The sequence below is a fragment of the Eublepharis macularius genome, chromosome 1 (assembly GCF_028583425.1).
Source record: "Eublepharis macularius isolate TG4126 chromosome 1, MPM_Emac_v1.0, whole genome shotgun sequence".
Lineage (NCBI taxonomy): Eukaryota > Metazoa > Chordata > Lepidosauria > Squamata > Eublepharidae > Eublepharis > Eublepharis macularius.
The window spans coordinates 59,050,419-59,122,507 of NC_072790.1; positions in this window are offsets into that span (position 1 = coordinate 59,050,419).

The window sequence follows — 72,089 nt, forward strand, 5'->3', positions numbered from 1 at the left end:
TGACTGTTAAGTAAAGATTCCTGTCATAGCACTGGATGTCTTGAGGGAGTTCATCAAAATGATTTCTTTAGATTGGAATGTGAAGATGCAGTTGCATGACTACTGACTGTTATGATAAGTCGCAGCTTTGATTTCCCAAAAGCAAAAAACTCCCCAAACTTGAATGTCAAATATTACATCCAGGGCTTTTTTTCTGGGAAAAGAGGTGGTGGAACTCAGAGCCAAGCTACAAGTGACGCCTGACACAGGTTGGACACTTGTCAGCTTCCCTCAAGTTTTGATTGGAAATGTAGGCATCCTGGTCTTGCAGCTGTAATGGAGAGCCAAGCTGTAAAACCAGGATGCCTACATTTCCCATCAAAACTTGAGGGAAGCTGACAAGTGTCCAACCTGTGTAAGGCGTCACTTGTAGCTTGGATCTCAGTGGGTTGCCCTTAGAGAAAATGGTCACATGGCTGGTGGCCCCATCCCCTGATCTCCAGACAGAGGGGAGTTTGGATTGCCCTCTGCGCTGCTGACGGCGCGGAGGGCAAGCTAAACTCCCCTCTGTCTGGAGATCAGGAGGCAGGACCACCAGCCATGTGACTATTTTCAAGAGGTTCCGGAACTCTGTTCCACCACATTCCTGCTGAAAAAAAAGCTCTGATTACATCTATATCTGTATCTTTTTATTTAACTCCCCTTCCTCCCCATTAGCTCTTACTTCACTGTTCCTCTTCTGTTCATAATTGCTATTATGATGAACAATCATCACATATTGCAGTGTGGGTCTTTGTGGCCCCCAATGTTAGTTTGTCTCCATTTTGAAAACAGACCACTTACTCCTGCCTTTCATTCCGTATTGTTGAGTGGATTGCTTATTACTTTCATGACATAACTATTCCACTTTTTGACACCTTTGCAATTGGCCTAAAAGCTTTAAAAGACATTCAAGCATTTGGTGCGAATATGGTTCTTACTTCTATAGTATTCGACACTTTCAGGAACATAAAATATGTTTGCTTTTTTTTTTTCCTGTTTACAAAAATCGTGTTGACTGCTTGTTAACATCATTCTGTATCTGAATGTCCATGGATCCAGACTAAATTATTCATTAGCAGAAAACGTTTTGAAAAGCAGGATGGAAATTTTCTCCCTCTCACTGAGCTTCCTGAAATGGTTCTTATTCCCCCAAGGAGCAGATCAGTGGGAGGCAGAAAATTTCCGTTCTGTTGTTGAAAGCGGCAGAGGCACATGAGAGTGAATATGGGGTTGGAGCCAAAGACCAATTTCTATTTACTGAAAGTACTTCTTCCAGCTGCAGCTAACAGATCTAATCCTGGGGAGAACAGGAACCATTTCAGGGAGCTCATTGGGCTGCAGCTGGAAGGAGGAGGCAGAAAAATTTCATTACCATTGGCAGAAGTGCCTTCTGTTGATAGAAACTGGTCGGTGGCACCAACTCCATATTCACGCACCCGTGCAACTCTCTGGAGACCTTTTTGAAAGTTTACCTAGAGGTACTCTTTGTGTATCAGTTTGGACTACTACATTCCCTTTATATGCTATGCAACTTGATTAGGTAATCTGAGGAGCCCAAGAGTACTGGTGAGGAGTAGAGTCTGCAGCCATTTGTGGAGGAATGACATGGAGAAAAGCCAAAGTGAGACCTTCTCCCATGTGGAACTATCCAGTTGTTCAAGGAAAAAAAACTGTTTACAGTTTATTTTATATGAGGGAAGAACAAGTCGTTGGTTTGGTTGAAATGAAAAATCTCATATAGGCTGGCTGGTGAATGGGAAAAGATTTTGGAACACATAGAAGACGTTAAGGGTCTATGAAGAGAAAATTAAGGGTAAGTCAACCTGAAGGAAGAGTGCATAAAGAATCAGCATTTCATAGAAAGGTGGTAGATACAGAAGAATAAGAAGAGCTAATTAAATAGAGAAATTCACAGTATAGTATAGGAACAATTGAATGCTGTTGATAGAGAGAAAATGTTAGTAGGTCAGTGCGATCAGGACAAAGTTAGAATTTCACATATTGAAGGGGGTTTTGACTCTCTAAAGTTTACACCTTGAAAATCTTTTTGGTCTGTAAGGTGCCACAGGACTCAAATCCTGCGATTTCAGACTTGATAACCAGTCTGATCAATCTACTTATCTTCAAGGAACATTTTGACTGCTCAGAAAATAAAACTTGCAACAGTAGCTTATGGTGCAATAATGGAAGTTTCATTTTTGTTACAGAATACTGTCAAACAAATCTTAGGGCAGCTGGACGTGAAGAAGTTAGGCAGGTAAGGCATAGTGGATATAGAAAAGGGGAAGACCAGTCAGTGTCTAGGTAAACAGGGATCTTAGGTAAACAGGGATCTTAGGATCCTGAGAGGCTCTAGGAAAGATGTAAATTGGGCAAATTGAGTCTTGATGCAAGCATCACAAGATGCTGACAGGTAAAGTTGCATATAGCGACAGGAAAAGTGGGTGGGGAGAGAAGAATGTAGGGCACGTGGATGACCTTACTAAATGTAAATCTTTATTAAAGTGTTCTCTATCTCATTCAGATGCAGGGACTGAGCCATATGATTCACTCATTTAATTTTTGTTTGCGTCTTTTAAAAACCTCTGCTAGAATGCAGCACAGCAACAGAAGAATTTCTTCTTCATTTTCCAAAAGCTATGGAAAACAAAGTGTTTACATTAATTCAGTTAATGCTGCAGCATTTTCCTTCATACTTGAGAACACAATTAATTGACTCATATATTGTGAGGAAATGTTGGTTACTCAATATCACTTGAATTGAAAAGGGACATTTTATGTTGACTAGATTACTGTGTTGGCTATTTCCCCCAAGATTAAGATATTATTCTGTACTAAGATGACCCACTTTTTGCTTCATGGGGTTTGTGTGACACCCCGTCTAACAGGATGGAAAGCGAAAATTTCTCCCATTATTATAAGGGCAGGTTTTGTGATAAGGTTGTGTTTAAGCACTATGAGCTATAGGCCTTCAATACTCACTTTCTTTGCTGTTTATATACTCACTTTCTTTGCTGTTTTTATATGAAATTGGTTTATACTGGGTTAGACCACTGGTCCATGTAGATCTGCACTGTCTACTTTGATAGAAATCAATAGGCCTTCAATACTCACTTTCTTTGCTGTTTATATGCCCCCGGCCCCGCTCTTACCGGGGCCCGGCGTTTGCGGGGCTTGCAGGCAGGGGAAGACGTGCAGGAGCAGCTTCTTCCAGCCCCGGCTCAGCGACATGCGGCTCCAATCGGAGCCGCACGGAGGCAATTCCCAGCCCAGCCAATCAGTGGCTGGTGGGGGAATTCAAGTAGTGGGCCGTTGCTGGACCTGAGGGAAGAGGTTTTCCCTCAGGTCCTCCCCCAACTTACTTAGCTGGGGCCAGAGCGCGTCCCTTTTCAGTCGGCTCCGGAACTGCGAACCCCTCCCACCCTCCGCTAATTTACATCTGTGTTTGGTGTCTCAAGTTCCATTGCAGTCAGGTATGGCTCTGTATTAGCATATGGTTAGCGTTCCCTGTTAATGTCTGACATACTGTTTTAACCAGCTGTTAAATAAAGGGACTCTTTGGAACAGTCTCTCTGTTGAATTAGTCACAACTTGGGGTTGGGCGGTTGGGCGTTGGGCACCGATCCCTTCAGGGGAAATCAGGGCCTGCTGGCACTGTTTCCCATAGATGGGAATCCCCATAAGGGATCTTGGACCAGGCATGGTAGCGGCAGGCCCAGCTCCGGGGGCTGCCGGGACATGCCTGCTTCAGGTGATGAGGGAACCACACAGAGGCTTCCGCCCAGTGTGGAACCCACGAGCGTCATCCAGGGGTGTCCCCCTTCAGCAGGCGTGCTGAGGGGGTGAGATGGTCATCGGCTGGCAGGCGGGTCACCCGATGCTGGGATCCGTGCCCTACGCCACCAACGCTCCTTTTCCTTTTCTGTAATCAATAAAGTTGTGGCCTGTTTTCATCCAACAAAGCTGTTGTGTAATTCTTTTCTGCGCTGGGACCCTGCCTTTGAGCTTGCCCCGCAAACTCACTTTCTTTGCTGTTTTTATATGAAATTGGTTTATACTGGGTTAGACCACTGGTCCATGTAGATCTGCACTGTCTACTTTGATAGAAATCATCTCTCCAAGGTCTTTCCAGCACCTTCTCCATGAGATCACTTTTAATTGAAGATACCAAAAATTGAATCTGGGACATTTTGCATACAAAGCACATGCATTACCATCGATCTAAGTGTCCATTTCCAAGCTACACTCAGATGATTGCTCCATCTAGCTTGGTGTTATCTACTCCATGGGCAGTGCTTCTCCAGATGTCAGACACAGGGCAACATCACTGCCAGAAATAATGTTAACTGAAGAAACTGGGAATAATCTCAGGATTATAATCTCGGGATTTAATCTCTGTATACAAAAGATGTGCACCATGGCTGTACTATGGCATAGTCTGTCTCTTTCTGACTTTCTATTGTGTCACAAACCTAAACAGTTTTTCATCATGTTTCAGAATCAAAGGGATGAAGAAGAAAAGGGGTTACTAGGAAAAATACAAGGAGAATTAAATGTCTTAGAAAAAAAATCATTGCATTGTATCAAAAACAAATCTTTTTAAACTTCAGAAAAACCTGCAGGATTTTGACAGTGAAGCATGTTTTTCCATAGAAAATGCTTTAAATAACTGAATACCACAGAACATTACTTTAAAGAAACCTCAGGAGGACAAAACAGACCAAACAGTTGCTGCCTCTGAACACAGCATGCATCTTCCAATAAATTCAGAAACAGTTACAGCACTGTGGCTCAGAAAATAACTGAGGACTTCACCAAAAAAAAAAAATCCAATTGCTGTTTCAGACCCAAATGGGAAAGCTGAACCTGGGTGTGAAGTAGTGAGAACTAAAAACAGAAGAGCAAATGCAGAAGGGGGGAATCAATTGACAGAACTGAAGCAAAAGATCTCTGATGGTGCTAACCACCAGGGACAGTGTGAGAGGCTCTCTGCTTTCCATAGAAGTCAACCCTTGCTTCCTCCTTCCTCCAGTATTTTAACGCTATACGGCTCCTAAGCTTCAAGGACGGGTTGGAGATTCATCTGAAGCGTCCCACAGGATTGTTGTAGTCATTGTACAAAGCCCAAATTCTTGTATTTTTATTCTCTCCTAATTCATTGGACTAGTAAGGCTACCACAGACACACAGGCTATCGAGTCTCGGCTACACAGCTATGATTTGACACAGGTAGCCCTGTGAGAATTTCTTTCTGGATGTTTCAAGCAATGTAATACTTAGGGAATGGTAGAAGTCAATAGAACAGTTTCTCTATACATTGCGATGCTCAAGCGCAGGATTTTATGTATGGTCCTCAACAGAGATGGGCACGAACAGCAATAAGAACAAAAAAAAGCCCCGAACAGCCCAATCTGCCTTTCACGGACAAGCTGTTCATGAGGCCCCGTTCTAAACAAACAGGTGGTTGTTGCAAGCCTTGTTTGTTGCTGTTTGTTGCTGTTTGTCAAGCCAGATAGTCTGGCACCTGCAATCAATTCCCTTGGTAACTTAGGCAGGGATTGTCTGAACTCTGTCTGAGCTCCTGCTGTTGCCCTGGAAACCCCAATTTAAGCCCAATTTAGCTTGATATGCAGGTCTCCCTTTCAAGTGTGGTGCTCCAAATTTGTTACAGCAAGGGAGCAAAGACCGGGGGGAGGGGGGGCTCCCAGCTCTGACTTTGCAGACAGTGGAGAGACAGTTGCTGTTGGCATTTTGATAGAGAGAGTGCATTGGAGCTTGAATTTTCTTTGTGTGTGGTGGGATAGGGATCTATCCCTTCAAGTTCCAGGGCTGCTGCCAGGCTCTGGGCCAAGCTATTATTTATTATTGGTACCTTTCCTGCGGCCCGCTCAGGTAAGGTTTCTGGGAGTGGTACATTAGGGATCTTGACTTGGATGATGGCTGGAGGAGACCCTGCTGGCCCCCCCGAACATCCAACCACGAACACGTTTGTGGTTGTTCGTGAGTCCCTGTTTGTGGATAGCAACAAACAATGAACATCATGTTCGGTTTGTTTCCCCCCCCCCTGTTTGTGCCCATCTCTGGTCCTCAATTCATGTGCAGGCTGTTCTTGCTTGGTGCATGTGCATGTCACTTTCATGGGAGCTCCCTTTGTGTGATTGTATCTTCAAGTGCGTCCAGCTCTGTTTTTGCTGGAAGGCTCCTTTGACTTGCCAATTTACATTTCTTTAAAGTGTGAGAAAGTGTCAAGATCTGCATTTCAATGAATGGATGTGGGAAACTAGGGTACTTTTAACAGTTGAGGAGGATCTGTTATCAAATGTGTGAATGTAGTCATTGGCAGCAAATTGAAATGTGATTGTGTGAGTGAGTGCATGGAAAGTTGGAGGGGGACCCACAGGAAATGAGGTTCCCTTGAACGTCCCTAATGTATAGGGAGACTGGAAGTCTTATCTTTATATGGCTTCTCTCACTCCCACAATCTGACCTGGCTTAACTCAACGCAAGACCATTAACAAGAAATGGCAAATGGTTGCCAACCTCCAGGTGAGGCCCAGAGAACTCTTGAAATTAGACCTGATCTCCAGACTACAGAGGTCCATTTCACTGGAGAAATCCCACCCTCATGAGTCTCCACTTCCATTTCTTGAGGAATTTCCCAACACAGAGTTGGCAACCCTACAAAAAACCTCAAGAAATATCAAATAGTTGTGTAGCTTTTATATGTCACTATCTTATTGAAATATGTCAAAGTATTATTATATATTTGTTTTTTCTTGGAAAAAAATTAAGCCATAGCTCAGTATTCTGTGGTTCAGATATATTTTATTTCATTGATCTAGACTATCCTCCTGTTAACCCACCTTCTTTTACTACCATCCCTTTTTGTTGGGGCACTTCATAAGCAGCCACACGTAGAGAGGGCAAGGATCTTTGGGGCTGGTTGCAGCCAGGTATTTTTGCTGCTTTTATGATAACCTGTTTTAGTGCTTGCATTGCATTTAAAATGGCCTATTTCACCCCTCTGTGGACAATAAAAATTAGGTTTGGAATTTAGAACTGGTTCATCTTCCCTTCTAAAATATTATTGCTTTGAAGCATGCTCGTGGACTCAAAAGATCCCAAATACGAGTCAGCAAATGCACGTGTGAGTGCCACATGCATGTGTCTCTTATTCTATGGTAACATTGAGCATTCATTGAAGTAGCTTTACATGTTTCCCGAACATCATGGTTAAGTATCCCACATGAAACAGTTGTATATGGATATCTGTGATGTGCTTGTTTATACAGATTTTTTCTTTTCTGTTTTGCTTTTCTCTGTTCTGTTGCCTCTTCTCCTATTGATTATGATTTATTCATACTTCTTGTTAAAGTGCTAACCCTTTCTGCAATTTACAAATGCTCCTTTCTCTCACACGCAAACACCAACACACAGACACACAGAGACACACAAGCAGTAATGAAAGTACCTAGGTCTGTAGACTGGGCCAAACATGTAACATGGCTTATAGATAGTATTTAAGTGTGGCTATTCATATATATATTCTGAAATTTCACTCTGTGTGGGATTTGGTGACAACCCTACTTTCCCACAGAAGCCCTACTTTTCATCATGTTCATTAGCAACAATAGAGCAGGATCATTTCTTCTTTGTTGGATCCAAATTTCAGAAGATGGAAGGTATGCTGACAACTTTCTTGCATGGCTGGGGAAAATTATATCCTCATTATAGAAACTGAATTTGCGGTTGGAAATTATTTATTCTCAGATTTGTTCCCCCATAAAAGTGATTTCCATGTTAAACCACCTTTTTGTATGTGTACTTCTTTTGAAGCTCAGGACAATTCCCATTTCTCTTGTAAAACAATATCCTCTTAATTGCCTCAGAGATCAAATTTGGATTGTAATGTGTCAGCTACCTGTCATTGGAATGCCATGGACTGAAATCAAAATCAAATTATACCTTTGCTGGTATGAGGATACCTTTGATTAAAGACTTGCTGGTGAATCACTTTTATCCTTCAAAATTTATATCTACGAGACATATAAAGTCTTTTTTTCTTTTGTATTCTGTTGCTTTCACTGAATCTGAGCTTTTGATTTATTAGATATTTATTAAAATAAGCAGTTTGTGCGGTGGGCTTCCCAGAGAGTATAAAAGGTGACAATATAATTCAAGTGAAGGATACTGATTTGTAGTACTGCATATACTAGTTGTTATGATCAAGTCTATGTCAACAGCCAGCACTACATACATTTTCCCCATTACTGTGCCAGACATCCTTAAGTCAAAGGATAAACAAGTTTTACTTTCTTGAACTTCTATGGAAGAAATCCTGATTTATGTATGCCCATGTCATTTCTTACCACTTTGTCAATTAAGCCTCCTCCAGAAATATATCTAGCTCCGATCTAGCTATACTCATCAGCGGCTGATCTCTTTCTCCATGACTCCTGATGGGCGAAGAGCATGGAGGTAAGCCAAGAATCTTAATTCAAAGGAGGGGCTGCGGCTTAGTGGCAGAGCATCTATTTTGTACGCAGAACATCTCTCTTCCAATCTCTGCCTCCCATTACAGGATCTCTGATAGAATTGTTGGGAAAGATACTAGAGAGTCTCTGCTGGCCAGAGTACTGAAGGTAGATGGATCAGTGGTTTGACTAAGGCGGTTTCAGATGTTCAGAGCTGCAGAAGACACTGCTTCTTTTCATATAGCTTAATGATTCTGCAAAATGGTAGTTTCAGGCCAAACTTTTGGGGAAGTGGGGCTGACTTCATTGAGGCGGCTTCAGGTGTCACCACTCCCTTGAGTTTTCTCACCATCTGTGCAACCTTTTTTCTCCTTAGTGTTCTATTTATATACAAAATCAAAAAGAGTCCAGTAGCACCTTTAAGACTAACCAACTTTATTGTAGCATAAGCTTTCGAGAATCACAGTTCTCTTCATCAGATGCATGGAGGGCAAGAAGAAACTGGTCAGATATATAGGTGGAGAGGGGAGGGAGGAGTAGATGCAAACAGTAGCTTCTGATATGGAGATCAGTTTGCTTCTGTTAAGTAAGTCAGTTACTTCGGATAATGAGATAACCATTCATAGTCTCTTAAAAATGGCAATATCCAGAAACCAGTGGGAGAACACATCAATATACCAGGACATTCCATCAAGGACTTAAAAGTCACTATAGTTCAACAGAAACCTTTCAAAAACAAAATCCAATGCGAAGCTGCTGAATTGGAATTCATATGTAAATTTGACTCAGTCAGGCTGGGATTGAATAGAGACTATGAATGACTTCCTTAACAGAAGTCCTTAACTGACTTCCTTAACAGAAGCAAACTGATCTCCATATCAGAAGCTACTGTTTGTATCTACTCCTCCATCCCCTCTCCACTATATATCTGACCAGTTTCTTCTTGCCCTCCATGCATCTGACGAAGAGAACTGTGATTCTTGAAAGCTCACGCTACAATAAAGTTGGTTAGTCTTAAAAGTGCTACTGGACTCTTTTTGATTTTGCTACTACAGACTAACACTGCTAACTCCTCTGCATCTATTTATATACAGTGGCGGCCGATGCAGGGATTATTAAACTTGTTCTTCCATTACTTTATCTCACCATTGCCTCTTTTCTGATGTTACTTTCCCTCAAAGTGGACTTCAATACATGATGAGTGCCAAACTGGAAGAAAAACACTTGGAGAGGAGGAGGAAGAAGCTATGGAGGTCAGAATGGACACAGGGAAGGTACATCTCCCTTCACTGATGTGACTATTGCACTTTCAGCTCCCCCCCTCCTCTATCTGTGACTAGGCAGATCTAGATTTCGACAAGCACTCTCGAGTGTAGTTTGAAACTTTGTAATTGACTCAGAAGACACAAGCAGGTTTTACGAGTTGGAATTCCCTTTACAAATCTCTTCTAAAGCCTGTTTATTAAATTTAGATAGAAAACATGTGTTTCAAATTGATTCGACCCTCACTAATATCTCAGCTTTTCCCAGTGCTGCACTAAAGATTTCCTGCATGTGGATTCTATTTACTTTAAAAAAAATGAGGCATGAATAGCTGTAGCAAAGTTGCTGTAACCAAAGTCACTTTTGCTATCCCCAGTTTCTTTGTAGTTGCTGTTGCAGGTGGTAAATTGGCTGTTTGTGTTCATAAGTAGCTCTTCTTTAATGGTTCTAATTTGTCTGTCCTTTTATGTGCTTGATCCTGTTTGATTTTATTGAGTCTAGTGCTGTGTTGCTATTTTAATATTTATTTTGCTTTCTTCACAAACTGAAATTCAAAAGCAATTCTTCAGCTGAAGCGCCATCAGGAAACACCTGGTCTTCATTTTTTAAAATGATGCTTGTGTTTGTTTATATGCAAAACATTGACTTGATTGGCAGTAACAGATACAGCTCTTGATCCGGAGATTGCTTACAGGTGCATACACAGGATTTTCCCCACCAATATGTGTTCTCTATTCATTTCAAGGCAGGCATCTGGAATGTGCAAACCAAGGGATTCCTGTATGTATTTGATTCTCTCCAGTGAAGTGAATTAGGTCTACTATGTGCAGGGGATCTGAGAATGTATCTGAGGCAAGGATGGACCAACTCAATAGGCTGCACAGGTGGCGCCATCTTGGGTTCCAGAATTCTGGGGTCTCAAACTTCCCACAAAATCCCAACTCTTGAGACAAAAGGAGGTACAATAAAAAAATGTGTCAGTCTAGTACCCAGTTTTCTTAACTGCATCATGTTCCCTTGATTCTATACAAGTGTAGTAAAAAATCCATTCACTTGTATGGGGTAGGAGGAAAGGGACATAATTGGTCAAACTTTAGAAACCATAGCAGAATTATTCCTCATAGCAAGCCCTGTTGTCTCACTTGGGTATGGGGGGGAGGGGAGGTTTGTTCACCATTTCATGTTTTGATAGGGCTGCCATTTTCCTGCTGGGGCTGTGGAATCCCTGATGCCTGGCTTCTGTTTCCCATCACTGCACCTCCAGCCAGTGGAAGAAAAATAATGCAAAAGAAACTCCAGTGTGTTACCCAAATTGCTATAGACATGGAGGCCCTGCAACAAGAAAAGGCGTCCCCTTGCTGGCCCAGTACAAACACGTGCATTGCAGTGTTTTTGGGAACCTTAACATTTTTGGGATCTTTAACCTGTGTATACCAAGGTCCAGAACCAGCCTAGGATTCAGAATACCAACGGGGAATGAGCACTCTTAAGATGAAAAGGGTTTCTATTGAGATAACATAGGCCAATTTTTTTAAAAGTCAGTAACGACTTGGTGCTTGCACAGGGGACTACTTTCACCTTACCTACTTGGGTAAGTGTAGGATGAAGGAAGATGTGAAGTCTAGTACTGAAAAGGTCAGAAGAAGATTTAAATTGCTCCCCATGTTGCCTCCGCATCGCAAACTGGACTGGAATATTATTCTTTAAGACAACTGCAGAATAGTTGGGTTGTATTATAAAAATCCATACGATTATTAACATAGGTCACTGGCATGACGACTGGTTGAATGGGTTATCCCTTTTCTTACCTTGTACAAACTAGTCTTTAACTTCTATGGAGCAGCGAACGATCATTGGCAAGAGAATTGAAGATCCTGCTCCTCCTTTCAGAAAGGTGCTGTACCATTCCTCAGTTTCAAGAGAATACTGTGAGTAATCGGCAAGCTAAGCAACACTCAGTTCTTTCTTCAAGTGACTTAATTTCCTGGGGATCATTAGACTGCTGCCTCTTCTAAAACAATTTATCTCTCTTGATATTAATATATTTTTATTGTTATCTCCCAGGAAATTTCCAGTTAGGTTCGTAATATTGCACGTTTATCTATATGCATATGGTCTGACTTCTCATTTCTTTGCTAAGGATCTTGCTGTTGGATGTAGGCACTTTAATAACCCAGTATTAATGTGCTTACTTCCTCCTTTATTAGCCTTCATAAATCCAGATTTAATCTGTTATTAAGCTCATTTCCACCGTGAGTGCACACTTCAGTTTTATATTTTTATCACCCTCGCTTTCTCTGCTTATTACCCTCTTTAGATTTATTATTTTTCACCTCCTTCTACTCAGAGCCCCTTTTCAGGAACCTACTTCTTATTTCTGATTAGGGAACACAGCGAAGATCCACACCATCGCTGACCCATGTTTCATTCAATGCCAAGATAGAATGGCCTTGATCCATTCATAGCAATGGACTACTATGATATATATGCACAGATCATTCAAATTATTGCCAATAACCCCACCTTGGTTTTAGGGGAGATTCAATGGTGTCTATGTTTGTGCACCCTTTCCTGGGCCACAGACAAGTAATTAGTGTTGACTGGGACTATATGCATGACGTTTCTTGCTGTTGGATGGGCAGCAGGAACATTTTTCATTATAAACATGAAGAAGAAAGGGAAAGTGGTCCCAGGTTATGATCTGGAGGCACCTTGCGAATCAAAGTGTGGTCACTAATGCCTGGAGGGGAGAGAACCCTATGCATGTCATGTTGACCTCTACAGGTTCTCTAAAGATGAATTGTTAATATAATAAATAAAATTCTCAAAAGTATTTTGGGACATGCCCCATCCAACGAGAGCTCTTATTGCCTTTGCAGTTTGCCTGTTGAGAAAATGTCCTATCCATCATCCCACAGAAGTACTACCTTGCAGGTAGCCTGGGTATCATGTAACAGTAGAGAAAGAATTGATTAACATTGGCATCCTAAAGAATTTCATGTTCCTTATGAGTCTGAAAACGTCTACTAAGGTCAGTGAACAATGATGACAGAGCTACTGAAAAACATGAGAATTTGGTTAGACTAGAGACCAGTGAAACCATTATAACTGATAAACTACTTTAATGGGCCTTGCACATCCAGTGAAAAGCTCCTATTTTCTTTTTTCCGTTTGGATTAGTCCACTAATTCACTTGCCAACACGCTGCTAATTTCAACTTAATCAGAAGCCTTTGCAACCTTTGCTAAATTGACCCATCATCAACATATAGAAGGCTGCCATTAATCTATGATTTGGGTGAGATTTTAGCAAGAGAGAAGGTAAAGAACTTGGGATCATATAGGAATTACAGCTGTACTGTGCTTTAGTGGTATTAGATGAGAAATCAATACAAATTTCACTTGTTTACAGTTTTATTGGCTGTTTACTGATAGATTTCTGTGTTAACTAAGCTCACATGAGTGATAATGTTCTTTCAAAACCCTCCCAGATTTTATGAGACAATCTGAACTGGGTTATGAACACAACATGTGGTCAGGTATCTGAATTCCCACTTGCATACTCCTAAAGCTGTAAGGCTCCCACCAAGCTGAAATGATGCAAAACCCCTTGATGTTTGCACTGAAAATGATCATAAAGCAGACATTTCTTTAATCATCGTATCTGCTTGTTGCTTGTATAAGGCAATGGGACAGATCTCTCAATGTCCCCGTGCAGGGTCGGGGGGATGCAGGTATAATTTCTCCTGCCCATATTCTTCCTTCTCATGTGGTCTCTAGTAAGAAGGATCCTAGGAGTGCTACACAGTATGTATCCATAGTTTCAAGTGGGTAGCCATGTTGTTTTGCAGTAGAACAGCAAGATTCAAGTCCAGTGACACCTTGAAGACCAACAAGATTTTCAGGGTATAAACTTTTGGGAGTCAGAGCTCCCTTTGCCAGGTACAGTATGTGTCAAGTAGCTGTTGTAAGGTGGTGGTCCTGAATGTCAGATCTGAATAGCATGAAATTTGGAAGAGCTAAAACATTTTGACCATTGCTGGGGCTGAACGAAGTCTGCATATCTCACTTCCATGCACCTTGGTGCAATTTATCGGACAATTTGGAAGCAACACATCAAGGTACTACAGAGGATGAGAGGTCTTTGTTTATATTTCAGATGACATACCAATCTAGCCCTCTCTCCCTGTATACTACATGTTACTCAATTGGACCCTCTATGCAAATATTACACTTTTGTATGAGGAAGGACCATTAACAGATATTAATCAACGATATCATACTATAACACGATGCTGGTAGTTTTGGTTTATAAACTAGCTCTGCAACATTTTTATACCTTCCTGCATTATTAACTGATTCTTCATGGTAATGATGAGCTAAAATATAGCACATATTCCCTTATATTAGACTTTTTCTTCCACTGCCTCTGTTTTGGGGGCAGTAACTGTAGTGGTATCAAAGCCACTTCCTTGTGATTTTTTCCAGGTACTTTGGTGATGTTTAGAAAGGACCGTCCCTGTCTACATAACCCCTGTATCCAGATTTTATTAGAATATTATGAGACTAAGTCATGGAGAAATGGGTAGGAATGTATGCCAACGCCTTATATTATCTAGTTATACCATATAGTCTATGTTGTATTCAGCCAGCGTTGCTATCACATGGAGATGTTTCTGCTCCTGGTACTTGAGATTCTTTTAGATAGAGCTGCCAAGAATTGAACCTGTGCATTTCTGTATGAAACAACATGCCCTATACTGATGAGCTTGTTCCTTATGTTCGCTGCAGCTCCTCAGTAGTGTAAATTGACTTCGCCTCTCTTTAAAGCCCATAATACCCTTTGGCTGCCTACTTTTGGAGTCAAGGTACTTGGTCAAAGAGATGCACTGGACTTATTGAGCAACATAACTGCTGTATACCTTATATCTCTAAATCAAATTTTTATTTTTGTGATTGTCCGTCTTTCTCTTTGAGACTCACGTCAATACAATCAACAGCTTGGACTGTCAATAAACAATACGATAAGGTATTGATTGCAGAAATCTGAACCAATGTTGAGACAAAACAATTTGACATGACCTAATAAATGACAGTGACGACTTTGAACCATTTCCTTACAGTAGAGCTCTATTACCTGAGTATGAAAGCCTTTCTGAATAATTTGGTTCTGCACAGACTGTGGAAAGCCAGAAGAGTGGGAGCTTTCTTGACCTCTTTAGGCAGGCTGTTCCATAAGGTGGGGCCACTATTGAGAATGCAGGTTTATGGGCAGTTGTTTATTTTGCACATTTTCAGAGTTGTACCTGCAGAATGCCTTGTTCAGATGAGCAAAACTGCCATAGTGTAGCATAAGGAAAGAGGAGCTCCCATAGAGATGAGAGTTGAAGGCCATGAAGGGCTTTGTATGTGATAGCCAAAACCTTGAATTGAGCCTGGTAACTGATGGGAAGCCAATGGAACGACTGCAAAATGGAAGTAATATACATGTTCTGCCTAGTTCCTGATAATAATCAAGCTGCGGCCTAGATTCTTAACTGAATCTGTAAGGACCCGCTGAACCCCATCAAAAGTGGGGAGTACAATGTCCTTTAATATCTCTGCCTTCCCAACTAGCATCATTTCCATCTTGTCTGGGTTTGGTTTCAGTTTGTTCACTTTCAGCCAACTGACCACAGCTGTTGGGAGTGATTTAAAATCTCTGTTGCATCACCACAGAGCTGGGTGTCACTCTAACAACAACAACAACAACAACAACAACAACAACAACAACAACAACAAAACAATGTTTAATCCAGTATACTGTTTTTGAGTGGATGTGTAATATTTGTGGGAAATTACAGATACAGGAGTATAGACATTTTCTTTCTTTAAAGCAACATTAGCTTTGTCTTTATAGATTTCTGTTTTTTGTACTATATATAAAAAATCTGATAAGTTGCGAAGAATGCTGTTTGAGAGGTTGCCAAAACGTATTGAACACCAGGACAATTTATCCTTTTGTTGTTTTCTGTTAAAGGATAATGATACAGCGATTTCTAAAGTGGTTGCAGAGTTTTTAGTGGGTGTGCTTAAGATTCATACAAGTTTTGTATAAATATATTGACTTCTGATATTTTATGTAATTTTAGAGTGACCTGTTTGCTGTCTTAGATCTTTGTATGCCATTAAAGGTATTTGAATTGAATTGAATATATAAAATCTCTTGGATGAAATCATGTGACTGTCATGGCAAGCCTTGTCCAGCTAGATACTGCATGATAGTTCACCAGGCTGGTATGCTGCTGGTATATGTTGCTTAATCCTCAGCAGTGGGTAATGAGAGCCATGTTGTGTTTTAAATGGAGATTGTGCATCTTGCTATCTTATTTAGAATTTGTGTTAACAGCAACATCAATGGGCATTAAAATCTTTCCTGGCTTCTAAGACTCTCCTGTTGATTTCAATAGAAGACATAAATTCATAGTTGTAAAGGAATAGGCATGTGAATTGTCCCTTATTGAAATAAATCAGGACAGAACTCTATATTGGGATGCCTTCCTTTTATTTATCCATTTTAGAAAGATTTGTACAAATGACAGTCATATGGCAGTGACCTACATAGATTAATTTTATGCTAAGGAGGAAGTAATATCTTTGGTTCATCATAAAGCTGCTATATCTTCAGCAAGAGATCTTTAGTTTTTCTTTATTGTCTGGAGTACAATAGTGGCCATCTCATCTGCATGACGTCCAATGGGCATTTAAAATACTACCCAGCTAGCTACATTGCTACAAGGCTATAGCCACATAATATATTGTAGCAGGCTTTTAAGCAGTGAGGTCTATGCAGACTTAACCCAGTTGTACTATTCTAGTACGTGCTGCCATGTACCCTGTGGTAGGTATTCTCAACTATTGGATCGGAGAACCCTGGTCATATTTTTCAGGAAATGTCTAGCAGACTCAAAACCAGAGCTTAACTCTGGAGGAAATTTGAAGTGACATGTTTTACCAAAGTAATCCTGTAAAATCTGCAGATTGTGTGGTGTTATGAAGTCTGCTAAAATGTAAGGACTCTGAGAGGAGGAGGCAGACATTTGGGGTTCAAAAGACTTGTTGCATTACTCAGAGTCATGGAAGCAATACTATGTTGATCTGTGTGAAGACATGATCTACTGCTATATATGACTGTATTCATTTAGAACTTTCAAAACATCTCTAATTCCACTGAAAAGAAATTCTAAGGAAGTCTTTTTCACAATCCAGGTAAAGTTAAAGAAACCATACCCACACCATTTTGTTTCTAAAGAATGCCGCTGCGGTGTCTGTTTGAAAAAAAAAATCATAGGCTGGTTTGGAGTGGTTTGCTTCTGATTTTTCTCTTGTCTGCAATTTTCATTCCGCTGCACTGAACAGCATTTTGATTTAAGTCTGCTACCAAGAAAAGCTTCTTACATAGGCATCCACTTCAAAAGTAATTTGACTTGAGAAATAAATGATCTCAACCCACTCAGTAGCCTAATAGAGGAAGAAAAAGAAAAGATTATGTAAATATGTGTGACTTGCAGATAGATGTTCAGTGAGGCTTGTTTACCACCCACTATCCTAATTCCCTTTCCCCTCTATATTCACATTGAGTTGAGGTTTTGAGAAAGGCTTGATAGAACTGTACTTTCTCAAATGCATTCTGAGGCCATTTGGTCATATACCAACTTGAGCTTTTTGTACCTTGCATAATGCGCTGTATTCCCTTTACCGAATATTCTTCTATTTCTATTCAGTCTTCAGGCTGGAGTGAGCCTTCCTCTACCATCTCTCCTTGGCTGTTTCAAATTTGTAGTGTGTTCTGTTTACTTCTGATATTTTCAAGGTAAGTCCCCCCAGGGCTTTTATGTGGTGGTATTCACCATTATTGAGTACTAGCACCTTTTTTCAGAACTCTCCCAAATCTAGGGGTGGGATTAGTGAAAATCAGCGCAACCTTATATATGGGTACTAGAACCCTTCCTCCTCCTCAAAAGCACTGCCCCCAACTATTGGCTTCTTGTAAGGATTATAGTAACTCGTGTGGTGTTACTTACACAAAAACTCCAATCACCACCCCCGACAGAAAAGAGGCATAATGAAAACATTAGTGGATCGTGCAAGACGGATATGTGAGCCGCACTTTCTCAATGAGGAAATTAATCAATTAATTGCACTTCAGGCAAATGGCTACTCCAGAAATGAAATCCGAAAAGCAATCAAACCCAGGATGAATCAAACAACCAAGGAAAAACAGTCTCCTACAGGAAAAATGTTTTTGCCATATATCAAAGGAATTACTGATCAGATGGGAAAGCTCATGAAAAAGCATAATCTTCAAGCAGTATTCAGACCCACCCGAAAAATACAACAGATGCTACGATCAGCAAAAGACAGTAGAGACCCCCTCACCTCTGCAGGAGTATACCATATACCCTGCAGCTGTGGACAAGTTTACATCGGGACCACAAAGCGTAGCATCCAGACAAGAATAAAAGAACATGAAAGACACTGCAGACTTGGACAACCGGAAAAATCAGCAGTGGCTGAACATAGCCTAACTCAAACAGGGCACAGTATCTTATTCCAGGACACCAAAATACTGGACAACACTTCCAACTACTTTGTCAGACTGCACAGGGAAGCCATTGAAATTCACAAGCATAAGCAAAACTTCAACAGGAAAGAAGAAACCTTAAGAATGAACAGAGCATGGTTGCCAGTTCTGAAAAACACCAGGCTAACAAAACACTCTATACTCGACAATAGCCCTGCAGAGAAGATTAGCACATCAAGCACCAATCCATATGCAAAAGAACCTCCTCAGGATACAGTGAAGCCTCCCGCCATTAGCATTCCACACCCTGGGAAACTCTTACAGGATGACTCAGCTCAACCCCACCCTTCCTGAGTAGATATAAATGACCTGCCAACATCTTTTCCACACTGTGACACTGAGAGATCTCTGTCTTTTGGTGCTACAACTCTGAAGATGCCAGCCACAGCTGCTGGCGAAACGTCAGGAACTACAATGCCAAGACCACAGCAATACAGCCCGGAAAACCCACAACAACCATCGTTCTCTGGCCGTGAAAGCCTTCGACAATACAACTCGTGTGGTAGTTGTAAAATCTGATGAAAAGAGGTTTGCATGCTACAAAACACTATATAAATGTTGCTGTTGTTATTAATAAGAAAATAAATGTTGCAGGCCAGCGCTGAGAGTGGGAGGAGAGCTAGGAGGCAAGGTGGCAAAATACACCAGACAACTATAATGGAGTTAAAATAGGCCACAACTTTATTGATTACAGCTCACAGAACATTTGCGCTGCATAGGGCACTGATCCGAACATCAGCCAACCCGCCTGCCAGCTGATGACTGCCATGCCCCCTCAGACCCCTGCTGAGGGGGGGAACCATGGGATGACAATTAGGGGGATACCACATGGGTGTGCACCCCTGTGTGGATCCCCTGCCACCTGGGAGTGAGGCACACCTGACAGTCCCCGAGCTGGGCATGCACCTGCCATGCTGCACTCCCCAGACCCCTTAAGGGGATCCCCAATGAGGAAACAGCTCATGGGCCCTATTTTCCCCCAAACGGATTGGTTTCCAATGCCCACGCTGCCCACACTGTCTCCGAAGTTGTGACGAAAGGGAGGGCTGGATGGGATGCCAGCATGAGCCAACTGTCGAGGGGCAGGGGTTGCCTCTTTAAGAAGCGGCAGTGGACCTGTGCAAAAAGCGTGCCTCCCAGGTCCGTAGCCTTCTTCCCCACCCCTCGTCACCTGGGCCAGCCTGATCTAATTGGCTGGCCCAGGCGTTTGAATCTGGGCTGCACGGTCTCCACCCTCATTAAGGTTGCTGAAAGCCTGCACCACCCCTAATGTACTGGCCACCCACATTCTGCCCTCCTCCCACATGGCCTGCAACTGATCCCCCCAGTTAAGTCTGGGAGTCTGCATTTACAGGAGCCTATGCATGACTAAATTTGTCATTTTTTAAAACAAAATTCTAAACTGGAACACAGAGATAACAATATTCATTCCGTGTTAACAGTCTCTGTAACCTTTCATCTGGGGAATGCTCCTCCCCCACAATCAAGGGTAAGAGAACCTCTATCAGTCCTGCTAGAGGTCATTGTGGACCTGCACATCTGCTGTTTTGGATTTGCATTTTGACAGTTCTGAGCTTTCCGTGGCAAGTTGGCCCATACTGCAGGCAGGATTAATACACAAGCTAAGTAAACTACAGCTCAGGACTTCAGAGTCTCTCTGTATGAGACATTTTACACGAGAACACTCAAGTACAGGGAGACGCAAAGGCTCTGTCAATTTCATCTCACTATACAGAGCAGGCAGACATCGCTCCTCAGGGGGTTTGTTAATTTTATCTTTGCCTCCCCAAAGGGGAGGTGAAATTGACAGAACCTTCAGGGAGGTGAAGATTAAATTAAGGAGCAATCTCTGCCGGTTCTGTGTAGAAAGGTGAAATTTAAACTATACTTCCCAGCTATCCTTGCTCCTCCCTCCACTTGAGCATTCTCATGTGTAAGATGTCTTGTGTAGAGATCCAGAGGTGTTAGCCATGTTAGTCTGTAGTAGCAAAATAGAAAAGAGTCTAGTAGAACCTTTAAGACAAACCAACTTTACTATAGCATAAGCTTTCGAGAACCACAGTTCTCTTCGTCAGATGCTCCATTCATCTGATGAAGAGAACTGTGGTTCTTGAAAGCTTTTGTAGAGATGCTCTCAGATTGGAGTGGGACGGGCTTTAAGAAAATGATTTAACAGTGCAATCCTAAGAAGAGTTACTCCAGTCTAAGCCCATTGAAATCAATGGACCTAAACTGGAGTGACTTTTCTTAGGCTTACATTGTAAATTTCATTCTTGGAATAATACAAATTTTAACTATGCTATAGAGCCTGTTAAACCTCACCTAGTTTAGGCCTGGCATGTCCTAATCCTGCCTTAACTGCAGATTTCAAACATTCCCACCATTCAAGAATTTTCTTCTTGTTTGATGATGATGATGATGATGATGATGATGATGATGATGATATCCTGGAAGAAGAAAGTAAACAGCAAAACTGTTTCTGCAGGAGTGGTTGATATTTGTCTCTGGCAATTCTTTTTCAAAAAGCTTGTAGTTCAGATTAATTTGTTAAACTACAACAGTTTATTTCCTGTGCATTAGTTCATTTGAAAATGCTAAATCTGGCACCATCAGCATGCTGGTTATTGTTGAGCTTTCGGAGAGAATCTTTATTAATATGTTGCGACTAATTTTATATTTTAATTAGCAATCCCATTGTCACTGATTAAATTAATATATTAATCAGCAGGTACAAATGTCTAAGTCATTAAGAACTTGTTATTTAAATTACATAGAGTAAATTACAGTCTTCCATCATTACTTTCAAATGACACCCCCTGCTCAATTACATGTAACCAAGGACCTGAACTAGCCAAAACCCATTGATTCTAGAGGAAGTGCTAAGCAATGCAACCCTGAGCAGGTCTACTCAGAATCCTACTGAAGTTTACTCAGTGGGGCTTACTCAGGAAAATGCTCAGAGGATTGCACTGTACCGCTGGACTTGATGGGGCTTAGTGTGCTCATTGTTATTTGTTATGGGAGGGAATGGATTTCTTTAAATTAACACTAGATTTCCATTAGTTCCCCTTGTCTTCCATAGATGGGAGAGAGTGCTCTTGCATGCACTCATGGTTCGTGAGACAAGGACTGTGGGCTGACTGCACTTGCCTTATGTAAGCCAGGCAACAAGAGGAGGATTCATTGGCAGAACAAAAACACCTCTCTTGCTTGCCTCCCTGATGTAACTGTTAGCCATCTTGGCACCTTCCCTCCCTCCCATCTATGACAGTGTGTTTAGCCAAGCAGACCCCTCCCTTCTAAAAACTGGTGTATTTGACACTGCAAGTTTAAGAGGATGGCACGGCTTTAAAAATGAGAAATCGGCTAATCCGAGGACAAAACTACACAGTGGTGTTCTCAGCAGCTACACAGCAGCTGTGGGAAATGACTATTAAAAGGAGAGCCCAAATAGGTTTGGAATGCCAACACAGGGGAGGAAATGCTTTTGCCTTTCCCCACAAGCCATTTTCCCTTATGGAAACAGTGCTGAGGGGCGCTTTCCCCCTGTTTTTGCTGCTCCACATGAAGTATTCTGTGCATATGGAGCAGCAAAAATGGAGAAATAACTCCTCCGACCCAGTATTGTTTACAGATGGGCATGAATCGAATTACAACCCCCAAAAATGCACGAAGCAGGCTGGTTCGTGGTTCGCGAACCAGTGGTTCATGGAAGCTTGTTTCCACGAACTTCCATGAACTAGTCTACTGGTTCGTTTGGGTCATTATATGGCAGGGGGGATCCCCTCTCGCCACCTGCCAGCTGATAGTTTAAAGGAATCTGCCACTTGCAAGCAGCAGGGACCTTTAAACTGCTCAAACCCCAGCTTGCAAGTGGCAGATCCCTTTAAACTATCAGCTGGCAGGCAATGAGGGGGAGATCCCCCTTGCCACCTGCCAGCTGATAGTTTAAAGGGACCTGCCACTTGCAAGGCAGGAAAGGCCCCTTTAAACTGTCGTAAACTTGCCCCAGTTTGTGCCAGTTCGTGGTTCCTGGTTCGTGAAAACCCACAAACCTCAATGGTTTTTTGTGGTTCGTGCCCATCTCTACTATTGTTTCAGCACAGGGAAAATGGCTTGAGGGGAAGGCAGGAGCCCTTCCCCCACAGTGACATTCTGAGCTCAAATACACGGTCCTTTGTTTTTAAAGGCCATTACTCGCAGCTCCTGCATAGCTGCAGGGAACCCAGACCAGACTCTTTGAAAACATGAACATTTAGTTGGGCCCTAACTGTCAGGTCTGGCCAACATGGTTGTATGAGTTAAAAGTCTTTTTTCAGATAAAACTCCCTAGAAGAGCACTGCTACATAGAGATTGCCTAGAATGCTTAAGCAAAGTTTCTCTGAGAGGTTATACCCCAGTCCCCCTCCCCCCAGTCCAAACAAGTCAGTTGAAGTCAGCGAAAGTCTTGCAAAAGATGCAAAGCTGAATTTCCCACGGCTGGTTCCCACACACTGCCAGCTGTACTGATAAGGTCTCCTAGCAAAGCATAGCCGAGTACAGCAAAGGAAGTTACCCTACAGGAAGATCCCTTGCCCCTCAGTAGATAGGCATTCACAGCTATGGCAGGCATAGGGCATTCCTCACAGGGATGTTTTGTTGAATCAGAAATGGAGGGGTGGGGAAGATGTACAGTGCCCTGAGACACCAAAAAAGGTCGTAATAAAAATGTGATAGAGGCAGGGCTTTTTTTTCCAGCATGAATGCGTGGAACGGAGTTCCGGAACCTCTTAAAAATGGTCACATGGCTGGTGGCCCCACCCCCTGATCTCCGGAGTTTAGATTGCCCTCCATGCAGGGGCCACCGGGGCCACTGGCCATGTGACCATTTTCACCAAGGGCAATTTAAACTTTAAAAAACTCCCCCCCTTGTTCCAGCTGACACAAAGTGACGCCATTGTGCAGTCTTGAGTTCCAGCACTGAGTTCCACTACCTCTTTTCCCAGAAAAAAAGCCATGGATAGAGGAACATGTTGAATAGATTCCAGCTGACCGGGACAGTAGGTAAAACTGTGGTAAAGGAAGAAAGGGAAAGTTGAAGCATGACTTTGAGGTTAGAGATTTCCCTGGCGTTTCAGGGCTACTGTGTCCAAAGAGAGCTGGGGCAGGAATCACCATGGGATTTGACTGGCTCACCAACTTTAAATGGTGACTTGGTAAGACCTCCTTCAGAAGTTTGTGGTTATAAGGAGTCAGGGACATTTAGATACCTTCTTCCAGACGTGGAATACAATAGGGCTGAGAGATGAGGTGTTACCAACTTGACCCAAATTTGCAACCTGTTTGGAAGTAAGGTTATCTCATTGTATTAACAAGGTTGTAATCTGATATTTATTACCAGGATGTGTACACATCTGTGGAAGATTATACAATTTACTCTGTTTACTGTACAGCAAGATTTGTACTCATAATAACTTGAACATTGGTACCTGTTGATTAACATAATAATTCAATCAGTAGCAATGAGATTGTTAATTAAATATAGTACTTTGCTATCTTTGTATAGGCTCATGTGTTTTTTGTCTGCTTTGGATAATATCATTTTTAGCCATCGAAGTGGAGAATCAAGCATCTTCCATGCAGAGCTTCTATCAACTGCAATGGTGAGAATATATCTAAGGGTGAAAGCATGCCCTCTATTCACTAGATAATAATCCCCAATTTCGTTTCTATTGATTGTTTGCTTAGTGCATCATCTAAAATTAATCTCCATCTTTGCTAATATAAGGACTATGATTTCTCCTCTTTACTTCTGCTCTCTGCCTTTCCAGGGACCAATGAGTTTTAATTATAGCTAGCTGTAGGTGGTGGTGGTAGGAGGGATCATTTATGCTTTGGACCAGTAATCATTTTGTAAGCTGAGTTTTTTTCAGCAGGCAAAATCTAACCTAATTAATTGTACAATCTTATGCAGAGTTACTCCAGTTTAAATCTACTGATTTTTTCCCCAAAGCCTGATTTCAATAGGTTAGATGGGAATAACTCTTTGCAAGATTCCACTGCAAATTTGCAAAAGGCGTCTTTCATGTACCTTAAGCCAAATTGTGCCTCACAGGAACAATTTTCATGTCGGTTTTGTGTTATTTGTTGTCCAGTCATTTCTGACATAGAATCATAGGGTTGGAAGGGACCTCTAGGGTCATCTATGCAGGAATGCACAATGCAAGAAATTCCCAAATACCCCTCCGACTGACTCAGTGACCCCTGCTCCATGCCCAGAAAATGGTGAAACACCTCCAGGATTGCTAGCCAAACCAGCCTGTGGAAAACCGCCACCTGACCTCAAGGAAGCAATTGGCACCACCCTGGACATGTAAGAAGGGCTATGAAAACCAAGCACTGATGCAACCCCTTCTGCCCTCCCCCTCATGATCTGTCCAGGCTCACAGAATCAGCATTGCTGTCATATGGCCATCTAGTCTCTGCTTAAAAACCTCCAAAGGAGAGCCCACCACCTCCCGAGGAAGCCTGTTCTACTGAGGGACTGCTTTAACCGTCAGGAAGTTCTTCCTAATGTTTAGCCGAAAGCTCTTTTGATTTAATTTCAAGTTATTGGTTCTGGTCCGAGCTTCTTGGGCAGTGGAAAACAACTCCATGCCATCCTCTATATTGCAGCCCTTCAAGTACTTGAAGATGGTTATCATATCACCTCACAGTCATCCCCTCTCCAGGCTAAATATTCCAAGATCCTTCAACCTTTCCTCATACGACTTGGTCTCCAGACTCTCACTATCTTTGTTGCCCTCCTCTGGACATGTTCCAGCTTGTCTACATCCTTCATAAATTGTGGTGCCCAAAACTGAACACAATAGTCTAGGTGAGGTCTAACCAGAGCAGAGTAGAGCGATACTATCACTTCTCATGATCTGGACACTATGCTTCTGTTGATACAGCCCAAAATTGCATTTGCCTTTTTAGCTACCACATCACACTGCTGACTCATGTTCAGTGTATGGTCTACTAAGACCCCTAGATCCTTTTTGCACATGCTACTGCCAAGACAAGTCTCCCCCATCCTATAATTATGCTTTTGATTTTTCCTTCCTAAATGCAGAACTTTGCATTTATCTCTGTTGAAATTTTCAGTTCGAATATCTTTATCGGCATAACAGCATATACATGCACAGTTAACAAGGAGACAAAAAGAAACAACCATCACCCCATCACTTAAACCATTCCTCTCCTCTTCAATGCACAACAAAGAAATTTAGCCACAGACTCAACTATCTCATGGTTATGTGTGGATAGTAAAAGGCGAGTCTTACTGTCATCAGATTGACCTTCATGATTTTGAAGCAAAGGTTCTAGATAAATGCTGCAAATGTCACAATACAATAAGCAATACAGGAGAACATGTTCAGTACTTTCTATATCCCTCAAGCCACAGGCACAATACCTAGTGGAGTAAGGAATTTTCTTAAACCTCCCATACAATACTGCAGAAGTATTGTATTAATGCACGCTAACATAAAAGCCCTCCGGAGGTAAGGGGAAGTCAAACAAGAAACATACTCTACTAGGGATGTGCGTTTCGGCATTCAGAATGCCGAAAGAATGCCGAAACAAAAGTGTTTCGGCATTCTTCAAGAATCCCGAAACGTTTCGGGGAATGCCGAAACGTTTCGGGATTGCCGAAAGAAAAACCCGAAACGTTTCGGGATTCTTTCGGCATTCTTTCGGCATTCGAGAATCGCCATTTTGATTTTGCTAGCCGTTTGCCTTAGCAAGCGGCTAGCAAAATCCTGCTGGAAGCAAAGGCTTCCTGCAGGCTCTTAGCAGAGGGGAGGGGGGGAGAAGGAGTGAATCACTCACTCCTTCTGTCACCCCCCACCCCTCTTGCAAAGGAGGATAGGGAATCCTGCTTTGCCTTGCAAATGCAAGGTGCAAGCATTGCATTGCACTTTGCATTTGCAAAGCAGCAGAGATTCCCGCCAAAACTAACAGGTAGGGGAGGGGGAGCAGGAGGAGGGTGGCTCTTGGAGTGTGGGTGGGGAAAGGCAGGGGACTGGGGACTTTAGGAGTCACCAATCCCACTGCTGCATTCTCATGCCAGCCAATAGATTTAAATCTTTGGCTGAGGCTGCAGCAGGGGATTTAAATTTGGAGCAAGACTGTCTGGAACACTTCTGTTGCTGCTGCTGCTGAGCTGTGACCGAGAGAGGAGAAGAAGAGAGACTGCACCTGGAGCCTGGAGGACATCTGCCTGGAGGATCAACTGTGCTGGACATCCTGAGAGGACACCTGGTAGGCCTTTTTAAAATTTTTGTAAATTTTTTTGATGCTGGGCAATGTGCTGCTGTGGCCTGCCTCTGCAAAAAGGTGTTGCAGTTTATTCTTGGCATGGCCTGGGGGACAGGTTGGGCAGACAATGTTTGATGGTGGGGTGGGGGTTTCAGCATTGGTTGTTGTGCTTGCCTTCTTTAAGCTCGATCCACTGTTTTAAGATTAAAACAAGAGTGTGCCAGCTTTGGGCCTACACAGGCCAGAAGCCTTTCTTCTGGCTGGCTCTCACAGTTGTGCTCCACAATCTGGAATGGTGTGGCTTGCTTTTCTGTGTCTGGTCCCCTGCTTGCAAGGATTCCCAACAGGCTCCGTCCTGATCAACTGTGCCAGCCTGTGGGCCACACACAGGTATGGCCTGGGGGACAGGTTGGGCAGACAATGTTTGATGGTGGGGGGGGGGGGGGGTTCAGCATTGGTTGTTGTGCTTGCCTTCTTTAAGCTTGATCCACTGTTTTAAGATTAAAACAAGAGTGTGCCAGCTTTGGGCCTACACAGGCCAGAAGCCTTTCTTCTGGCTGGCTCTCACAGTTGTGCTTCACAATCTGGAATGGTGTGGCTTGCTTTTCTGTGTCTGGTCCCCTGCTTGCAAGGATTCCCAACAGGCTCCGTCCTGATCAACTGTGCCAGCCTGTGGGCCACACACAGGTATGGCCTGGGGGACAGGTTGGGCAGACAATGTTTGATGGTGGGGGGGGGGTTCAGCATTGGTTGTTGTGCTTGCCTTCTTTAAGCTCGATCCACTGTTTTAAGATTAAAACAAGAGTGTGCCAGCTTTGGGCCTACACAGGCCAGAAGCCTTTCTTCTGGCTGGCTCTCACAGTTGTGCTTCACAATCTGGAATGGTGTGGCTTGCTTTTCTGTGTCTGGTCCCCTGCTTGCAAGGATTCCCAACAGGCTCCGTCCTGATCAACTGTGCCAGCCTGTGGGCCACACACAGGTATGGCCTGGGGGACAGGTTGGGCAGACAATGTTTGATGGTGGGGGGGGGGGTTCAGCATTGGTTGTTGTGCTTGCCTTCTTTAAGCTCGATCCACTGTTTTAAGATTAAAACAAGAGTGTGCCAGCTTTGGGCCTACACAGGCCAGAAGCCTTTCTTCTGGCTGGCTCTCACAGTTGTGCTCCACAATCTGGAATGGTGTGGCTTGCTTTTCTGTGTCTGGTCCCCTGCTTGCAAGGATTCCCAACAGGCTCCGTCCTGATCAACTGTGCCAGCCTGTGGGCCACACACAGGTATGGCCTGGGGGACAGGTTGGGCAGACAATGTTTGATGGTGGGGGGGGGGGTTCAGCATTGGTTGTTGTGCTTGCCTTCTTTAAGCTCGATCCACTGTTTTAAGATTAAAACAAGAGTGTGCCAGCTTTGGGCCTACACAGGCCAGAAGCCTTTCTTCTGGCTGGCTCTCACAGTTGTGCTCCACAATCTGGAATGGTGTGGCTTGCTTTTCTGTGTCTGGTCCCCTGCTTGCAAGGATTCCCAACAGGCTCCGTCCTGATCAACTGTGCCAGCCTGTGGGCCACACACAGGTATGGCCTGGGGGACAGGTTGGGCAGACAATGTTTGATGGTGGGGGGGGGGGGTTCAGCATTGGTTGTTGTGCTTGCCTTCTTTAAGCTTGATCCACTGTTTTAAGATTAAAACAAGAGTGTGCCAGCTTTGGGCCTACACAGGCCAGAAGCCTTTCTTCTGGCTGGCTCTCACAGTTGTGCTTCACAATCTGGAATGGTGTGGCTTGCTTTTCTGTGTCTGGTCCCCTGCTTGCAAGGATTCCCAACAGGCTCCGTCCTGATCAACTGTGCCAGCCTGTGGGCCACACACAGGTATGGCCTGGGGGACAGGTTGGGCAGACAATGTTTGATGGTGGGGGGGGGGGGGTTCAGCATTGGTTGTTGTGCTTGCCTTCTTTAAGCTCGATCCACTGTTTTAAGATTAAAACAAGAGTGTGCCAGCTTTGGGCCTACACAGGCCAGAAGCCTTTCTTCTGGCTGGCTCTCACAGTTGTGCTTCACAATCTGGAATGGTGTGGCTTGCTTTTCTGTGTCTGGTCCCCTGCTTGCAAGGATTCCCAACAGGCTCCGTCCTGATCAACTGTGCCAGCCTGTGGGCCACACACAGGTATGGCCTGGGGGACAGGTTGGGCAGACAATGTTTGATGGTGGGGGGGGGGGGGGTTCAGCATTGGTTGTTGTGCTTGCCTTCTTTAAGCTCGATCCACTGTTTTAAGATTAAAACAAGAGTGTGCCAGCTTTGGGCCTACACAGGCCAGAAGCCTTTCTTCTGGCTGGCTCTCACAGTTTTGCTTCACGATCTGGAATGGTGTGGCTTGCCTTTCTGTGTCTGGTCCCCTGCTTGCAAGGATTCCCAACAGGCTCCGTCCTGATCAACTGTGCCAGCCTGTGGGCCACACACAGGTATGCTGCTTTGGCCAAGGTAACCCTTTTTGGTTGCTGGCCTGGCACTCACAGTTGTGCTTCACAATCTGGAATGGTGTGGCTTGCTTTTCTGTGTCTGGTCCCCTGCTTGCAAGGATTCCCAACAGGCTCCGTCCTGATCAACTGTGCCAGCCTGTGGGCCACACACAGGTATGCTGCTTTGGCCAAGGTAACCCTTTTTGGTTGCTGGCCTGGCACTCACAGTTGTGCTTCACAATCTGGAATGGTGTGGCTTGCTTTTCTGTGTCTGGTCCCCTGCTTGCAAGGATTCCCAACAGGCTCCGTCCTGATCAACTGTGCCAGCCTTCGGCCCACACACAGGCCTGCTGCTCCGGCTTTGGTAACCCTTCCCGTTTGCTGGCCTGGCACTCACTGTTTTGCTTCACATTCAGGTTGTTTATCGTTGGTGGACCTCTTCTGGACTGGACTGCACTTGGTGGACATCGGCCTGCAGATCTCTGCGTGGAGGATCAACATTGCTGGACATCTGCACTGGTGGACTGGTAGGGTTGTTGTTAAATTTGGTTTTTGAGCTTATGTCTGCTGCTGTGCCTACCTGCGAGCATATGCTTTGGCTCTGTCTTTATGGCTTGGGCCGGGGGGGGGGGGCATTTTCTGGTTGGGCAAGAGGATATTGTTTGGGGGTTAGGGGGGCCAGCATTGATCGCAGTGCCTGCTTTCTTTCATGTTTCATTTTTCAAGTTTGAGTGTGGGGTGGGCATGAACTGCTGTTTCACAGGACTAAAAAATGAGTGTGCCAGCTTCTGGCCTGCACAGGCCAGAAGCTCTGCTGGGTGGATGTGTTTTGTTTTGCTGCTGGTTGGCCCTAGCCTTTAAGGGGGGGGGCTGACTTGGCTTGTGCAACGGGGCCTTGAATTTTGGGGTTGCGTGTGCGGCGTGTGGTGTTGACTCTGCTAACATTTCCAATTTTCTTGACAGCATCGTGGAGGAGAGGAGGACCAGCTGCAAGACCGCCTGAACATCGCTGGACTGCAGGACTGGTGTTACTGTGAGCGAGTCCGGGTTCACATTTGGGTGGCCTTGGGGGTGGGTTCTTGCTAGCTTGGGAGGGGGGAGGCTCATCTTCAAAACACCACATCCACACCCCACACCGACATACCACAGATACATCGGTCCCGCTAAATAGTGTCTCTTAGGTAGGTAGGCCAGTTGGTAGGTGATCAGTGGATAATTGCCCTCAACATAATTATTAGGGAAACCGAGCCTAGTTTTTTTTAAAAAACTAAATAGGGACTCAGCAGGGAAAGCATTAGTGAGTGAGTGTTAGGTTTGAATTCCATATATATATATATATATATAAAAATTTGTAATAGCTGTCAATAGGCTTCCCATTAGTGCCCCCATAACTAGGGTTCCACCGCCCATCTCTGGCACCCGTGGTGGTGCCAGGCCGGCCCGGGCATACTAGTGTGTGAGTGTTTAAGGCTTTGTCACCTGTTATTGGGGTTTAGGGCCAGCTCAATTCCAGAGGAATTCAGCTGATTGGCAGGCTCAGGTTCCCTGACATAAATAGGGTTGCTTAAAAAGGCACTTGATTGTTCATCTCCAAGTCACAGAGCCACTAGAAGCACAGATTTAGAGCAGGTTAGTTAGGTCTTGAAAACAAAGTTGACCTTTGTTTTCTAAATCTTTTCTGATTAGTTAGGGTTGAATTTGGGAGGGGAAAGTATGTCGGAGAGGAAAGCAGAGAGGGGCCCCGGGGGAAAGGCTAGGGAGAAATCTAGAGGGGAGGAGGGGAGGGGGAGGGGGACTGCTGCGGCAGCCCCTCCATCTGAGCGGAGGAGGCCCTCCCCTGCGCTGCTGCCGTTCACCAGCCTGGCTTCTGGTGACAGGAAGAGGGTTCGCAAGACTCTCTTTCCTGAGGCAGCTGCTGGAGGGCCACCCCCAACCCGGGTGCGTGAGGCAGGGGCTGGCACTGGGCAGGGGCCTGCTGCTGAGGCTCCTCCTCCTCCAGTGGTTGCGAGCCAGCTGCTGGAGGAGGGGCAGCATGTGGTGTCTCCTGGGATGGGCGCGGAGCACATGACTTTCCCTGCGCTCCCGCTCACCCCAGGAACCCAGAGGATGTTGGAGGAACTGCCCGTGAGACCCCCCCTGGGGCGGTCCACCCCAGTTTCCTCTGAGGCCAGCAGCAGGCCTCTCGCGGCTGTGCAGGAGGAGAGGACGCGGGAGGAAGAGGCAGAGACTGTGGTGGAAGAGCCCACATCTCTGCCCCTTCAGCCTCGTCCATCCCCACCTGCCCGGCCGAGAGTGGGACACGGTGTGTCCGGCCAGAGCACCTCACAGGAGGTGCCGCAGGGTGGTCCCGAAAGCGCTTCTCCTGGGAAGCGTGGGATGCCCTTTTCCTCCGAAATCTGGAAGCACTTCCAGGCAACGGAGGATCCCCGAGCAGCCCTGTGCCTGCATTGTAGGCAGCGCGTCAGCCGTGGCAAAGATGTGTGGCATCTCTCCACGTCTGGGATGAGGTACCATATGAAGAGGCACCACCAGGCGGTGCTTCTTCGGGAGGAGGGTTCGAGTGGCGCCGCACGGCCGCCAGCTAGCCAGAAGGAGGCAGGCTCCTCTGGTGCTCTCCCCCCAAGGGTACCTGCAGGAAAGGGACGCCAAGCCTCTCTCCCGGAGATGCTTGGTATGCAGGGCGCTAGTGTGCCCAGAGAGGGGATCCGGAGGGCGAGCAGGCGCATCACGCGCCACATCGTCAACATGATAGCAGTGGATGGGCAACCGTATTCCGTAGTTGAAGACTTCGGCTTCTCAGGGCTGCTCCAAGATTGCTTTCCCTGGTACGCCGTCCCTGCTCGCACGTCGTTGAGCAGATCGGTGGTGCCCTCGTTTTACAGGGCTGCCAGGGATCATGTGAAGGCACAGCTGTCCCGGGTTGCCGGGAGAACTGTGCACTTCACATCGGACATCTGGACCTGCCCAAGTGTGCAGCAAGCGTACCTCTCGCTTACTGCTCACTGGTGGGAACCCGAGTCGGTTCTGGGTGGGGGCCGGGGGGAGGTGCCTAGCACAGCTAGACAGGGAAGGATGCGAGACCGCCAGGCCGGCTACTGCAAGGCCTTGCTTCACGCCGAGGTGCTCGACGTGTCCCACACGGCGGAGAACATCGCTGCCACCTTAAGGAGACAGTTGGACGAGTGGATAGGCCAGGGACCCGCCACCGTGGGATGCATGGTGACGGACGGTGGCAAGAACATGAGGGCAGCGGCGCATCTAGTGAGCCGAGAGAGCGTCTACTGTGCCGCTCACAAGCTTCACCTAGTGGTGAGAGATGCGCTGGGGTTGGGCTCCTCGAAGGAACCCGTGGATACCCGGACCCGTGAACTCCAGTTACTTGTCCAGAAATGTCGGAGGCTCACGGGTCACTTCTCGCGCAGCGTGAAGGCCACGCACGAACTGCGCCAGACACAGGTCAGGACAGGTGTGCCAGAGCACGCTCTGATCACTGACGTCAGCACTCGCTGGAACTCCACCTGCGCCATGCTTGAGCGCTTGGTGGAGCAGCAGGCCGCACTCCACGCGTGGCTCTCCGAGCACCGCGGTGCGAGTCAGGTGGGTGAGTTCAACCGGGAGGATTGGCTCACCATCACCCAGACAGTGGAGGTCCTGAAGCCCTTCAAGGACTTCACTGTGGCGGTCTCGTCAGACACGGCGACCCTCGGTCTGGTCATTCCCCTGGTGCACACGCTCCAGAGGAATCTGGCCACCCTTGCAGACCGGGTCGCGCCCCGTGCTGACCTTGTTCCAGCGGTGCGCGCATTAGTGAGAAGGCTGCAGCAGGGCATAGCTGCCAGGCTAACTCCTCTCACTAAGGAAGAGTCATACATGTTGGCGACCATGTGTGACCCGCGCATAAAGGGCACTTTCGCCGAGCGGGACGGGAACCTCACCCAAGCCAGAGACGGGCTCTGCTCTTGGGTGAGGCGCAGGCAGGCCAAGAGGGGACGCCTGTCGACAGGGGGGACGCAAGAGGGGCCCTGCCGTGCGGGTCCCTCTGACGCCCCCTCTGCGCAGGCCCCCCCCGAGGCCACCACCGGAGTGCCGATGGAGATGGAGATGCTCCGGTGGGCCCTCGTCCCCTCTGGGGTCGTGAGGACCGTGAGAGAGGATCCGGCGGAGGCGATGGTCAGGGACTACCTCGCGGAGCCCTGCGAGTCGCTCTCCACCGATCCGCTCAGCTACTGGGCCAGGAAGGAGTCGGTCTGGCCGGACCTCTCCCTCGAGGCGCAGCGGCTGCTCTCATGCCCTCCGACGAGCGTGGAGAGCGAGCGCGTCTTTTCACATGCGGGCGACATTGTCGGCCCACATCGCACTCGCCTTCTCCCATGGAGAGTCGAGCAGTTGACCTTCCTGAAGGTCAACTCTCGCCTCTTCGATTTCTCAGGACTGGACTTCCAGAGTGACTGAGGTGAGCCCAACTTGTGGCCTGCATCCTCTATGAGTCCAATCCTTTGGAATCGCGCTCTCCCCTGTATAAAACCCTGTATATACAGTTAAAACCGGCCAGTAGAGGGAGGGTGGTTAGGAACCAGTGGCAAAGGGAAAACACCCAGCAATTTGAAAGCCCCCCCCCCAGGGTATTCAAAACATCTCCCATCACTGAGACATACCCTGTGGGACCAAATTTATTATGAGAAATAATGCCCCAGAAACATGGATTGCTACTGGAGGGAGAAACAGGTTAGATAGGGATTGCTTAGGTGTTTTTATCAGATGAACTCCTTGTAAAAAAAAATTGTAGAAGAATTGTTGTACTGTTTTTTGCAAGTTGATGTTCCGTTCATGTAAAAAAAAGGAAAAAAAACCAAAAAAAAATGTTGTGATTATGTTTTTTAAAAGTTGATTGAATGTTCATAAAAAAAAAAAACCCAAAAAAATGTTGTGATTATGTTTTTTAAAAGTTGATGTTCCGTTCATGTAAAAAAAAGGAAAAAAAACCAAAAAAAAATGTTGTGATTATGTTTTTTAAAAGTTGATTGAATGTTCATGTTTAAAAAAAAAAAAATTTGATGTTAATGTTGGGTTTGCATGGTTGGGGGATGCGGGTAGAGTGGTGGATGGGCACCGGCCAATGATGATCTCTCACAGATGTTCCCAGGTAAATTCTGAGGCTGGTGTGGGGGTGGGGGGAGACCTCTGCAGAACTGCTCCAGAAATACCATTGTCCAGTGCCTTGGAAGTGCCCAGTTCAGCTTTGTGTGTCTGAACTGAAAGCACAGCCACAGGAAATGACATAGGTTCTGCTGGACCCTGTTGCAGTGGTTCCCCCCCCATTTAGTCATGTTATGGAGGGAGAGTTGTATTAGGCTGGTAGTTATTATGATCATCTTCTGTTTCCATGCCCTGTTGTGCCCGCTCACTATGTAACCTGCTGTAATGTTCAAAACTTTACTGTTTGTCCATTTCAAAAGAAAAATTGTGTTTAAGATTCTCTGATGTGTAGTTAATTGTGTTGTGTTGTGCTATGAGGGACAATAAGTGTAATATGTTGTGATTTGTTGACCACTTGTAATTTGAAAATGAGAAAATAAAGGTTTTTTAAACTTAATGATTGTGTGTCTGTGTTCCCTTCTTTGATGGGAGGTTGGTTCCCAGCATAGGGAACAATGGGGCAGGCTGGCCAGCCTGTTCCTGGGGTACTGGGTGTGGGGCAGCTGAGGGTGGTTTTGGTTCTGAGACGGGCTGAGTGGAGGATTTGGGTCTGTGTGTGGCAGCTGGGGTGGGGGAACTGGGTTTGTGTGGGGCTGTAAGGAGTGGACTATGGGGGATGAGAGCACTGGTTGTCCCTTGTGCCCAAGTAGGCCCCTGCTACTGTCCTGGTGTGGGCTTCCATGCCTCCATCAGTTGCTGGCCCTCCTTTGCCATCTTTTTCTGAAATTTTCCTAGGGCTGCCAAACTCCTGGTTGGGCTTGAGTTCAGGTTAGAGAGAGTAGTTCCCTACAGAGAAACTGGCTGCTTCCAAGGGCAATCTCTTTAGAGGGCAAATGCGGACCATGGATTCTGGGGGAGATCCCTACTCAGATTTTCCTTTCCACAAGTCCCACCCCCAAATTGCCAGTAACTTCCAAGGCCAGAGTTTGCCACCCCAGAGAGATCCCGTTCCCACCCTCTTAGCCTTGGCATGAAAGTTGTAGCCCCCATGGAACGCTTCCAGGTTCCTGATTCCAAGCCCAATGACACCAATGTAAGACAATCCAGACCTCCATCAAAAATGGATTTTAAGTAGCAGTGGGATTGGGCTGCATTTCAGTCATTCACATATCTGGTTGTGTTCCCAAACATTTAGCTTATGTTTTTTTAAATCAGCGTATGGCACTGAAGGACACTTTTAAATGGTTCTAAAAACATTTTTTTATTATGAAGTATTTAATGTGGCATTGATCAAGGGCAGGCCTTTTGGCCAAATGAGCAGTATCAGTACAGTAAAATTTAGACTAAGCTCATAGGAGGAAAAAGCATTCACACTGTGAAGTGGGAAGAAAGTTTCAATTTACATGTACCATGGACTCCGAAAAAGACATGTAAGTGGGATCCAGACCAAATCAGGCCTGCTTTCTCCCTTGAAGATATCAATTGATGATAGTGCTTATGTCACATCATGAGAAGACAAGGTTCACTAGAAAAGACAATAATGCTAAGAAAAATTGAAGGCAGTAGGGAAAAGAAGAATACCCTAGATGTGGTAGATTGACTGCGGTTTGCAATACATGGACAAGGTTTTTGGGATACTGTGGAGCTCAATATAATTCTAAAGTACACCACAAGTGATTTGAATGCATAAAACATACAGACACATACACATAAAATGTATATACCCCCTCCCCACCAAATTAAAGGTTTATCTTATGCCCCGGTTTTCTCCCCCATGGGAACCTAGAGTGGTTTACACATTGCTGTTCTCCCTTGATTTGTTTCACCCTCATCACAACCAGGCTAACAATAGACAGCTGCTCCATGCCTCACATTGGAGTGACTCCACCGATGGCCTTCTTAGTTGTTGGAGGGGGTGGAGGGGGGGGAGGAAGGAAACAACGCACTCCTGCCCACTCTATCTGGGGCCTAGGTGACCAAATTGCTTGGCCTTGGCAAGGAGCCAGTGGTGGGGCGGCACTGGTTCTGGGGCCCCGTCCAGAACATTTGTCCAGGGCCCCAAAATCACGTAGACTGCCTCTGGAAAACACAACACAATTGTTTACTTAGGCTGAGCCAAGAACATCCATCAAGCCTACAAGGCACAGAATCAGAGTCTGCCAGATTCTAGACCAACTCTCTAGCCATTGCACTACAGTGGATATCTAAAAACTGTTCATACCCCCACCAGCAACTTGAACATTTTTCTCCAAAAGGCACAACTTGGCTGGGTCTCAAAAAGGACTATGATGCATGGGCCTGTCAATGCATACTGGTACTAAGGCTCTGGCCGGGGGGAGGGGGGCATTGTGCCAATGCCACCCTGGCTTTGGAAGGGGACAGTAAAATAGAAGAAATAATCTAGCTTCAGTGCCTCCCCCCCTTCTCTGTCTCTCTCTCTCTCTATAATGTGAGTGAAAACATTACTATACCATCACTGAAGCCTACAGGATACTTAGGGTCTGTTCACACACGCATGATCATTTAATGGCAATGCTCTGGCATGATGATGTTTGTTCTAGGAGGTGATGTGATCATCACACAAGGCTGGGGAGCACGCACAATTCACAGCAGGCAGATTTGGGCCACAAGGGATCCTGCTTTGGCCTGTAGGGCCCAAATCAGCCCACTGCAAAGCACAGGCATACTCTCAGGGCAGCCAGATGACATCAGTGACATCACGGCAGCAGCCCCTGGAGCGTACCTTGAAGGCTCATTCACTGACTTTCCCCCTTCGGGGTGATAGGTGAGAGTGGGGGATCCCCCACCAAGGGGAAACGGATCCCTAATTGTGTCTGAGGTTGTGGAAATCAAATGGGTCATTACCTCCATATTGCTTCTGTCTTTGAGGGACTTACATGCACATTATATTTAACTCCAGATTTCTTGATTGTCAAGGAATGCATGTGGTGGGGGGTAGGGGGGAAGGGTGGGAGAAGGGCGGCATTTGGCATGCAAAATGCCACCCCTGGCAAGACAAGCCTCTCCCAGCTGTCGGTGGTAGAGATGAGAGCAGAGCACCCACTTGGGGAGGCCATGAAATGGCCCCCCCAAGTGGGAGCAGGCTGAGCCTTGGTGGGGGGATGGGAGGAAGGGTGGGAGAAGGGCCCCAGAGGGTTGGGGGGGGGATTTTGTTGCTGTGGTTCCCCCCCATTAAGTCATGTTATGGAGGGAGAGTTGTATTAGGCTGGTAGTTATTATGATCATCTTCTGTTTCCATGCCCTGTTGTGCCCGCTCACTATGTGACCTGTTGTAATGTTCAAAACTTTACTGTTTGTCCATTTCAAAAAAAAAAATTGTGTTTAAGATTCTCTGATGTGTAGTTAATTGTGTTGTGTTGTGCTATGAGGGACAATAAGTGTAATATGTTGTGATTTGTTGACCACTTGTAATTTGAAAATGAGAAAATAAAGGTTTTTTAAACTTAATGATTGTGTGTCTGTGTTCCCTTCTTTGATGGGAGGTTGGTTCCCAGCATAGGGAACAATGGGGCAGGCTGGCCAGCCTTCTCTGCGGGTGGTGGGGGGGTCAGGGGGGTGGTTGTCTGTGTGCCAGGGCAGGTGCTCTTTCCCAGGGACGATTTGGCACTGCCACCATTGTGGCACCCCTTGTCTGTGCAGAACTGCCCTGGGAAAGAGAGTTTAGGGGTTCCCAAAAGGGGAGGGCAGGCCAGCCTGTTCCTGGGGTTATGGTGGGTGTGGGGCAGGTGGGGGTGGATTTGGGTCTGTGAGGGGCTACTGGGGGGATTTGGGTCTGTGTGTGGCAGCTGGGGTGGGGGAACTGGGTTTGTGTGGGGCTGTGAGGGGTGGACTTTAGGGGCTGAGAGCACCTACTTGGGGAGGCCATGAAATGGCCCCCCCAAGTGGGAGCAGGCTGAGCCTTGGTGGGGGGTGGGAGGAGGGGTGGGAGAAGGGCCCCAGAGGGTTGGGGGGCATTTTGCATGCAAAATGCCACCCCTGGCAACACAAGCCTCCCCCAGCTGTCAGTGGTAGAGATTAGAGCACCTACTTGGGGAGGCCATGAAATGGCCCCCCCAAGTGGGAGCAGGCTGAGCCTTGGTGGGGGGTGGGAGGAGGGGTGGGAGAAGGGCCCCTGAGGGCTGGGGGGCATTTTGCATGCAAAATGCCACCCCTGGCAAAGGAAGCCTGCCTCTTCATTTTTTCCCCATAGGAAATAATGAAGAGAGATCAGCAGCAGCATGCTAACAATATGCTGCTCCTTTGCTTTCTTATGGGGAGGATGGGGGGACCTGCTTTGGGGGGCCATAACATGGCCCCCCAAAGTCCAATCTGTCTGAAACTTGGGTAGTTGTTAGAGAAGGGTTAGAGGAAGGTCCCCACCAATTTTGGGCTTATTTGGTGGGAAAATGCCTCCTCCAGGCGTCCTGAAAGACGGAGGCATTTTCCCAGCAAAAAAACCCGAAAGAATCCCGAAAGAATGCCGAAATAATGCCGAATCCCGAATCCCGAAAGAGATTCTTGTTTCGGCTTTCGGCTAATGCCGGTAGAGAATCTTGTTTCGGGTAATCCCGAAACAAGAAAGCCGAAAGTTTTTTCCTTGCACACCCCTATACTCTACCAAAGAACTATTAGAGGAAATCCCCCATCTCTGAAGGGAACTTCTACCAGAGGTGAGGCTCCTAAGTTCTTGCATCTCAATCTCAAGTCTTTGTTTGATTAAAGCAAATGTGGACCTCTCGGACAGAAACTAATTCATCCAGGCTAAGTTCGATTACAGATATTCCGCCCCCCCCCCCACCATCGGCTAACCATGCAGAAGACTGGGATTCGGTTAGCATGTATGCAATAAGGCTATTAGGGCTACTCTTGAAGTGCAAACACAGCCAGAATTTAATTGTTAGAATCCAGGTTTTTGTCTCTAGGTGTCTTTGGTTGGTCTCCAAACATATAGCTGTACTAGCAACAAAGCCCATTGTGGGGGAAAAAATACAACGGGCTCTAGAAAGGGGAGGGTGGGCAGGCAGGCATTTGCTCCTCCTCTGTCACTGATTCTAGCTGGTGAAGGAGAGGGGTGGGCATTGTCATCTGCTCCATGCCTGATCTGCCTGATCTCGGTCATATGAAGGGGTGGTGGTATTGCTACCTGCTCCATGCATGATACGTGCTGGGTAAAGGGGGGCATTGCCTCTTGTCCTGCAGCTGACTAAGTTTGAGTGAAGGGAGGTAGGCATTTCTGCCTGCTCCAAGCCTGATCCCAGCTGGGTGAAGGGGGGTGGGCATTGCCACCTGTTCCCTGCTGGGTGAAAGGAGGAACAGGCATTGCCTCTGCCTCTGCACCTGATCCTGACAGGTGAAGATGGGTGGCGGGCTTTACTACCTGCTCTGCTCCTGATCCTAGCTGGGTGAAGGGGGTGCGGGCATTGCCACTTGCTCTGCTCCTGATTTCGGCAGGTTGAAGGGTGGGGCAGGCATTGCTGCATGCTTGGCTCCTGACTCCAGTAGTGTGAAGACAGGGTGGGCATTGCGGCCTGCTCAGTGGCTTATTCCGGTAGGTTGAAGAGGGCAGGCATTGCCACCTGCTCTGTTCCTTATCCCGCATTGGAATAGACAGCCGCCCAATCCAGTTGAAATAATGTGAAAGCCTTCAAGTACATGCAACCAGAGGCAGAGCTCCCGTAGAAGAGGACACGAAATCTGTGGTGCTTAGCCGGCCCCAGATCGAGCCTGAGGAGGATTCCTACATCCATCCCACCTCTGTGTCCACTCTATGCATGGAAAAGCTTTAAGAAAGAAAGAAAGAGACCAACACAAGGATTTGAATTCCTACTGACTTTATTGCACCCGGACATGTTATATTACTCATGAATGCACTTTTTGTATTGTATATGTATTCTTGTTCCTAAGAGAGTTACATAGATAAGTATGAATGCATGAATTATATAGCACTGGCACTTTAAAAATTTAACATGTTGTAAAGTATTGTTTTACTGTATTCCCCATGGGCTTGTCCTTCCTCCCCCACCTGTTCCTTATCCCGGCTGGGTGAAGGGAAGAAGGGCATTACCTCCTGCTCTGTGCCTGATTGCTACCTGCTCCACTCCTAATACCAGCTGTGTGAAGGCAGGGGGAGGGCACTGCCACCTGCTCCATTCCTAATATCAGCTGGGTTAAGTTGAGTGGTGGGCATTGCCACCTGCCTCACTCCTAATATCAGCTGGGTGAAGGCAGGAGGCGGGCATTGCCGCCTGCTCCCATCCTGCTCCCGGCCTGGGCTTCCCACCATGGCACTTTTTCTGGAGGGACATGGAGCCTTGCCTAGGCTTCCCTTCATGGCAGCACCCTCTGGTGGTGCATCAGGGTATAAAGTGAGTTGTCTGAAATATGGTTACTGAATTATATAGTAAGATAAGGCACACATGATGGCAGTCCTAAAATTTTCCTTAGAAAATTGGATTGTATTCGTTTGACTTCTTTATTAAAGGCTGTGATCCAAATTGGGATGATATAGAGCAGTTTAGCACTAATTTTGTGATTAAACACTCTAAGAGCTTCTGGAATATATTGATTTCCCTTAGTGTAGACAGAGCGAGTAATCGCTAATACGTTACTGTTCGCAGATTTTATCACTTCTTTTTTGTGAGTTACCCAGCTAGCACTATGGTGGAAATAAGACTCCTAGGTATCTAAAGCTTTTGACCTGTTCAATCACTCTCCCTCTTCTATTTCACTTAACCGGTTTCCAGGTTTTCCCAAAAGCCATGATTTTAAATTTAACAAGGAAAGATTACAAGACCGTCTAACGAAATCACCACTTGGAAGTATTTTATCATGTCAATTGCCATTTAATTAATTGTAGTTTCTATTTAAATACATATATTATTTTATACAGTCCTCTTCTCATAGACCCATAAAATGTTTTTGCAATGCAAAGATGTAAACAGTGTCCACAACCAATACTATTCAGTACAACTCCACAATATACAGTTTGTTGGTCATATGGTTGTGGATTCAAGATAGGTCCAGTAGCATGCAAACGAAAACAACCATCTGACAGGATGACCGGTTGGGGTCCCATTTCCAAGTCTTTTTCAAAGATGGAAGATAGTCCGGCATGATTTTCAATATTTAGACTTCCATTCAGTTCACCAATAACATAACGCCGGGTGCTGCTCCAAGAGGAGGCATGCAGCCTTATGTTGCAGTTCTGTTTTCTCCGCATTTTGGCCCACCAGGATCTGTGTTGAGGGGGTTATGTTGAAAGTATTACAGTGATCATCTCCTCATATGTCTTGGCAGGTGAAAACAGCCACTTTTCAGTTCCTCCACACTCTGTTGAAATTCATTTTATTTGTTTTGGCAACCCTATGAATAAATTACCTCCAAAATTTCATCTCATTAACAACTCTTGTCTTCCCATGATGCAACCAAAGTATGACAGTTTTAGTTTTGTCATTTTAGCTTCTAGTAAAAATTCAGACGTGATTTGATCTAGAATCCACTTATTTGTTTTGTGACAGTCCATGGGATCCATACAACTTTCCTCCAGCACCACATTTCAAATGCATCAACTTTCTTCCTGTCAGCTTTTTTTCATTGTCCAACTTTCACATCCATAGATAGTAATGGGAAATACCACAGAATGAATTATTTTGGTCTTCAGCTACACTTTCTTACACATTGGCCATTTCCACACGGCTTACCTTGTTCCGGAAAACAGCGAAATCTTGCATGAAATCGCACAAGAAGATGCTGTTATTGCATCTTCTTGTGCGATAACAGCGTTTTCTCATGCGATTTCAGATGATAACAGCGTCTTCTCATGTGATTTTGTGCGAGATTTTGCTGTTTTCTGGAACAAGGTAAGCTGTGTGGAAACGGCCTTAGTTTCAGTCTGGTAGCTGTGTTGGTCTGCAGTAGAAGAGCAAGATTCAAGTTCAGTATCACCTTAAAAACCAATGAGATTTTCCTGGATATAAGCTTTCGAGAGTCAAGCTCTTTTTGTCACATACAAGCAGAAATGGAAATCCCTGTATATCCTAGTCAGAAGGTCAGAGAGATGTTGCAAAGAAGGGAGTCAGGATGTAAAGTTACAATGGAAATGTTCAGTGCATTGACTCCAGTGGGCTTAGACTGGAGTAACTCTGTTTAGGATTGCACTGATAATCCACTTGATTAGAGCAGAGGAGGAAATGCAGAAAATCAACATCTGGAGTGAGATAAGAATCCTAAGGATGCTAAAGTTTTCAGCTAAGAATTCTGAAACTGAGTTCATTCATAAAATCAGAACAATTGACCCTCAAGGCTAAATAGGGACACTGGATTCTAATCTCAGGACAGATGCTAATTTTCTGCCTTCTGATTTAGATGTCCTGCCTTCCAGCAATATATAATCTTTTGTTATAGATTATCACATCATAGGGTTTTTGAGGTAAGAAATGATCAGAAATGGTTTGCCATTGCCTTTATCTGCATAGTAGTTAGCAGAAGTATCATTGCCATTGTCTGTGAAAGATCCTATACCAGAGTCACCTTCCACTACTGCTGTCTAGTAGTTATCCTTCACGAATTCCTCTTCCTTCATCACCAATGGAACTCTCAATTCTCTTCTGCTAATGGAACTGCAGATTCCTGGGAGAGGTGGATGCATCTTGGTTTGGTGTCTCAACATTGGCCATTCTGCCTTGAGTGACTCTGCTAGGAAATTACACTCTTCACAGCATCTAAATTCCTGATGGTATTGCTCTCAGGTTCACTGATACACTCAACCCACCTCGCCATGTTAAGGTGTGTGTCCAAAAGGGTATTTTACATATACTCGATGTATGCTTTGAAGCCTTGTAGCAAAGTCAGTGTCTTCATATGAAATGTCTCTCATTTAGCAACTTTTTGTCTATTTTTGTATAACTACCTTCCTATAAAGCCTACTTTACTTTGTTAGGCCTAGTTTAATGTGTTGAAAGAGTAAGAACAATCAGATAAGTTCCAAATACATCAGAAATGTATGTGTGTTAATGCAAAGGAGATGTTCAAAGTCCCACTATATGCATTTTAAAGGAGGCAGGGATAGCCTTAGTGTTTGTGGGGCTCAAGGCAAAAATCCAGGGTGGGCCCCAAGAATCACTACCACCCTACTGCTGGCACCCATTCCAGGGGCCAGGCAAGAACTGACCTTTGCCTCATGGAAGGTGAGTGGGAGCTGCCTCTGGAGGCCAGCTGCATGAGCCCCAGATGCTCTTCTTCTTCCCCTCTCCTTCCGGGGGTGGTAGTGAATGGTTGGATCCCCCAGTGTGGGCCCTCCTGTGGCATTGTTGCCCATTGGCTAAGACCACCCCTGAAAAGAGGGACAAATGAAGGGTAGTCCTTGCATATGTGCCATTGTTGCTTGTGTGCAATATGTAAAACTGGCTTAAGCAATATGGGACAAAAACAAAGTAAACAACCACAATTTATTGGGAAATTTCCTTCCTGCTCATTGTATATGAGGAACCCTGATGCAGCTGTAATAGCAGTCTCTTGGATTGTTGCTCAGGGTGCATCAGGATGTCTGTGTGCAGCCCTGAATGTATTTCTTCTGTGTTGTCTAGCGTATCTTGCACTGAGGAGATATGTTTTCCACTGAGAAGTATGAATATCATTGAGCCTGTCACAGGATTGCACAGCATGGCATCGCCAGTGGGCTGTTGCAAGAGATGAAAGTAATGTGTGGCTGAGGAAATGGGTTGCCACTGTTTTGCCTGCAGGGATGTTTGTTCTATACTGGGCTGGCTAATTTATGGCTGACAAAGAAGAAGAAACACCCTTCTGCTTATTTCTGGCATTCGTATACTTCCAAATGCATTGCTTTATTTCTCAGAGCATAAAAAAACAAAAAAAGCCCTGCTTCGCATATGTAAAATTAATAAAATACCAGGAACACAGAATTAAGATCAGAAAGAGTAGTAAAGAATGAATCTGTTTCAATATATGTCTGGTAGCAAAACATTTTTTTTCTGAATGCAAATGATGCATTATTATCTGCTTGGAAGGTTAAATGACATTTTAATCAAAACTCAATATACTATGTGCTCTGTCATGTATCGGGTTGCTGTGGTGATTGCCAAGACATTTACTTGAATCCAAAGAAGCTGGAGATGATGATGATGATCCATAAGGCTGCCGCTCTAGGCAGGATGTTGTCTGCAATAGATGGAGTACAGCTTTCACTGAAGATTTCTGTAAAAAAAAAACTTCAGGGCCCTATTAAATCCTGCTTTGTTGTTAGAGAAGCAAGTGGCTGTGGTGGTGAAAAAATGCATCTTTCAGTTCCATATAGCATGGAAGCTTGCCCTGTCTTAAAGGTAGCTGGTCTGTACTACAGCAGATCCATGCTGTAGTAACCTCAAATGCTGTACAGAGTTCTACGTGGGCTGCTCTTGAAGGCAATTAAGCAGTGTCGGCTTGCACAAACTGTGGCAGCCCCTCTAGGGGTAATTATTGCACATCATTCTTGAAATCTTTGCATTGGCTTCTTATTTGTTTCTGGGTCCAATTCAAGACACTGGTGTTTACCTTTCAATGGACTTGCATGTTTGAAGGGCTGCCTCTCCTTACAGGTATCCATGTGGCGAGTCTGTTCGGCCCAACAGCGCCTTCTGCTAAGCCCTTTCCTTGTTAATGTGAGATGAGCTGTTCACCCAGTTGAAGATGGTGTAGCTGATGTTATGACGTCCTGTAATCATGGCCGTTTTCACACTACTTACCGGCCATGGAACATCGTGTTAAGCTCCCGGAATGACAGCATCTTCCTGGTGTGATTTTGCACGAGAACTGCAGTTCTCGTGTGAAATCGTGCCAGGAAGACGCTGACATTGCGGAAGCTTTGCACGATGTTCTGTGGCCGCTAAGCAGTGTAAAAATGGCCCATATTACCTGAATATTAATGGGGACAAAGTTGGCATCATGGTTTGTTGCTGGTCTGAGGCACTGTTGTGGGTAAAGAGCTGTTTTAGGCGAGGCTGCTGTCTGTGAGCAAAGAATGGGTTGCCACCCAAGGCCTGTGAGAGAGAAGTCTTAAAGGGATTTCTATTTTGTTTTAATTGGAAAAGAGTGCATCTGCATTCCACTGTAACATAAAACATTTGTATTTATTTTTGTGTATGTACGCTGAAAATACAACTTCAGAAGAATTCTGAGTTCACGTTACGAATACCACTCAATCTATTGAGAAATTTAGCAGAGCATGATTTTGTAAGCATTTCTAATCAGTTTGTGCTATGGCAGAATAAGTTAGCAGATCCTCTAGAATGAACAGCTGGATTGCAGATCAATTTTTTTGAGGAAAAAAAACCATCTGGTCAGAAAGATCTTCTTCCTGATAAGAAATATGAATGCTCCTGAAAAATTCTAGAAACCCTTTTCATTTACAAACACCAATCCTCTCTGGTGCAGTAATGTCTAGAGCCCATTCCATTTGAAATAGTTTGGTTTTGGAGTAATAATTTTCTGCATGATGATTTTCTCCAATATGTTTTCTTCTAGTTTCCATCTATCCCCCATATATGAGTGACCATGCATGGTTAAGCTGCACCTCCACCTCCATCAGATGTTATATGGTTTTTATACGGTAAGCAGGTTTTTTATTAGAAAGCTGTGTTAATTTATTGTGATTTTATCTTGTATATTTTATCTTCTGTTGTAACCCGTCCTGAGCCCGCTTGCGGGGAGGGTGGGATACAACAACAACAACAACAACAACAACAATAATAATAGTGACAAGTTCTTTTTAGTTTGCATGCATGCATGATGGTAGGAAAAGGGAAACTGTGTGCAGAATTCTTTTACATAGTCTATGCTGAAGTAATTCTGTGAGGCACATTTTTAATATCTTCAATAAAGTTTTCAGAACTAAAGCTATTTTCCCAACAGATGAAAAAGAAAGATTTTTCCAGAACATAAGTCCAACATTTGTCTTTTCAGCTTCAGTGGCTGTTAATAAAATTGAAAATTTCTTTCCTGTAGTATTTTTGATCCATAATTAAATTTTCTTCTCCCCAACTTTATGTTCCTTTTCTTTCTTTGGAAATATATATTTTCCCGTGTCTTCTGAAAATTGAGGTCATCTTTCTTGTTTTAATGTAGTTCTTTTCTGTTTTCTTTCAATCTGTTGTTTGAATAAACATCATCAACTCAGTGAGGATGATGTACATTGATTTTAAAAAACCTCAGCTGAATTCCTACCTATACTGTAATAGGTCTGAATTTACATTGCTATGCCACCTAAATTCCAGGAGCATGAAAACCTGGGAGAATGGAGAGGTACATTGCAGGACATTTTACCCAATGGTTGTTGTGGGTTTTCCGGGCTATATTGCCGTGGTCTTGGCATTGTAGTTCCTGACGTTTCGCCAGCAGCTGTGGCTGGCATCTTCAGAGGTGTAGCACCAAAAGACAGAGATCTCTCAGTGTCACAGTGTGGAAAAGGTGTTGGCAGGTCATTTATATCTACTCAGGAGGGGTGGGGTTGAGCTGAGTCATCCTGTAAGAGTTTCCCAGGGTGTGGAATGCTAACAGCTGCTGGCGAAATGTCAGGAACTACAATGCCAAGACCATGGCAATACAGCCCGGAAAACCCACAACAACCATCGTTCTCCGGCCGTGAAAGCCTTCGACAATACATTTTACCCAATGTTTGCCTGGCCAAGAGTTGATGCAATGATGGAGTTGGTGGCGGGCATTGAGCAAGGATGGGACAGAGCATGCCCTCACAGTATCAGAGCTTAAAGTACAGAGCTTAAAGTAATGCTCTTCAATCTACCAGGACATTCCACCAAAGACTTAAAGGTCGCTGTGGTTCAACAGAAACCTTTCAAAAACAAAATCCAACGGGAGGCTGCTGAATTGGAATTCATATGCAAATTTGACTCTGTCAAGCTGGGACTGAATAGAGACTATGAATGGTTATCACATTATCACAGGTAACAGATTCCCTTTACAGAGGCGTGGTCTGGGGGAGCCCAGTGACGCCTGGTGTGGGCTTTCGGGGATCACAGTTCTCTTTGTCAGATGCAGCTGGCAGGGAGAGCTGTGGTCATCGAAGGCTTATACTACATAGGAATTGGATACTTTCACTGCTACAAATGAATACGGCAAACTGACTGCACACCAAAAGGAGATGTTTACATTTCCAAGCAAAGGAATGTTTTGACTGCCTCCCCGCTAATTGCATTCTGTCTCCTTGTGATATATGTCCCCTTCTTTCTCCCCTCTCATCCCTCCTCTTCTGTATTTGACCAGTTCGGATCATGCATCTGATGAAGAGAACTTGATTCTCGAAAGCTTATGCTACAATAAAATTGGTTAGTCTTAAAGGTGCTACTGGACTCTTTTTGATTTTGCTACTACAGACTAACACGGCTAACTCCTCTGGATCTAAAGTAATGCTGTTTTTCTATTCCTGACTTCTCTTTACTGAGTTCTTACGTAAACATTTAACCAACTGTTTTCCCTAGCTTGCTGCAAACAGTCCTACTATCATCAGAGAAAGCAGTCTATGAAAACCTATGCTTTGTAATTTAAAAAAGTAGTCTTGAAGTTACAACTGGGTTTTCTTGATATTGTTTCATCTGCAGTCTAACAGAAGTCCATATGATGACTGTTTCTCTCCTCTATAATGTTGTTTGTTCTATTCTTCCCTTCAAAAAATAAAAATAAAACAACCATTTACTGTCATTTACATCCTGGATGTTAGTCCTATGCTGGGTGGGTTTTATATTTGGTATTGGTCAGTTTTGTCTGTCTTACTTCAAAGATTGAGAATAAGACCAAATCTTTACTATCATAGGATCAAGAAGACTTTGTCTCTATTCCTCCTCCCACTAGCCTTGCTTGACTACCAGCAGATAACAACAACCAAAGCCTTTGTCCCTAACAGCAGATGCAGCTTCAGAGAAATGAAAGTAGCTCACACAAACACGGGGCCCTTGATTATATCAGAAAGTCCTCCTTGAACTAGTGAGTCAGAAAGAGAAAAGAGTCATAAGATTCATCATGAAGGGAGTCATAGGATCCACCCCTAAATATTTGTAGTCCAGTTTGGACCACTTGATGGACACAATAAGTTTCTAGTCAATAAGGAACAGTGGAAAGGTAGGAATACTATACACAGTATGAAAAAGACGTGGCAAGTGACATAATCTTATTGGGTAGGGGCAGTCTTAGCCATAGGGCAACTGGCCCCTGGGTCGCACACTGGGGGGCATCCCTGTTTGGGAACTCCCCACCCTGCCACTGGCCTCCTGCAGCAGGCAAGGAAGGTGAGGGACTCACAGTGACAAGAAATCAACTGTAGGGCAGTGCAGGGGTTGCCTTTACTGCCCCCCCCCCACTGGCCAGCTCATTGCATGGCATGAGCTGGAGGGCCCTCCCAGTGCCTTCCACGTTGACTGCTGATTATTGGGTGGTGGCAGGCAGTGCTGGCAGCAATAATGAGTTGGGTGGGGCCATGATATGCCCTGCTCCCCACTCAGTGATTGTAAGAGCCTATCTTGAACTTGTGCCTAGGGCCCTGTAATCATCAAGACTGTGCTGGATGTTGGGTGGAACTAGGAAGGTTCTGATTGGATGACTTCATGAGAGGTATCTGCTGAGTCACATTGTCCCCTTGCTTCCTTCCCCACCTACCACTGTTAGCAGTCTGACCCCTCCGCATCCTGAGAGGGCAGTTTATGGAAAAAATATCATAAGCCCCTTCCATGCATGAGTCCAAGGCACTGCTTGACCCAAGGCAAAGTGGATGCCAGCTGGCCTTGAGATCAGAATGTTACCAGGACATGAGTCAGTGGTAGGAGGCTGACCTCCTCCATGCACCAGAGAGACGCAGTGATAACGAGACTTCCTGGGAAAACTCCCTGCATAATCCCGTCAATGTCCTCCTGCATCTCCTGACCCACTTACCCTAATCAAAACTATTCAGTAAGCCTGACAGCCTTCCCATCCAGTGTTTACCAGGCCATCAAGCAATATTTTTTTCCTATACACCATCCCAGATAGTCATATCAAATCTTTTCCAACTTATTGTCATACCTCCTAACAAACCGTTAAGTTATTGTTTGGGGGAACAAGACCTCAGCATTGCCCAAGGGAACGTTTTGCCCTATAACTGGGCTCCCAGCCATGTGCTCAGTGTGTGTGTGCCTTTGGATCTGAACACATGCCCTCAAACTCATTTGGGCCTCTTCTCTTCTGTGAAATGCTGGTCATTTTCTTGCTCCTCTGTTGATCTCTTCCTCTTTGAGACTGGTAATTATTGCCCCCAAATTGCTTTCCCATTTCTTCACTATTTTCATAATTAGCCCTGTGTGTATGATGTGTGTGGTTTTCAGTACGCTTGCCTTTTATTCCTTGGTTAATAAAGAAACCTTTTTGGTTGAACATCTACCTGTTTATTTGAGAGTTCTGAGGAACAATCCCTGTACGTATGTTTGTGGAGGATTCCAGTTACCCATTCTTGCTGCCTCCTTAATGCTAATTCCCCCAGCTAATTACAGAGACCTCCCATTTTAGTAACACCATTGTCTGTGAAAACTAAACTTGACAATAAGGAGCTAGAATAATGGTCAGATTAGGTGGTTTCCAACTGCTTCTGAATGTTAGAAATAATTCAGATCTGGCTGTTTACATTATTTATGAATGAGTATAATTTGGGCTGGATTCGATTATTTAGTTCTGTCTGGACTTTCCTCCTGTAAATCACAGAATACAGCACAAAACCAACAGCAATACTTTTTCTGTGTTCTATTCAGATGGATGGATTTTTGTTTCATGTTAGATGTGGCATATTCTTGGATTTATCTAAATGGAAAATGTAAGTAAAGCAGCATTAACATGTGTTTTGTATGACAGTGAAATGAAATGGATCTTCTAATTATTTGAATTTTTTCCCATTGTTTAGTTTACCTTAGGCAGTTTTACACCTGAAGCAAAAGTCAAAATAACATCCCTTCCCTACTTATTTAAAAAAAAATCACTTAGACATGGATGTTGGAGACAGCAAAATAGCACTTCTGGAATCCAGCACCCAAAGTGACTACTTTACCTTGCTTTGTAATTAATCTGTCCCTGTTGCTGTTAATGCAGCATCTTATGAACCAAAATATGGACTAGTGTCATTATATTAGAATGCATGAAGAGCAGATTGCATTCAGGACTTTGCTTTTGCTGCTGTGATGAAAAAGTTCATTTTCATGTTCTTCATTGAGTTGCATAAGAACCTTAACATCTTCCTCAGTGTGCTGGTTTTGTATCTCCTGAATTTTTGTCGTGCTTGTCTCTTTGACAAAAATGCATAATTTTTAACAATCCTATTATGTTGCATGGGTCAATAATAGTGAAGTGATAACTGTGCCATCAGGCTACAGCAGTATCTGCATATATATTTACAGCATTTACTTTATTTAAATTCATAAAATGGGAACCATGAAAATGGGGGAATTACTTTTTTTGTAAAACCCACAAGATTGATTATGGCTTATGGTTTAGAGCCATGATGTTACTGGTTTTCAATGCGCTTTCACATTCATATAATGCCATTTTAAACACAAAATCTTTCCCATCTCATCCCTCCAGCTACATTCTTTTGTGTTCCCTGAAATTGTTTGCCCTAGTACCCCAAATGTGACACAACAGAACAAATACACAAGTGTGATTATGTGGACTCATTATGGTTTATTCATGTATTTAATTATTTTAAGTGACTGATCTACATCATTGCTCATTTGAACATATGCTGACTATTTTAAGGGTGAGCTGCACTAGGCAGTCTTCTTTGGCATCCACTGGGTAAGTATATGTACCTCGGCTCCAAACCTGGCAGGTGGTTTCTCCAGCTCTGCTTATTCTTGCCTGCATAGCCATTTTCAGCTCAGAGATGCCCATCTGGCTCTCCTGACCGGCCACGAGGCACTAGCCAGGTTCAAGAGATGATGCTCAACCCCAAGGGTGTGCGACCCAGCCACATGGCCTGTGTTGACCTGTTCTGGACATGCCCTCCATCAACATGATGTCTCAGGTTTTTCACCAATTAACCCTACTTAACCTGAACAATCTGCTCTATTATCCTGCCACACAAGGGGGTTAGCCTAGCTTAACATCCCTTGTCCCACCTACTCATGCAGGACTTGATGAAGATCAACCAGATAAAGTTTGCACCATTCCTCAGAAAGGGGTACCCCATCACTCCTATACAGGTGCAGCCTATTGTGTCTGATCCTGGGGTGGGGGATAATGGTCCTCCACAGTCAACACTTCCCTGCCATTTGCCAAATTGGCATTCCTTCTGCATGGTTTGCATGCATCCCTCCAAATCCTTCTCTGAAGGAACTCCATCCAAACCAACAGCAACAGTCCCATGTTTAACTCCCTAATCCTCTTCAATCCCTTAAGGCCCTAATAACAAGTGAGACACCTTTTGTCCATACCAAGTCATTTCCCCCTAAATGAATGAGCAGAGCTTCAAGATGATTGCCCTCCCTCAGAACTTGGTGGAAAGACAACAGGAGCTGGCCCTACAATATCCTACACCGATTAATGTTTGCAAGGGAGGAAAGACCCAGCTGAGTCCCTCTGATGTCCTTCTTTTCTCCCAAAAGACAATAGAGTGGCCCATAACCAGAATCTTGACAGGGGTCTGTGATATGCACTTATCTGTATGTTAAATGATGCCTTGTGCCAGGTGAACTGAGATACACTGAGCCATGGCTCTTAAGGCCATGAATCCCATGTGCCTCAGGAACATCATGAGAGTCAAAGTAGGGGACTGCAGTTAGGCAGGGGGATAAGTGAAAATGTCCTTTCCTTTCTTCCATGAGTGGAAGTGCATAGCACAAGTGAAAAGGGAGCTTTATTTATTTATTTATTTAATTCTATGCTGGTCTCCAGGGAATATGCCTGAGGTGGCTTATAAAATATAAGTGTTGTCCCCTGTGTTGTCCCTTGAAGTGTTGTCCCCTGAAGTGTAGATGACTGGGGAAGGCAATGGCAAACCACCCCATAACAAAAAAAGTCTGCCAAGAAAACGTCATGATGTGACATCCCCCCATGGGTCAGTAATGACTTGGTGCTTGCACAGGGGACTACCTTTACCTATAAAATATAACAAAATAAAAATATTAAAAACTTGCTAATTAGAACCCAACATTAAAAACCAAGCCAGAGCATAAAACATTAAGCAGCTTAGAACTTTGAAAGGTATGTCAGTATGATTATTGCCTAGTTAATGGGGGGGCGGGTGTCTGAGACCGAGAGAGAATAGTTTGCCTCAGGCCGCCTAGTGAGTTTGTGTCTGACGAGATTTGAAGGTTGCAGCTTGCATTCTTGAAGACTCTTGTTCAATTCCATATTTTTCAGTAGAGTAGCTTTATTAAGAGTTCTGTTCTGCATTCTTCTGATGATACACTGTACTTTGTGAACTTTGTTTGGGTGGGTGCACAGTGAGATGTGCTTTATATGTTCATTTTACATTCATGCTCTGATAATGCTAACCACTTGCTCTCTACCAACTGCTGAATCGTAAAAAACATGCAAGTTGCCCAAAGTAGTCCTGGTGTTTCTGTTGGTGGTGTTACAACTTCATAGGATTGGGTAGTTGCTCCGACAAAGCATAAAACATCGATGTTGGTCCAGAAAGAACAGTGACTTTTGGCCAGTCTCTTTCAGCCTCACATGTTGTGAGGACACACAGGGAAGATCCATTATAGCACTCTGAGTTCTTTAGAAGAAGAGCAAGATAAATATACAGACCGATGTTAGAAAAGAGATGGTCTTAAATAAGAGGCAAGAGGGGATGAAAAACTTGTAGTTAACATCCTGGAGTATAATTTTAGCAGTGGTAGAGCTAATCCTTTAGTCCTTGTGACATCCAAGAATTGGAATTTACTCTCTTCACCAATTGCAGGGCATTACTCTTAAGTGTTGTTCCCAAAACTTTGATTCAGTGTAACTATGATGGCAAAAAATACACTTTCAGTGGACTGTGTCTTCAAGGGCATGATATAAAGTGCATTTTAAAGGGCTTTTTGCTAGATTTATTCACACAGATTGATTTCATTGGGTTAGAAACTCTTTCGGTGAAAGCATTAACAACGGAATTGCGATGGTTAGATTTTTATGTCTATAATAGTGATCAACTAACCTCTAGGAATGAGTCTAATTCAAGAACCAAAAGCAGTTCATTCTTTAAACTTGTCCTTCCTTGGTCACCTGAGAGCAAATTTTAAAGCCAAGATGTGAAGCAAAACATAGAAGAAGATGTTCTCAATAAGACTTCAAAAGATACTCCAGAGGCCTATCCCTTAAGACACTTCTCTAAGATGTGCACAAATATTTTTAAAAGTTGCTATACTTCACAAGCAAACAATTTAGAAGAAATTCAAAATTTATCTCTTTACTTCAGAAAAAAATGTAACCTTGAAATGGAAAATTCTAAAGCAAATATACTAAACCAGGATTCCTTTTCAAGTACCAACTTTGATTGACTTACAGAGCCATTTTCATGATATAAACAATCAGTTTACATAACCACCATGCAGTTTGTGTGACATTATATTAGCCTCACCACACCCTTAAGAGTTAGTCTACCTTAATTTTCTTTTTTGCATAAGAAGCACTAAGTGTAAGCTATGGCAGCTATATCCAATCAATACTCAGTGAGATGAGTTTTGAAACCAGGCTTTTGGGGTTTAAAAAAAAATTCTACCAACTGAACCACAAAAGCCCTTTACATGCTAAATTATGTGCGTTGATTTCAGGAACAGGATTAGAGAGATGGGTACGAACCGGAAAAAAACTGAACTGTGCAGTTCGTGGTTCATCACATTTCATGAACCACGAACCACAAACTTTCACAAACCTGCCCCAGTTTGTGAACCCGTTCGTTTGGTTCATGAAAACATCACACCCAGGTCAACAAATCGTCACTTCCGGGTCAGCAGAAGGTCTGCATGAAGTCCATCCCCTGTTGCCTAGGAAACTGATTGATCGGTGCCAGGCTATCTGCAGTGACAAACCAAAAAACGAACCAAACGAACCAGCCTAGAGTTCATGGCAGTTTGTCAGAAATGGGCTATGACGAACCGCCGGTTCATGAACCACGAACCGGCCTGGTTCATCACGAACTTTGGTTTGTATTTCAGTTCATGGCCATCTCTAAACAGGAATAGCACATTGGCCCCTTTCTGCCTATGCACAATTGCTGGCTCAGGCGCACAGAGCCTACAAGTATAGGAAGAATATGTGCATTGTCTCTTTCTGCATGACTGGGAACTCTGGATTTTTTTAAAAAAAATGTTCCCAATCATAAGAACCGGGCCTATGCGTATACACTTCCTATGCACATAGAATCTGTGCTCTGACTGTACGTGGGAGGGACCAGCATACTCATGGGCAATTTCCCCCTTTGTGTGTTTATTTCAACACTTGTAGTGTTTATAGAAGGTGATAGGCTTTTGAGCAATACATCAGCACCTTCACTAGGGGTAGAGTTAGAGCTATATTTCAGTCTTTTAAATATATTGGTTGTTGAATAATATAATGCAACTCTCTAAGCACCAGTCATCATGTTAGGGTTTCTGAAGCACGTCTTAAATCTATTATACATTTGAGATTGTTTTATTGTGATTTTAAGTATTGTAAACTGCCTTGTGGCTCCATTTCTATCACAAGGCAGGATATAAATACTTTAAACACAGTAAGAAGAAGTCTATTAGCCATTTGGGTGCTTGAATAACATTAGTGGTAGCTGAAATACAGGTAGCTGAAATCCTGCTAGCTTTTCTACAAGTGAAAAAGCTCCTGATAGCCCTTTTGTCTACTGAAGAAAGGCTATGTTGGGGATCCTGACACCTTTAAGTACAAAAGGCATGTGGGTCTGGGCTGTAGTAAAGAGGGAGAATTGGGCAAGACTAAGTGAAAAAATTGGCCTGCTCCTCCTCACAGTTAACTGTTTCCTGTTTTACTCCCCATCAGATTCCCAGAGAGACCCGGCCGCCCTTGATGCTTCCAGTAATTTCCGTCTCTCTCTTTTTGTCTTTGCCTCTTCCAGAAATCGCAAAACACTATTTCTGTCTCTCAAACACACAGCCAGACCACCTTCCTTTCAACAGCTAAAGGTGACACCTTCTCCAAGCTTTCATTCAAGAATGTATAGAGCAATCAGAAAATCATATAACCATATAGGTTGATAATGTGGCACTCGCAGCTAGCAGCTTGGCTGCTTAACGCTGGGGGACGTGTTTTACTGCCTAGTAGGCAGAAGAGCAGCAGACGTTCCTAGATACAGGGCAGGGGCGGAGCCAGAGAGCTTTTAAGGCAGCTTTTAAGCCTCCGGCAGATGCTGCTTCGCTCAGCCCACCCACCTGCCCTGCTGTAGTACAGGTTTAGTCGGTTGCTGTATTTCAGGGCCAGGTAGGAATTTTTTCTCCATTTTTCTTTATTGGCTGTAGGAGAATGGAGGTTTTTGCCTACCTTGTACTGCTTGTATGGGTTGTGGTAACTGGCTTTGGTGGAGCTGACATTCCATATTTGGACAAGGGCAGGTTTAGGAGGGTGAAATGAGCAGGATGGTGAGTACCCTTGGTACATCCCCATTTTGGGGGGAATTGGGGTCTGTCAGGATCACTGGTACTGCTTGACAGCTGCCAGCTGAGAGGACAGACTGCTGTGTGGCTCCCCTAGACAAGTAATGCCCTCCTGCTTTACGGCAAGGTGCTATAGGCTTGAAGTGGGGAGCCATTTGCCTGGCCGGCCGGGTTCCAACCATGTGCGTGGATGGCTCATGCCCAGGGCAGTGGGACTCGCCCAGACAGGTCAGGGCGGAGGTCCAGTAGTGACCCCAGGGCCTGACCTGTACCGCAAGTTAGACCCTTGCCATGTATATATGTTGGTTTATGTTGTTGCCAAAATAAATATGGCCTGTTTAGATCCCAAAAACTGGTGTCTGTCTCTTCTTTCCGTCTGGGGTGGCAAAATCAATGGCTTAGAAGGGCTTGTGCTGCCTCACTGGACCGGCGTGAGTCTTTCCTTTTCTGGCTCGGCAAAGAGTCTGGGGATCTTTCTTGATTCAGCACTGTTACTAGTGAAGCAGGTTACTACAGTGGTTAGAGTACTTATTTCCCCAGATAAGTATGTATCTCCTACCAGTTAGTTCTCATTGAGGAAACATCCACAACCAGTGTAAAACATTCACAGTCATTTGATAAAGACCTTGCTCACTGTCATCATCCACTGTCAGAGCCAAGCTACAAGTGACAAATTACACTTGAATGGCAAGGGAACAGACTCACGTGTATTCCTCCCTGTTCACTTGCCATTCACTTGTGCTCCACTTGACCACATAGTGATCTCTCAGTTATCTCTTTAGTGATATCTCTTCAGACCGCAACCTCAAAACAATACATCATTTTATGAGCTGGCAATGTGAAGAACACAAGGCAAATGTTCAAATTAGTAAGCAACCAGACTGCTGGGTTCTAAAGAACCATCGCTTAGAGAAGTGGTTCCCAAAGGGGATGGTACCACCCCTCAGGGGCAATGGGATTACCTAAGGCAGTGTTAAGAGGTAAGGGGGTGGCAGGAGGTGCCAGAGATGGGCCCCTCTGAGCACATTGTTCTCATATTTATGATTGACTAGGCTTGTGCCTAGAGCAGAACAACTTCCTCACTTCTAGTTTCTGCCTCTGCAGCATGCTGAAATCTGGTGAAAAGCAGACAGTGAAGAAATTCCTAAATGTCGTATCTAAGATTCTTGCTAAATGACTATCAGACCTCAAAAAGCTGGTGTCACTGCATCAAGTTCATCAATTTTGTTGAATTGATTAAACTAAAAAGTTTTAATTGGATTTTTAATAAATGTGCAATTAATTGTTACTGTTTTGAATCTTATTGTTATTATCTTCCTTATTGGGTCATGCAAACCAGTACAAATAATGCTTTTTATAAGGTAGGGAAGGGGGCACTGGGGATGAGTTTATGGAACCAAGGGGACAATGTCATAAGATAGTTCAGAACTGGAACTACTGCCCTAGAGTGTCTATAAAGATGTATCAATTACTAGTGTCAAGTCTTGGGGTCATCTGAACATGAGTTACATGGCAAGGTTAGTTTGCTACAAGTATAGGCATGACCATTAGGTCAAAATCTGGCACAAATTGTATTGCTAAAACAAATAGCATCCTTGAACAACATGCAAAAATGTCACAGAAAGGTCATAGTCAAGAGCAATGAATGTAGGATATAATAACATCTGTTTCAGTGTACTGAACAAATAATAGGTTGTTCAATGAAATGCTGGTGGGTGGATTTTGTATCATACTGCCAGAAGTACCTGTGCCGAGCTCCATTGACCTACAGAGGTTCAGAGGAACTTTTATCCTCTGCGGCTACAGCAGATGGCATCTGCTGTCTGTCTGTTATCTGATTGTCAAGTCTAAACTATCTCAAAGAGTTTGTGACAGGAGCTTTAGGGCAGAATAAACTTGGGAATTTGGGTGGGAGGAACACAAAGGAACATTTGTTTTATTGAGCATAGCTTATGTGGGGAGTACCTCATGCTGTTTCTCTGGCCAACTCTGCCCTTTTCAGTCTGGAGTGCATTTATCATGAACAGTTACTTTTATAGCACTTCTAAGATGTATTCGGAACGAGAGATAATATGGTGTGGTGGTTAGACTAGGATCGGGAAGACACAGGTCAAAACCTCAAATGAGATGAAACTCACAGGACCAGTTTTTTCCAGGTTAACCTCAAAAAGAGTCCAGTAGCGCCTTTAAGACTAACCAATTTTATTGTAGCATAAGCTTTTGAGAATCAAGTTCTCTTCGTCAGATGCATGATACAGAGACTGGTCAAATATAGAAGAGGAGGGAGAGAAGGGGAAGAGAGAGAAGAGGCAATTAGGGGGGGAAAGGGGAGAGTGCAACCAAAACATTCCTTTGCTAGTATATGTAAACATCTCCTTTTGGTGTGTGGATCAGTTGGCTTCAAAGGAGTTTGCCCTGTTAGTTTGTAGCAGCCAAACAGCTAGACCATCCAATTCCATTGCAGTATGAGCCTTCGATAACCACAGCTCTCCTTGCCAGATGCATCTGACAAAGAGATCTGTGGTCCCCGAAAGCCCACGCCAGGTGCCACTGAGCTCCCCCAGACCCCGCCTCTGTAAAGGAAATCTGTTACCTGTGATAATGTGATAACCATTCATAGTCCCTATTCAGTTCCAGCTTGACAGAGTCAAATTTGCATATGAATTCCTGTTCAGTAGCCTCCTGTTGGATTTTGTTTTTGAAAGGTTTCTGTTGAACTACAGCGACTTTTAAGTCTTTGATGGAATGTCCTGGTAGATGGAATGTCCTGGTAGATGGAATGTCCTGTCCAGGTTAACCTGCCTCACATGGGCAGATGGAGTGGAAAAGAAAAGGGACTGTATGCCCTCATGATCTCTTTGGTGGAAGGAAGATCTTTTTGGAAGGAAGGAAGTCAGTTTGGTGCAGTGGTTAGGAGCAGCAGGACTCTAATCTGGGGAATGGGGTTTGATTCCTCAGAAGACATGGGCACAAATCAAAACGGAAGCAAATTTTGTCAAAAAATGGGCCATTTTGTGTGTTGCAAAACAGTGTTTTGTGGGGCCACAGTTATCATGAAATTCATGACTTTTTGGCCTGTTTCGTTAGCTTCATGAACGGTTTGTAATTGCAGACAGGCTGGCGCAGATCCATTGATTCCCTAGACAACAATGGGCCCAGACCTTTTGTTGCCATTGGAAACGCCAATCATAGCCCACTTACCCTTTATTGGCAGCTCTCCTAGCCATCTGGAGAGGTTCCATTCTGCCCTATACAGCCAGGAGCTGGGGGTGGTGGTGGTGGTCAATCCCCTAGGCAACCAAGGAGGTGGGCCTTCTGTAGTCAAGGGCACACCAATCTCACCCCTCCAAAGCCTGTTAGGCAGGTCTGTCAGCCAACCACAGACCACCTGTTCTGATCTATGTCAGCATTTTGCTGGGATTGGAGTGGGAGAGTGTGTGGAAGGATTTGGGATTATGCTTTTGGATGTTGCTGCTTTAAAGAGACTGAAAGGAGCCTCTTATTTCCAGCTCTTGGCCTTGCTTTGGGAAGGTCTTTGGGTGAGGGTGCCTTTTTTCCTCCACCCCACCCCACCCCTCACTTTGTCTTCCTGGCCCAGCTCCACCACGGCTGGTCCTTCGTCTTCCTCTGATCCAGCAACTCCCGTTTCCCATTTCAGTCATGCACTCTGGCAGCACTTCCCTTCCCACCCTTCCCAATCAACGTATTGCAAACTGGAAGGGAGGGTGGAGGAGAGCCTGCTGAAGCCTCCCTGTGAGTTTGGCATCTCCAGGTATGACGGGGACTGTTGAAATGCCCCAGGTTCTGACAAATCATGAAACTAATGAATCATTTCGGCAAACATATCGATTTCATGAAGTTTTGTGATTTGTGATTAGTGGATTGCGATGAAACACAAAACTCTCATTTTGGGCTTTTTCCGTTTCATGCCAATGTCTATTCCTCAGTCCTCTGCTTGAAGCCAGCTGGGTGACCTTGGGTCAGTCACAGCTCTCTTAGAGCTCTCTCAGCCCCAACCACCTCACAGGGTGATTATTGTAGGGATAATAACATATTTTGTAAACCACTCTGAGTGGGCATTGTTCTGAAGGGTAGTATATAAATCAAATGTTGTTGTTGTTGTTATTATTAAATGTGGTAAGAAAGATCCTTACCCTGAATATATTTCACTTGTGGAGACAGGCTGGTCTTGGGTTTCCTTTCCTTTCCGTGAAATCTTCTTGACAGCTTTTAAACTTTGTTTTTTATTAATGTGTTTTTAAATATGTTTATTTCAATGGTTGGTTTTACTAATCTTATTAATCGTATCTTTGGCACAGTTGTCCCTAGCATGTTGTTCTGCCAGTAACAACGTTTGATTATGGGAGCAAATACTACTACTTTTTTTTCAGTGTTGGAAGACGAGACAGGGAAAGGTACCTTGCCAAACACTGGCTTTGAAAAGAATGAAAACTTTTCTTTTTTGTGGAAAGGGCTAAAATGAATGTGAAGGACCAGGATGAAACAGCACCATTGTTTAATTCTGGTTTTGTTCGAGAAGGCTTCAACAGCTGGCACATTTGAATAGAAAATGTTAGCTATCTTATGAAAATAAATTTTACCTCAGGCAGATACAGCTCCGCATGGTGGTTGCTTGCCATTCTGATTAGCATTACACAAGATGTTTAAATGTGCAGTTTAAATACAATAGGCTAATTTTAATAGAGTTTTAAAAATGCATTTATTCATTTAGGGTGTTGCAATGGAATAAAGAGGGTTATAGACTGTTACTTTAATAGACAAGGGCCTTTTAAAGCATCTCCAGAGCCCTGTTTGAAAAGCAGTCTCCAAGTGAATCCTTTTAGCTCTTAGAGTGCTTTAAACGATATAGTAAGAAGGCTTGGTTCGTGTTCCATCACTCCTGTATTTTATATACTGAAGTTAATAATACAAAATGTACCACAAAGGGAAACAGTGAAGATAACTTGGAAATGTTACTATCTGGGGACTATCTGCTTTGTTCATGTTACTCTTACTCTGAGATATTTTCACTGGCTGCCTGTTAGTTTTAAGCTTCAATTCAAAAAGTTGGTCCTTGTCTTTAAAGACCTTCAGAACCTGGAATCCTTGTATTTGAAAGATCGTTTCACAGAGTGATGCCAGTGTCCCAATACTTCTATACTTCTGTCTCTTTTGTATAGATGTGAGAACTGTCGTTGCCTGGAACCTGGCATTTATTTTATAAAATTAATTAAAATGTTTATATTATGCCTTTTTCCAAAGTAACAGGCTTAAGGTACTTTACATTCATAATACAAACCAATAATAAAATCACAAAAAACTCTGTACCCCCCCAAAGAATAACCTACCTAACACTACATACAATGCAATTTGAGTGCTATCAACTAAGAAATGCACTTAAACACTGTTGAAAGCCCTTCAAAGCAAAACAGTCTTATGACTTTTCCTTAAAGATCTGTAAAGTGGCAACTTTCCTTACTTCTGCTATGTGGTGGATGCTACAACAGAAAATTGCAGGCTTTGGCAAAGTAAGAGCATATGAGAAGCTGACCTGACAGGTGTAACTCAGGTATTACTCCGGTACATATGATGAGAGATGGTCAGGTGATCTGAAGACGCACAAGTTCCAGTTCATTAAGGGCTTTGAAGGTTGAAAAACAGCTCAGAAACAAAGAAGCAGCCAGAGTAAACATGCGTAGCTGGGCTTTTAAAACATATCTGGTCCATTGGTTTGAGTCATCAGAAAATGATATGTCAGGAAGTCTAATGATTTTTAGTGCATCATGTATTTGGCAAGTCAAGATTTGGTAGGTTCTGGTGCATGAAAGGTTTGGTTTGGGTAAGTTTGGTGTGATACCAAACTCAAGGCAAAGCAGTCTAATGTGAAATACCTGATGCATGGAAACTCCAACTATGATTAAAAAGAGAGATGTGGAACCTAAAGCATATTTGGAACATCAGTTCAGCCCTTCTACATTCCAAGTTCTGTCCCCTGAAACTGACAGCTAAGATAGTAAAACAAAGCCATTAAAATGCAACCATTAAAAATACCCATTAATGTTAGTGAAAGATCAAAACAGATTTCCTTCTTCTAGACTTTCTAATGAGGAAAGTTTGCTGCAATCTAGCAGGGCTAGGAGATGCCAAATTTTCTGAGGGATCATAAGCCAATTCTCATCTGATTCCCATAATCATCTGAGAGTTGGTTTCTGAACAACAGAACAGTGGTAAACCTGTTTGACAGCTCTCAAGTTGTTTGGTGGGAGACAAACATGTCTCATCGCATGGTCTGATTGCAAGAGTAAAACATGTTATGTTAAGCTGCTGAACATGTCCACTGTGAAATTCATGGCATCCCTAATAACATGGCTATCACCATGTCTGTGGCATCCTTTTAAAGGCAAAAAGGTATGATCTTTGCATGTGTGGAATCTACAATTAAAAGGTAGCTTTTAGGTGGCGGGGCAAGAAACCATGTATTGGCTATACTACTAGTACCTGTGTAGGGCCAGTTCTACTAGTACTAATAAAACTGCTAAGAATAATTCATATTCATACTGCATGTGTGTGTGCCACACTGATTCCAAGGCAGGGAACATTCTGTGGTGCTTTAGATATAACTTCTACAGTTAGAAATGCACTATTATCTGCTCACAATGACTCATACATTAATGGTTCTAATTGCACAGTCAGTAAGTGAGGCTGCATGCAGTCAGGCTTGCAAGAAAGATCTTAACTTTATTAAGCCATAAAAATCTCCTTATTTAGCTGTCCTCATGTGGATAGACAAGTTCTGGTGTTATGGTACTAAAAGCTATGTTTCTTTTTCTTTCATATTAATGGTAAAACTTCAAGTTAATTCTCTTCCACAACATAAATTTGATTGTTCTATTTGTTATATTTCATCTTTCCTATTGCATGAAATAACTTGCTGCCTTCAACCTGTAGACTAATTCAGTGAATTAGACTGTGGCCAAGAAAGAGCTGGTTAAGTGAAATATTTTTAAAAGGGGGTGAAGAATGGTCTTAGGAAGCAATTGTGATCTTTTTAAAATAGGAGAGAGGTTATATTTCCACCCTGATTATTGCAATACAGAATCCATGTGATAAAACCTATTCAGTTATAGGTATCAAATATTTCTACAGTGCAGTCTTAAAAAGAATCACACATTCTGAGCCCATTAACTTCATAATAATGGGTATCTCTGCTTAGGAGTGCACTCTTGATCCATCAATTAAAATCAAAGTTCAAGAAAGAACACTGGAGCAGAACTACATGTTACAGTAAACCAATGGTAGCTTCATGCTTTTTTTTTTTTTTTTACTTTCTAGTCCTCCACAATGTGCATAAGACCATTTAAGTTACCTCCTGAGCAGAGTTCCAGATACACACAGTTCACTTTGCATTGCCAGTTCTGCAAGTGCCTATTCCTGCCAATATTTATACTAATAATTGTTCCTATTGGTTTAGTCTATGGTGTTGATAGTGCTTTAATTGGACTTTGCTTTTTACCTCAATAGTAGCAAAATTGGTTATGGGTTTGCTGTTCGTCATGATGCCTGTGACGAGGGTATTTAATTTTTACATATTTTCTGAGATAAGAATTAATTGCCCTTCCATTTAATTTCAAAGAGAGGCAATTTGTTTGCATTTTAAATTGTTTTTCTCGATGGTCAATTTTCTAGCATTTAAACTAGCCAAATAATTTTTATTGATACAGTTTATGATTCTGGATCAGACTGGTCAATGTTGGCTTGTTTGTTTCTTGCTTGTGAACTCTTGTTTGTTTGAATTGCTGAGCTTTGCATCCCTAAGTCTAGGTTGGTGCTTCAGGCATTTTGACAAGCATGGTTACCAACGCTTGGAACAGATAAGGGCAAGTGGGTAAAGACAAGAAATTTTCACATTGCTGCCAAGTGGGAAAGAGGAGGACAGCTTGGAAAGGTGGGCCGCTGACCACTGGCAGTATTTGGGCTGGAAGGGAGCCCATGCAGCCACACAGGCTTCCGCTCAACTAGCATTCAAGATCAATTTGCCGTGCTGGTTGAGAGGGGACTCCTGGGGCACGGAGACTGGCTCTCTGTCCATCTGGCTTGTTTCCCCTACCATCGGTCTCCTTTACTCCACCCAACACAGCATCCCGAGATGTTTTGCGTACATTCTCAGTGCAAACACAGGCAATGTGTATGTGTTTCTGTTTAGGAAATTTTGTATGAATTTAGTATGAATCTTTGTAGTAAAAAGTAGCACTTTGTGCAGAGCATTCATACCAGAACATTAAGTCTGGCAAGGCAAGACGTCTTTATGGAAATGAACTAGTTTTATTCCAGTTCATTTCTGATCTCTTTAGCGGGATCACTCTGTTCTTACCGTGTAGCAGCATCCCGAGTTTTGTTTTTGTTCATACATGACACAATTTAATTATAAATGTTACTTTTCAGTTCTCCCTGCACCCCATAACAACAGCTAATACCATGTCAGAAGTGGCTCTTGTAGCACAAACGTGGAGATGCATGATTCAATTCTATTTTTTGTAGGATGTAAACAACATGGCTATTCTTCACTTTTCAGTGGTGCCTTCAATCAATCTCAATTGAATCATCCAGCATTAAGTGAAAGGGACAGCAGCAAAACAAGTGATGGGAAAGCACAATACGAATCGATGCAAATGATTTGTTTCCTAGAGATTAGATCAAACAACAGGAGTGGATAAAATTAACTAGTGATCAAATTAAGCGGAAATCATTACATGAGACACGCCAGTCAAGTGCTCTGTGTTGAGCGCGTATCTGAAAGACGTGGATAAAAACATCAGTTCCACCATGTATGACGTTACCTTATATTGTATCAGCTCCTTGGTCTATTATGCAAGCATCTGATGAAGTGAGCTTTGGCTCATGAAACCTCATGCTGGAATAATTTTTTTTTGTCTTTAAGATGTCACCGGCTCTGATTGTTTTGCTGATTCCAGTATTGTCTAACCTGATTGGTAGGGAGGCACAGGAAGAGGCTTCCCCACACCTTTTACCTGTGATCTTATAAATGGAGATGCTTGGAACTGAATCTGGGACTGTCTGTATGCAAAGCAGATGCTCTGTCACTGAACCGTGGCTCCTCCTTGCTGGGGAAGTTGTCATCTCTGGGTTTCAGTTTATTGCAATGGTTTCATATTACACGGTTTATATCACGGCAAATAGGAGCCAGTTTACTGATTGGTTATGCAGAGGAAACAAGCCTCAAATTAATTCAGGCCTCTAATATATTTGGATTCCGGGACTGAATGAGAAATTAAAATAACACTGTAGACAAGACTGTTTTTCATTGCCTTGAAGCAAATTCTTTTAGAGTGGCATAGGTTGCCATGGAAAACAGGCTTTAGAAGTTTTTAAAACAATACAAAACCAACAAAAGCTTACTAGAACTTAAGGTACAGCTGTAGCCATCACCACAAGGAGTGGTCCACTGTCATTATCAGGGAAAAAGAAACCCTGAAACCCAATCAAAACCCCAGGCAAGGCTGAGCTCAGTCTCTACATCTCTGTTAGTTTTAGAAGCCAGCTAAGTTGTGATTTCTATGGCAATTGAGTAGGAACCACAGAAGTTCCTGCTTGGTTCTCTTCAAACTATTAAATGCAAAAACAAGTAGGAGGACAGTTTGCATAGTTTCTGTGTAAAGGACATATCTAAGCCTTAAATGAAGTTTAAGTGTTCAAGCAGCAAATAATTTATAGCACATCTTGTAGACAGAGATTTGCTAAGTGCCTGCCTAATTACTCTCATTAGATTTATGATGATGAGTGAATCCAGAGACACAAAACTCCCTTATTTCAGGCATGAAGCTTTCACCCTTCTTTAATTTACTTAGGAGATTTATAGGCTAACTCTCCAGAGACCTGCTCAAGGAACCCTTCTACCAGTTACAGCTTTCAGTTAAGAAGAGGTAAAACCCAAGAGCTGTAACCTGGGAACTTGGGAAGCATCCTTTGCTGTCCCCTTCCTACAAATCTCTGGGGATGCATGAACATCTGTTGATTTCATTCACAGACTGTTCTCCAGTTGTGAGCAGGGACTGACCTCTCAGTAGGCTGTTCAGTGGCCTACGAGGGTCTCAGTGACTAGAGTCAGATCCTTCAGCAGCTTCTTATTCCTCTCCTACCCCCACAGACCTCCCACCTGTCAAGAAAAGGGGAGGCCTCCAGCTGTGGCAGCAGGCAATGGGGGGCAGTGTGTCCCTTATCACCCTTTGCTTGTTGTGGCTGCTTCAAGACTTAATAGGCCCCTGCCCTTGCCTGTCCTCATCACTTCTGCTGTTTTGCTGTTGGACTAAAGAAAATATTTATTGAAGCTAATTTTACTGCATCCTTACAATGAGTTCTATGCATGCGCCAACGTTTCCGTTGCTGCCCATTGTGCAAGGGCAAAGTTGAAGGGCTTTGAAATGATTCTTCTAACCGCCTGGGTACAGAAAGAGACCAGGCTGCAAGTGAATCTGCTTGACACAAAGCTGCTCAGCATAACATTCGAGCCCACCATTGAGCAAAAACAGCTGGGTGAGCTAGTCAGTAAACCATTAGTAAATAAGGTGAGCAAATAAAGAGTGTGGTCACAAGGGCAATTGTGTCTGTATTGAAGTTCTCAGTATCCCTGGATGGCTACACTGTGAGGTTAAGTGTTGAACAAATTCCAAGAATAATGTATTATATCTATGAACACCTTAAGTGCACAATTCACATATATTACTCTCAATGACGACCCAAACTGAGTGTAATTAACACATTTACTGGTAGGTCTGGCATTGGTTTTGTGGCGCTATTTTGAATTTGGCCCTCAGTCATTTACCACATGATCACAAAGATGCTGCAAATGTTGTGAAAAATGGTTGAGGTGCTGCTACCAACTAATTTGTGATGATGACTTTCCTGTGGGTCCAACGGCGGAAGTCTGCTTAGTTCAAATGTTCAGCCTGTTTATTTGCTCATAGTAAATGGAATGAAAGCAGACAGGTATGAGGATCAGAATATGAGTAGATCTCTGAAATATAACTTTCAGCCTGCTTATCAAAAAGCGTCTCCTATAAAAAGGCCATGTATGCAATAACCATCCATCCACATAAAGGGAACGATGACAAAGTAATGATTTACCTGTCTCTTTTTATTACACGTTTCCAGAAAATAAGCATGTTTTCTCCCTTTATATTCGTTTTGATACTGCAGCTATTTGTGCAGTATTTATTAGTCCTTAGACACAGATCCTCAGGCCACACCAAATCAGGCTAGCAGTGCCTTGGAGACGATAAAGCAGACTGATGGATTTTCTTTTTAGTTTCCCCAATTAATCTTTCTCTACACTCTTTGAGTGAAGCGAAACAGCCATCTGACTTCCACTTTCCCAGCTGATGAAGAAGCCTAAGGATAGAATAAGGGCATTGATTTCATAAACAATAAAGATAATTAAAGTCAACCTAGATTCTCCCTTTGCCTCTATCTCTCCCCAACAATGTAGCAGGAAATTGGAATATGTGTGCTGGTGAGATGTACAGAATAATAACTACCCTGAAATTATTAATCAGTGACTGCACAGCTTCACAACATTTGAAAATGAACTTATTCCAACTATATTAACTTGTTTTGTCTCTGATCAAAACAAGCACAGTGTTTATGCAGAGGACAACCACATGATGTACAGCAGTTTGTTTCAGATGTGCAGTACAGCAGTTTCCACTGCTGAAAAGAAAAGCCGCAGTTCAGTTCCTTCATGCACGTTTGGTCAGGGTTGAGCAATATGGATTGCCACCAATTTTTATTGTGTAAACTTTTTAATGCTTTTAATGTTGACTTTATTGGAAACTTATTTATCTGTGTTCTGATCTGTTCTGAGGGAAAGCAGATAATAAATCCAATAAATAAATTAATTAAATATGTTGTATCATACCACATTTTAGAATTTACTGCTAGTTCTTTTAAAATGCTTTTTGCTCATGTGTATTTTCCCATAAAATGGAAACTTCCAATGGGTAATTACACTGGGTTACATCTCTCCACATGCCAAAAAATTATGTATTGATGAGTTTTGTATAAAACCTGCTTTTACTTGTTTTATATATGTATCTATATAATATATTCTTAAAACTTGTTTTAATGTTTTCATTTTTTAATCACTTTGGGTAGTTTATGTTTGGTGGAAAGATGGCATAAATGTTTTAAATTTTTATTTTAGTTTTTATTAGAAGGCATATCTTCCATTAATAAAAAAATTAAAATATGAATGGCCTACCCAACTATGTTTGACCTGGTTGTATCATAGCTGATTTTATATGTTGGATTCATAGAGGGCTTTGCAGTTTATGATGCCAGTGAGTATGGCAGAAATGCTAAATGTATATGGATCAGAGAAGCCTGAAAGGGAATAAGTAGTTTCACTCATCTTGATGTGTTAATTCATGTAATGTCACTGACTTCAGAGTACACCTAGGATATTGATGGAGAAAACAAGAGGACAATAGAATATAGACCTAGAAGGGACTCCGGTGCTAGCCTATTGCACGAATGCTGTATTTTGAGCCATAGAAAATACAAATAAATTATACAAGGTTTCATATGAGTCAAATGTGAGTAGAAAAGAGGGCTTTACTAATGAAAGTACAAATGGAAGAAGACTTTGCTGCGCCATGGACCCCATTCTACAACTGGATGAGAAATAAATATAAGGACCCGAATGTTGTAATTATATGATGGCAATATTGTAACTTTTTACTAGTAATCACAGGTAAATAATGAGCCCTGGAAAATGTAGATAAGTAGAGTGATGTTTCAAGCAGAATGTATGATACTTCTGAAATTTGTTCCCCTCTTTCCCCTATCCCCAATGGAAACTAATAAAAATATTTTTTTTAAAAAAGAAAAGAGGGCTGGTAAGAACAGAATTGATATCATTTTCAGTCTTATCCATTGTAACTGGAGTTGCAGGGGGGGTCCCTTTGTGCTTTGGTGTAACTAAAAAAGCTAAATATTAACAAAATCCAATCAAGGCCAAAGGTAAAGGTCATTGCAATTGAACAAGGCAATGCCAAACCTACAAAGTGGCTATGATTTGCTTTGCAATAAAAATGGAACACCTTGAAATGTTTATGTGCCATCACAAACCCCACTGATGCTCATGTATCTGTGGACTACAAATGAAAGAAGAGAGGTCAAGGACAGAACATAAGAAACACCCATGCAGAAAATAACCTGCTTTCTGTAGGATATTAAGTAGCTTGCTTTGGTGCTTTCTGTGAGTATTCATAGATTTGGACTGCCAATTGACCTAGAAGTGAGAAAAAGATGCTCAAATGCCTTACTATGAGAGCCAGTTTGGTGTAGTGGTTAAGAGCGATGGGACTCTAATCTGGAGAACCCACTCCTCCACTTGAAGCCAGCTGGGTGACCTTAGGTTAGTCACAGCTCTTCCCAGAGCTCCCTCAGCTCCACCCACCTTACTGGGTGATTGTTGTGGGGATAATAATAACATACTTTGTAAACCACTCTGAGTGGGTGTTAAGTTGTCCTGAAGGGCGGTATATAAATTGAATGTTGTTGTTATTATAATTATAGGAGAAAACAACAACAAAAAAGTTTACTCTTAACAAGTAGTTTTTAACATGGCAACTAATTAGGATTTCAAATCACTTGCACAAATAGGATTTGCTAGCAAGTGAGAAACATACATAGTTAAATGAAACAATATTTCATTCTGAACATCTAAATATTTACAGATGTCAGATGATGTCACTTCACTTTTGACAATAAGGTGAGTATCTCACAGTTTTTTGGTTTAATTCCAAGTCAGCCAATTGTTCTTTCAGTAGCTGACCTTTTGTTGAGAATGAACCTTGGGCATAGTTTATATAGCTAAAAAGAGAAAAAGACAGATTTAATGTATATAAAACTTTTTGCTCTGTGGGATCTCTTGAGGCCAGATCTAATATCTTTACTGGAGACTTCAATTGGAATTTTTGAAAAATTCCCCAGAAAGAGCCAGTTCCCGGTGGATTCATCAAACATTCTTCTTTTTTATTGGAGTCCTGTTCACCATCTCACAGAAATAGAACTGTCTGGCATTATCTCTAGAATACAAAAGGCAATGAAAAGCAGTCATTGGTGTGATCCACTATCTGTAATTTGTTTAAAGTTAGGCGGTATAGATAATTTAAATTGCATTTTATTCTCTGTAGGCCCATGCACATATTCACCAAACTATGCAGAATAAATGTGCCTCAAGGCAGTAGAGTTGTGTGTGCTTATCTCCTAGGATCCCCACAACCTTTGACAGACAGGTAGGTGTCCAGCCTTTCTTCAAGACACATACCAGTCCCCTGTCACTGAATTTTGAATAGACATAGCAACATCCAGTCAAGATGAGGAAGTGAATGTTAGAATACTGGAACTGAAGACTCCTACTATTGTTCTAGAGATAAAAGTGGTCTGATTGCTGAGGAGATCAGTGGGCTGAAAGTCTGATTCAGGCAGAGCAGACTGGTTATTTGATTAAGGTTATTGTGTGTGAGGATCCTCCCTCACTAGTCTCTCAAGTCAGTCCCCGTGTCATCCTGCTGGTTGCTGTTGATGGTTGTCCTCTGGCCTCAGACTAGCCAGGAAAGGGGACTGCACCACTTTGTTCCTTCTTCTGACTGAGTAAAACAGCCTCTCTAGGGCTGTCTCCTGACCACCAACCTCAGCCCTCACAGGAATGCGTTTATACAAGGAGTTCATTGTCCTGCCCCAAAGGCGTCCTTACAATCTTGCCCTGGCCTCCCTGAATGGTCCTCTCAGCCTACAAGATGAGGGCTTGTCCAGCTTTTTAGCCCTCTTGGCTCCTCTTCTTCCAGCTCATCTAGGGTTGCCAGGTCCCCTCAACCTCCCTGCGGGCCTTTTGTGATCCAATTTGTGTGTATGCATAGTGCGTGCGTACATGCTCCTGGCCTGTACAATGATATCACTTCCAAGAAGTGACATCACCATGCAGGCCATGTGCTGCCCTGGAAGTGCTCCCATGCTCTGCAAGAGGCTGAAACAGGCCCAAATCAGGCCGCTGCAGAGCATGGGAGTGCTGCTGAGCTCTGCAGTGACCTGATTTGGCCTGATTCAGGCCCGAATTGGGCCACTGCTCTGCAACAGGCCAATTTGGACAGAATCCGGCCCAAATCGGGCCGCTGCAAAGTGCAGCAACTGCAGAGACTGGTAGTGCTGATCTTAAACCGAACAGTGTTTATCTTCTGAAGGAACTAGACAGGAAATATACTGCTGTGATAAAGGAGTATGGCTGATTTAAAGAACTTCTAAAGCTGGAGCTCTCATACCTTGGTTGACTGAAAAAGTTGAAAATGCATTTAAGCCTCTGAAAGGGTTGGGTTAACTTGTATTTAACCCCCCCCCCCCAGTACTTTGCAAAAATATAAAAGAATTGCCTCAGCAGAAACCTATGAAGCAACATTGTTTTTGTAACATCTAAATAGCAGTTACTGTTAAACTGTTATACCCCACTAAACAAACACATTTGTATGATCTTTTGTAATCCTACCTTCAGTGCCTCAGTCATATTTACAAATAATTCATCATTTCCCACAATAAACTCACATTAATAGAGCCATCGAAATGAAGTCTGGGTCACAGTTTAAAACCTATCAAGAGGATTTCTGTTATGAATAACTCTGAAGATAAAGAGGTTGTTACATGGTATTATCCATCACATAACATAGATTCTTATCCTCATAATTTCATCTGTTTCCTTTCTGTACTTTGATGATGATCTGCAAAGGGTTCTGTTTTCAGTGTTGAGTAGGAGCTAGGGACCCCATTCCCTTGGTGAGGGATCCCCCACTTCCACCTTTTGCTCCCCCTGCCACTGCAGGGGGAAAGGCCTCCTGGGCATGGTCCCAGGGTCAGTGTGATGACATCACTGATGTTATCACACTTCCCCGAGAGCACTCCCATGCTTCACAGTGGGCCGATTTGGGCCCTACATGGGCCAAATCAGGCCCATTTGGGGCCCAAATTTGCCTGCCATGAAGCCCCCATGCACTCCCCCACCTTGCTTGATGATGTAACTTCCCAGAAGGAGCGTGCTGGGAACAACAAAAAGGTAAGCCCCAGGTCCTCCCTTCTCATTGGAAGGGTAAGAGGACCTGGCAACCCTAGTAGTAGAAGCAAATTGATGCTTCAAACATTCCCAGACATATGTAGGTTTAACCTATATAAGT